The following is a 72,089-nucleotide window of genomic DNA, read 5'->3' as shown; positions in this document are numbered from 1 at the left end:
GGCAATTCTGCACCCTGAATAAATACATCAGGAAATAAGGAGATCAAGGGAACAGTATCCATTTATTAATTTTTAAGGACGTGATCAAATTTGGGAAACCACCCCACATACGTCAACAGAAGAAGGAGAAGAAATAAAGATAAATTCTAATACTAATTCAGATTCCCACAACTTCAGAGAGCTTGGCCTATTCCACCACTGGAATATGTTCCACTGGAATATGTTCCATTGTCCTACTATGCTGCTCCTCTTCAGAATATATCCAAAGTTCCATGGCCTGGTTACTCAGCCAGCCCATTCTTAAGGACTCTGGGTTGGAGAAGTTGCTTTGTAATGAGCCCCACTCCCCCTGAGCTGCTCATTAATCAAAGTTATTTCCCCTTGTATGACAATCTGGGGACAGTTACACCAAACATCACCAGCCTCACTGTCATACAGGCTGAGGCTGAGAAGTACACTTGCAAACACAGTGCATTATTTATAAATACATGTGACTAAGTGAAAAACATTAACACCTATTGAACTACCTCTTGCTTGTTCAGAGCTGAAGTGAAACTGCCTAAACTTTTCTCATTTGTCCTTGCCCTCTTTCATAATTTTCCAATCAGAAATTATATTAGAAGCTTGATGTCCTTCCCTTTTATAGCCTTTCCTAAACAAAGAAGCAATCACTTCAAACACTCTCTCTCTCCCTTGTTTTTAAGAGCAGTAAAAGTTATTAATGGCTGAACCTTTAATCTAATGCCCCCTTTTTGTCTGTCCAAGAAAGAAGTTCCACACTTCCAGGTGCTCCTGCCCCACATTCATGTATCTATGCTTGATGCTTGAAGATTCTTAAACTATCATTTTATTTCACATCAGTTGGGTTTTGTACAAGCTGCCATCATTTTGGGTGGGGTACTTTTTGCCATTCCTCTCACTATTTATATCCCCTTATAGGCAGAACCACTTATCATGGCCTGACCACAGTAGTTACAATTTTGTGACACAAAATTCTTCCCAGAATTTGCTTGAAATCAGACCTTTATTGAACAAACACATCTGGACTCCTTCTTTGGTAATTACACAAAAAAGGAACCGCTATTGCAAATATTTTCATATAGATTTAAAAAGCACTGATAATACTACAGATTCAAGCTGGACTGATGCTGCCTCCAACTGATTTAGGCAAAACTTTTTGGAACACTTAATATTCAGACTATTTCTTCCACTCACTAAATAGATGCTATTGAGAAAAGCTGACCAAAAAAAACAACAAAAAAATCAATATTTCAGTTGTTCTAAAAAACATTTTGCTTTAGAAAAGAGGAAATCTTAATCCATTTCCCTATGGGCTTTGTAAAATATCATAAACCCTCAGTGATTTTAAAAGATGACAGGGGAACAAATCTCCTATATCTTTACTTGTTCCTCCTTTGAAAGGTTGTATAGAAGAATTACATTTGAATATTCCTATTTTATATGTGATCTAGGCAAAAATTCAGCTCCCTTGAGCCCCTTTGAACCCACTTGGAACCCCTTTGAACCCCCCTGAATTCCCTTTGAGCCCACTTCAGCCCTCAAGGTAGAGACTTGGGGCAGGTACCCTCCTTTCCATCCCAACTTTCCTGTCCCAACACAATGTTTGGGATAAAACATGGTTGCACCTCATCCTTCACAATTATCTACTTCAGGCTTAGACAGGGTGAGTCTTCCATGAGAAGCCAAACACAATATGTCATGAAATGTCAACACGATGTGTCATGAAATCCAAGAGACCTCCTGGAATATTCTGAAAAAGGTGCATCAGTCTGGTACAGGAATTCAAAAACCTGAACCACAGATTTCTTCAGGGGAGCCAAAAAAAAAAAAAAAAAAAAAGGGAAAATGCATCATGCCTAAAGATTAGACATAAACTGACAGATCACAGCCACTCAGATTGAGTGCACTGGAGTGAAATCTTTCCCACAATGGCTCACGTCAGTTTTATTTTCATAGATCCTGGGATGCCATTTCACTTTCTGCATATGTAGGAAACACTCTCACAGCAGACCTGGAATTCACTGGGTGTTTACTGCACCTTATTTTAATCTCACTCATGTAAATCTACTTTTGTCTTTGAAACTTTATGTAAGATAAAAGTTTAAAAGTATTTTTAAAAAGCAAGGATTTGTGTTTACCTAAAAGCCACAGAGGAAAACCTATCAGATACCAACATTCAAATGACTGTGTGATTTATGAGTTTCTACATTTTTTATCTAGCTAAAACCAATCAAAATGTTCTTCAACATGGCTATCATTGCTCTCATGCTAATAATACCTTGTCAAGTCAGGAGGAAAATGGCAAACACTGATTTCTGAAGGACTTTTCTGAAACTGCTGTCAAATAGCACTAGAATAAATTAACTTCTAATATTTTAATAAGTGAAATAATTTGTGATTTTTTCTCAACAGCTCATGATTCATCTTATGCAAGAGTACAAGAGCACAGCAGATTAACAGCTACTTCTCAGCTGTGTTGCTGTAATCTGTTGTTATTCACTAAAAAAATTGCTTAGATGATGCAATTTACCAAGTGCAGAAGAAGCCTTTCATGAAATACAAAACATGCTTAAAGCTGACATTCCCAACCTTAGGCCACCTTTAACATCCTTTGAAATGTACTCCTTTAACTGAAAATTAGGCATCTTAAAATAAAATTGGCATCACTGTAGATCATTTGGGGTTTTTCTGTCTCACTGTGAATAGTAAATATTTTCAATTTTCAATCTCCAAGGATAATGGGAAAATTCTTCAATTATAATGGCTACAAAACAAATGAAACCACAAGAAGAATAATTTTTACTTAAAGAATACTCAGAGTTAAGAGATTCTACATTTGAAGGAAGCAAAATAAAATAGCTATACAAAAATTCTGCTCTACTCTATATACCTTTAAAAGCAGTAAATGCCTTTTGAAATTAAATACTACTCTGAAAGGGAAAAAAAACCCAAAAAAAAAACCCAAAAAAAAAACAAAAACAAAAAAACCAAACCAAACCAAAACAACAAAAAAAACCCAAAACAAAACAAAACAAAAAACAAAAAACAAAAAACAAAAAAAAAAAAAAAAAAAAAAAAAAAAAAAAAAAAAAAAAAACCGAACAAAAAATCCTGTAAATAGATTCTGGGTTTCCTGCAGGTGATTTTCCACATTTTTAGCTTTGCTAAAATTACATTTTCAGTAACTCTTGTCAGTTTTAAAGCATTGTACTGTAATTCTGTAAAATGCCATTTGCACATAAGTATTAGACATAAAGACATTTAGAAAATGTCTTTACATCTTAAGATCCTTGGCGGATTTTTAATGAGCTATATTTTTTTTCCTCTATAAAAAAAAAGGAAACAATTAGCCCTTCTTCTTGCATCGACAAAAGCTTCAGAAACATCCCAAAATGTCTGTTTCTCTCTCAGATATAATGACAATGACAAAATGAGAGTTAAAGATAACTTATCCTTTGCAGAGACAGAGAAACATTGCAAAGAAGCTTTCTGATAAGGAAAGGAATCTATTTAGGCATCACCGCTTCAAAATGGAGATAGAGCTGCAGAACCCAGATGCAAATTCACCCCTCTTGTGCTCTCAGGAATTTGTTCTTTATTTTTAATATAAAAAGGAATAAGAAACAAACAAGGAGGTCAAGATCTTAATCTCTATGGCAAAAGAGGCACCTTCCAGACATTAAGCAATCCAGTTCATTATCAACAACTTTTAAATATAAATAGTAAACTTCTCTTCTTCAAATATCAGCCAAATATTATCACATAAATTTGCCAGTTTTATTCCTGACCTCATGCTACAGTTTCACATTCATGGAGACATGGTTTTGTTGAATTCATTTTCTATTAAGCTTCCCAGAACACTGATTTGGCTATGTATGATTATACAGCTCTCTGAGAGTGCAGAAAATTACCAGTAATTTAGGGAAAATTCCACAGCAAAGGCTGCCAGAATGTGCTCTTCAATTTAAAAAGACATTCCCTGAGCCTGTTTGGCTTTACTGGTTGTAAGCTCTGTTTGAGCCCACCATAGCCCAGTGCATCATTCCAATAAATTTTATAGTTTTATAAATAATAATAATTTTATATCTTTGTCATTCTCTCCCTCTCCAGTGAATTTAAATCAACTTGATGAAATCTTGTTCTTGCCACTTAATACATAACCCCACCGTTCATTTAATTTTACATACGGCAGCAGGAGAGAAAACCAGAAAATATGTTAGCACTGATGCATCGCTGTGTGTGAAACAGAAAAAATAAAAATATATTTATTAAACTGAGACACTATTCTGTGCTTGATTCACTGGTTTTCTCCAAAACAGGGAGAGGAAATCATCCTTCTTGGGTGTAGTTAAAGATTCTGTTGATATTTTTTTAAATACATCAATGATCAATGACCAGTGATCATCACTGGAATTGCAGCCAGACATTCCATGGTAAATTCCACTTTAATTGCTATTACATTTTCTGCTCCTTCAGTGCTATTTATATCAGGCATTTATTTCTGCTAGTCTACTATAACTTTCTCACATAATGTATCAAGAAAAATCTCATTAGTTTGGACTGAAATCCACTTTATGCTCCCCCTTTTTTTAACCAGACACTTATTATGGAATAGAAAAACTCCAACGCCACTATTCTTCTCCAGTCTTCTGCTTGTCAGCCCTGTTGATTATGATACAGCCCTGGTGTAAGGGGTCAGGTCACAGCTGAATTAAGACATCAATGGACTTATTTCATGCACCTGCACTTCCCTGCTGCTTCTAAACATTTTTGAAGAGTCACCAGTAGACCAAAGAAATAACCACCACATGGTTCAACCAGGTACAGTCTGACCTTTTCCTATCTGTTCATCATCCTTCAAAAACCACAGGAGTAATTAAAAACCAAACCCCACAACCTTAACTGCAGGACTCAATACAAAGTGGGGCTTACAGTGTGAAGTTAATAGTTTGATACACCTGAACAGTCACAGTAACAGGTGGAGACAGATCTGCACAACTGGTAGCTCAAAATCACTTTCCTCTGGCCACACATGACTACTGTAGGAAAAAGTAAATAGCGTTTGGCACATGATTTAAGTGAACAATTTCATTTAATTCCATCTTTCAAACTAACCAGTGTTTCTGGGCTCATAGGCTGCTGGGCAGGTTGTGAAGATGCAACTCCCACTCATCCTCAGGCAGGACTTTGTGCTCAGAAATGCTCATTAAGCCTCAATGAGGACCTCATGGGCTGAGCACCTTGAGCTTCTCAGAGACACTGCTCCCAGGAACAGGTGCTGGTAACAAGCTCCTGTTTCCCAACAAATAGCCTTGGAAACTTGCCTGAGTAACAATCCCAGGGAAAAAACGTTTTTGTTATCATACCTGAAAAGAAACTTACTCTCAACTCATGGCCAGGATGGAGAATTACCACGACTAAAGCCCACTCTTCTGTGATCCTGTGAACAGCAGTCCTAAATGAGACGCTTTGAGCTCTCCTGGACTGCCATGGGCTGTGAACTTTTTCACAGCATAACAAACATGACAATAATAAGACAGGATTATTGTTCTACATTTTACTAGTTGTTGAAGTCAAAATAAAGGGCATGATTATGAAAGATCCATGAAAACATGAAAATTAAGAAAAGCCTTAATTCTCAGTCCACAGGTTTTTCCAAGAATATGATATCAGAATAGTCTGACATCCACTCTGAAGGAAAGGGAGAACCTGTGCATTCCCAGATGACCAAGAGACAGAGGGAGCAATGCTTGAAATTCATGTTTTGGTAATAATTAATCAGTCAATTCAAGAGCAAAAAAGGGTCACACCAACACCAGATATACTCTTTATGGAAAGATTAAGCTCAGGATTTTTTTTTGTCTTTGTTTTGCAAGATCTAGTTTAAAGGGTAGTAAAGGATATTATGTTAAAACAGACATATAAACACCTCAGAAGATCTGTCATGGAGAGCATCACTCAAATATTGTAGAGAAAAAGCTAAAGCAATATTTATCCTCTGTGTAAGCAGCTCCTGTGTAAGGAGACTCCCAGCTCTGTTCACTCTGGATATGGTTGACTCAAATTCTCTTTCCTGCTGGAAGACAGAGGGAAGATAAATAAATAAATAGGGCTGCCTTGAAATTACTGTTCTCTTCCTTAGCCTCATTTCCCTTCCCCCCCCACCAAAATATCCTCTTTGTATATTCTTATGTGGGTTCTGGTATAGTTTGACATTTGTAGGTGGTTTTAACTCTCAGTTCTTTTCTGCAGCATGACTGCACAAGCACTAGGAAATACTGAAAAATTCATCATTTTGGTGGCCTGGGCTTCCTTTTCTACCCAGATATTTTGAGATTAAAGATGGCAATTACAGCAACTTTCAAATGTCATGGCAGGGGACAGTATTTTGCTGCCTGGTGGCAATGGCAGTAAGTGTTGGATGCAGCTTTCATCTTGTCAGAGTACTTTACTTCCGTCATGCTAAATTTGTAATAATGGCTCTGCAGTGCTCTCTGTGATCTACACAGCTAATGACCTCCAGTCAGCATTAGGCACCTTGTTTCATTCGGGCAGACAGCAAAATTTGCTTCTCTGCTTGTTTCTGTTGATTTTTTTTTTTTTTTAACCATGGTTTTAAAAAAGCCTTCCAAAAGCAGGACAGAAGTTGAGATCATAAACTTCCACAACCCTCTGCTCAGGCAGTAACTTCCCAAAGACAGTTATTACAGGGAAATCCTTTTCTCCCCAGTTCTGAAGTTTCAGAAATGACTTCACAAAGCTGCTGGTCCCAGCTAGTGCAGCAGCCTGACTACCCTGAAGTGTGTTCTCTGAGTTATTTGAACACAGAGTTGCCACAACTCTTCCCCTTATTTTCTACCTCCTCTTCCTTGCTGGCACCCTTTGTGTGAAGAGCACAGAGCTCCTGGCACTTCCATACAAGACCCAGAAAAACAAAGTGGGCCAGAATACTGGGATGTAAATCCCAGGAGATGTGGAGCGTTCAACCAGAAGTGTGGTGCTTCGGTAATGACCATTACTGAAATTCTGGGTGGTCTTCCAGTGTGCTCTGTACCTTCTGTGGTGCTAAGACAGGCTGCTGCAGAGGAGGAGAAGCTCTCTTATCCTTTTTGTTCTCCATCCCTCCTTTATTCTGCTTCTTCCTTTAATACAATATTGGTTTCACAGTCACAATCAGATCTGCTGAGATGACAAGCCATTCCCATTTTTTTGGCAAGTTAGTTTACAGCTGTAACAGCCAATGGGTCCAACTTCACCTTTTGCTGCACAGTCAGTTAATGTAGTGTGGTGGAAATAAGGGATGTGGAAAGAGGTGCAGCCCACAGCTACACTGAATCAAGCATAATGTGAAACTGAGCTTTTAGGATGCACTCACCATCCACACAAACAGTGGCACAAGTGCAACAGGAAACAAACCAAGTCCCTCTAGCAGTAACTTGGCGTTAAACTAAATTATGGCACTCCTGAGACACTGATCACAATTGTGAAAGAATGGCAGAGGCCACACAGCTGCCTTTCCACGAAGTGAGAGCTCAGAAATTCAGGACCCAGGTCAGCTCCAGAGGTTCTTGCTGAATGTTCCAGGCATTTCAAGAAGCAGATGGGTCTACTAGGCTGGTGCTAAGCTGCAGCATCCATCTTGCTTATTACTGTAAGATGTCTGATGTAAATAACACAGCTAATGATATGAAACTAGAAACAAAAAACTATCTCTTTGATCTCACAGAATCATGGATTGGTTTGACTTGGAAGGTGTCAGTACAATGGGTCTGGACCCGATAATAAGTGACATAGATGCTCAAGATATTCACAAAGGCTAATAATAATCCTTATTAAGAAACCCATGCTTTTATACCCTACTTTGCTACAGGTGAACCTGACTGGTCCTTTAGTTAAAACACCATCACCATTGGCTAATTAAGAAACCACCCTTTGGTAAACAAATCTCCATAATACATTCCACATGTTCACAACACCGGGTGCAGCCAGTTAAGATAAGAATTGTTTCTCATTCTTTTCTCTGATCTTCTCACAGCCTTTCCCAGGATGATGCCTGGGAAAGTTGTCTGTTGCTGTCTGTGACCAAAGAGCTGCTGCAAAAGGAAGGGACCTTAAAGCCCATCCAGTGCCACCGTCTGCCATGGGCAGGCATACCCTTCCACTGTCCCAGGTTGCTCCCAGCCCCAGTGTCCAGCCTGGCCTTGGACACTGCCAGGGATCCAGGGGCAGCCACAGCTGCTCTGGGCACCCTGTGCCAGGGCCTGCCCATCCTCCCAGGGAACAATTCCTTCCCAAAATCCGATCTAACTCTGCCCTCTGGCAGTGGGAAGCCATTCCCTGTGTCCTGTCCCTCCATCCCTTGTCAATTGTCTCTCTCCATCTTTCCTGCAGCTCCTTCAGGCCCTGCAAGGGCACAATGAGGTCACCCCAAAGCTTCTCTTCTCCAGGCTGAAAAATCCCAATTCTCTCTGCCTTTAAGGAAAGTTTCAAGGTAACGTTTCAAGCAGCACAGAAAACAATTAGGCAATGGTTAATTACACAGAGTCAGCTGTAACATTAATCAGTACATTTGGGAGACTTCCTAAGTTGTGGCCACATATACTAAAGTGAGACACTAAAATACAAGGGTAGCCCTTCCAAAGCTGCTGTAAGAAGTACCTCTCTTGGGTCTCTTTTACAATTTAAGTCAATGCTGCTTGACGGCCATTGAAAAGGAAATCAAAATGAACTCCCATATCATGAGGCACTGTGAATATATTTTTTTTTTTTATGCGGAGTTACATAACCCTAGCTTGGGATAGGAGGGTATAAGTGTGGCTGACTGGACATTCCTGCTCTGGCATAAATGTTACCACGTTGTGAAATTTAATCATATAATTCTGCTGTATAACTACACTGTACAACATCATATTCACAGTCCCACTTGCCCAACTGTCATCTTTCAATATGCAACATGCTCTATAGACCCAGTGAACAACTGCAAATTCCACCTGTTTGGTTATATGGGATCACAGAGTCCTGTGAATTACTGCAAATGCCTGTTATCTCTCAAAGGGAGGAAAACAAAACCCTCTTCCTTATTATTTTTTATTTCATATTCTTCCAAGCCATGCAGGCACTATCAAGCAATTTATTCTACTATTGAGTTGTCTGATCCTTAGCTTTTGGCAAGCAATAGGTGGGATGGATTACAGTTTCATTTTAAGTAGACACAATAACTAGATTTAGAACAGTCATTGCTCTAGTTTTCATAATTTCAAAAGCTCAGCATTACACAGCATATTACTGCTTTTTATCAGAAATAAATCATTACAAAAAAAAAAAGAATTTATATTAGCTTAATAGTAGTTTTTCAAAAAGAAAATTAAGCCTGCAGTATATTTTATATCATAAAAAGCAGGTTATGCATGTGCTGAAGGAAAACAGTGTTTCACCAGCTGGGGTTGATTTGTAGCCTCAGATTGAGGGACTGTGGTAGCGCAGAATTTTCTCAGCCTTGCTCCTTTGCTCCAAGCCCTGCCTCCCAAGGGATGGATCCCAGTTGGCACAGTTGCATTTCCTCTTTTGGATGTGTTGATAGAGCAGCAAAGGGTGAAAGCAATGGGAAACTAGAGAAGACACCACAAGTGATGGGTTAATGCCAGAGTGGAGCAAAGACAGCTCCAACTCAGATTCTCTTCATGTAGAAGGTGGCTCTCCTGAAAAAATCTGCTTTGTGCTTCTGCTTTTCTCCTCTAGATGAGAGTGAAATATAATTCTGATTTGCAAGGTTTGCAGGGAACTGGTCTCTTTCTTGTTATTTGCTGTGACGAGATATGGTCTATCCACCACAAGAAACAAGCGTGTAAATAGAACCCTGAAAATTCTCTAGCCTCCCTGTTCCTCCTAGTAGTGGTTTTTGCATAAGAGGCACTCACAGAAGTGATGCAAAGATAAAGCTGATACACCTCTGTGAACACCCATGTAAAAAAACAAAAAATCCCAGGAAATCTCTCTTTCTTTTCTGATCGGCAAAGATGTAGCAGGAGCCAGGCCGGGCGATCCCTGCCACAGGCCTGGGCACCCCCCTGGCCCAGTCGGCTGCCGGGCAGGGAGAGGGGAGTGATGCAGGGCCGAGGCTAGGCCAGGCAAGGCCATGGCTGCAATTTCCAACATCTTGCTGATACTAAGCCCTGCCCCACCACCAGCCTGTGGCTGAGCCAGGTCCACCGGGCCCCAGGAGCAGCCCAGGGCTGGGGCCGGCTCGGCTAAGATTCTACCACCATTGAGATTCGCCTGCAACCACCAGGCACGGGAGAGGAGAAGCCATCAGCACCCCCTTGGCGCCCCTCTGCTGAGTTCTGGCCTGGTTGCTGAGATCCTAGCCGCCCTTCCACCAGCCACAACTCCAACCCGCAAGGTACTGAGCCTGGCCCTGTACGGGTCAAGTGACCATCTACAAGCCCCGGGCAGGATGCTAACTCTTCCAGTGCTTCAATCTTCTCTCAAGTGAGGGAAAGGAATAAAATGCAGGCTTGTAGAGGAGCAACATGAAAACACTGACATCAATGAAGAAAAAGTCAAATCCCAGATGGGAATGATGAGGAGATGCATTTAGTTTTAAGATAAAACCCTCTTGTAAAGATATGAAGAAAGACTCTTTTTTCCCTAAACACATGAAGGTATGGGGAGTTGAAAGTGTAGATAACGAGCAAAGGTCTGTATGCTAAAGTAAGCAGGTATTAAAGTAGCTGTGATCCTGTGACAAGTTTGAATAAAGAAGGAGAGAAGAGTGATGAAGATCCTATAACCCCAGCAAGAGAAGAAGATCTCTGTTCCTAGAGATGAAGATAATTTCAGAAATAGACAATAAGAAACTTTACCTTTGAACAGCTCATCTTTAAAACTGCACCCCATAAGTTATCACAGCCCATCAACGCAACTATGGGAAAAAGCTTGTATAAAATGGGAGGGATTTCCCGATTGCAAATTTCCCCAGGCAGCTGCTATTTGTAGATACTAAGAGCCATGAGAGAATTATTTTCTTGTGGGGAAGTCTCCATAACATTAACAAAGAGACTTCTCTCCCTAAGTGAATTGAAAAAAGACTATTCTAGAAGTAGTAAACTGACTAAAAATTTTAGGTTTTTTCTCTTTACATTATCAGTAGGAAGAAATGGTTGTAGGGGAAGAAGTGTCCTGAAAGTTTTATTCTAATTCTTATTACACTTGCTTTTACTTACTATTAATAAATTTTTCTTTATACCCTTCTAAAGTTTGAGCCTGCTTTGCCTTTCTCCTAAACCTGTCTCACGGCAGGAAGTGAGTGCATTCTAGTGAGTGCACTAGTGATTGGCCAACACTGAACCCACCACACTAATTGGTGCATTGGCCAGAAAATCTCAAATTGGCTAACCAAAACCATTACACTCCTATTCCATTTTTCAGGAGGTGTGGTAGCTTTTAAATGTACTTAGGAAAACACAGAACCAATTGATTTTATGTTGCACAAAACAGGATTAATTGATTTGCTGCGAGCCACATTTGCTTGCCAAACTTTTCAAGGTTGTTTTGCTTTATTAAATATGTTCTATCTTTTATTTTTGACAGAAGACAAAACAAGTTGTAAACTAACAGCTGGGTGGACAGAAAAGCAAATACTTTGTTAAAGAAAGGCAGAGAATTCTAACCAAAACAGTTCAGCTTGAAACTACGTTATATTTGGGGTTTTTCACAAGGCTTCTTTCAATTTAAAGAAATAAACTCATCCATTTATGTCAATCTTCCTGAGATCTCATGTACATACCTGCAAGGTATATTTCAATCCATTTTCTATACAATCAAGAGGTTATATATTCTATACTACACAGCTTTATTACCACAATTGCCTGTTCCTATTGGTTGATTCAACTGCAAAACTGTTTTGATCTTTGTAAATTGGATGCAATATTATGCTTAGCATAATGTGTCAACGTAGGACTGAAAACTCTCATTAAAGTAAATCAGAATACAAGAGGATAGTTTATAACCCAGTTTATAACCCAGCCTTCTTCTGTCCTGACACAATCTTAATTCTCAAAAACGTGTTCCAAAATCCTGAAGCATAAACAAGTATTTATTTGCAATCCTGTCTGAGCTCTGTAGCACCTTGGGTTTAATCACTGAGTTTTAAAGGATTTAATGGAAATTAGAGTCAGGACTGAGCAGATTCTGGAATCAGCTTCAAAACAGGAGCTGACTGTATTGGAAAACAGGTTTCTTTAGGAAATATTTTTGTCAAGGGTCTTTGTTTTTGGGTACAATAACAAGCAGAAGTCACTGCACAGACAGCACAACAAAGCTACCAACATGAACATTCCTTATTAAATGCTTTTCAAGGTGATTCAATAACAACTCTCACCTGCTTAAGTCTAATACAACATTAAAAAAAACTGTGTATCAGAAGTATTTTGATCATTATCATTGACTTAGGGAGTTTTAACCCTTATGAATCAGTAGGAACACAAGACAATTACCAGTTTTCTGCATCCTCCAGTGCAAGTAGTTCAGACTGAACACCACTGAGCTGACACTGAAGGATTTGAATTTGCAATGACTGCTGCATTTGTGTCAGCAAATAAATGAAGCCTCAAAAGAAGATTTTGAGAATACAGAAAAACTAACTGAAAAAATGAGGCAGAAAATATGAAACAGCAAGAGATTGCTATCAAATATATTTTTTAAAAATTATGAATTTTCTAAGTAATCTCCAATTACTTGGAAAATAGTTATTTCCTTCTCATGCTTTGCCTTTCCTTCTCTGCTGCTTCTGTGCCTTGCCTTGCTTAAACTTCCCATGCTTTATTTGCTTTGCCTACTTCTCCCTAACTTGCCTGACCTTTAATGCCCCTGCTTGCCTTGCCCTGCCCTTTTCCATCCAAAAGAGATGCATTTTGTTTCTTTATTCTTTTCTAACCACTGCTTTTAGACCCACAGACTTTCATTAATAGAGCAGTATTATACAAACACACCTAAAGCAGCCTAAAACATGGGAAATGTATTTTCATGGAGAGTCCTAAAAGTGAGGCATTGCCAAAGTTATTTCCCACCCAGGACTCACTCCTACCATGCTATCAGTTATCCCACTGTGGATTAGCTCCCAGCTATCCATCCTTGCCATATATACAAAGAGTTAATAAGCTGCAAAACTGGTGTCCTTGTTCCTCCTGCATTAATAGGGCATGAACTGCACAGATCACTGAACTAAGGGAGCGAAACTCCAGCCTCCTCAAGCAAAATTATGTCTATGCCTTACAAATCAACTATCAAAATGGTCAATCCTTAAATGTTCTAAAAAGAAATCAGTGACAATGTAACACTAGAGAATAAGAACTAAGAATTACACAAATAAAGATCATTCCCACCATCCATCAGTAAATATCCATTGGTCAGGCAAATCTATCACAGTGTAGGTCTCAAAATTTGGAATAAAGTTTCTGTTTTGTAAAATCATCAAAATACTGAAACTCACAGTTGAAAATATTATGTTCTGCTCCATACAAATTGACTCTATTCCTAAAATATATTTACATGCATTTTAGAAGAGATTAATAAAAAAGACGAATTTTAAAACAAGGAAATTTCCTCATTTTCATTGCAAATCAAGTATTTCTGTTGATATCTAAGATGCTTGGCTGCCTTTTAAGTATCACCTTTTTGTGGTAAAAAATAGAGGAACTTAGGCACATTCATCTCCTTTTTGGTGCAATACTATTTGGAATTATCTCTATACTGAGTCTCATGAGACCCTACCTGGAATGCTGGGAATAGTTGTGGTGCCCTAACATAAAAAAAATGTGGAACTGTTGGAGCGAGTCCAGAGGAGGCCATGGAGGTGCTGAGGGGACTGGTGCACCTCCCCTGTGGAGCCAGGCTGGCAGAGTTGGAGCTGCTCAGCCTGGACAGGAGAAGGTTGTGTGGAGAACTCACAGCTCCTTCCAGGGACTGAGGGGCTGCAGGGAATCCAGAGAGGGACAATTCCTCAGGAACTGCAGTGACAGGACACAGGGAATGGCTTCCACTGCCAGAGGGCAGGCCTAGAAGGAATATTGGGAAGGAATTGTTCCCTGGGTGGGCAGACCCTAGCACAGGGTGCCCAGAGCAGCTGTGGCTGTCCCTGGATCTCTGGCAGTGGCACACTGGGGCTTGCAGCAGCCTGGGACAGCCTGGGATAGTGGAAGGCGTCCCTGTCCATGGCAGGGGTGGCACTGTATGACCTTTAAGATCCCTTCCAACCCAACCCAATCCATGATTCTGTGATCTTTGGAACACAGCAGTAAAAGCAGTATTTCTTTGATAATGTGCTATCATGATGGGAACACGTTCAGCTTTCTATTTAAACATCTAATTCCAAAGTCAACACAACCACACGCTCAAGGAAGGACAGATGAATATGAGTTCATAATGAAAATACACATTCTTTGGGAAAAACTAGTGAAAGTTAGTGAAAGGTAAAAGGATTTGAAATAGTGAGGAAAGAATTGTTAAAAAGATACCTACAAAGAATTCATAGCTGTATTTACACATGCAGTAACACACTCTGGTTTGTCGTAAACAAAGCATCATTTTAGGTTTTGGGGGGTTTATGGAAAATATATAATTGCACTGGCACATTTCCCAGAAAGTATGTAGGACCTGACAGTAGAGACATTAAAAAGGAATCTTAGGACTTTGTTGATTAATCATAAAACACTTTAGCAATTATGTTTCTCCAAAATGATAAACCAGTGACATATTTAAGGACTGAGTGAAGCCCAGGAATCTGTGTTCAGGCTGAAAAAGAAGCGGTGAAAACTTTTGAGTATTTTAATGAATACAGAAGAGGCAAAATTGGTCAGTAGAGAAACACCCTACAAATCACTGGAAGCCCCATTATCGAATCCACTGTGCAAAACACCCCCTACACATCAAGAGGGGATGGCAAAATGGCAGGAGTGCTTGTCAAATGTGAAATACTTCCCCAGTGAACAACTTCATGGAGTGGACACATTTCCAAGAACACCAATAAACTAACAGCACCTGGTATTAAGGATACGTAGAGTTTTTGACCAAGTATATATATAAAAATACACTCTTTCCTTCTAAAACATGATAACATGATCTATAGATACCAACCATTCCAGAGGGCAAGGTGATCCTGATAAACTGAAGGAACAGACATAAACCAGCGAGGTGCAATATAACATGGAAAAGTAGGAGGGATTACATCTAGGTAGAAATAATCTGCTACACAGAACACCAGGAACAACTGGTTAAGCAGCATGAAATGTAATGTAGAGTCTGTGGTCAGAGACAGAGATGACACACACCCAGGTCTTCATGCAACAACAGGCAGCTTTATTGATCCAACCAATTGATAAACCCCCTAGTTTATATAGGGGGTTTGAAACACCCCATTCTAAACCACTGTTTAGTTCAGACCATTGATTGGTCTGATCTCCACACAGCCCAGCTTCTTGACCAGTGAGGAGTCTGCAGCTTAGGATGGAATGTGATTGGATGAAATCTCTGTAGATTTGAATCCAACTTATCCTTGCCTCATCTGAGGACCTGTTTTACCTCTAGGCTGGCTGAGGTTGAAGGTCTGATCTGACCAAATTTATTCAGCAGGTACAAGCTAGCTGCAACCATGACAATGAATAAAAAATGGGCTTGCAGCAATCCACAAGCTAAATGAAAATCAGCATTATCCCTTTTTTTCTTTTTTTTTTGACAGGTATCTTACCTATATCTTACTAGATCAGTAAGATCATCATTGACTTGCATCATTGACTGATGTAAGTCAATTGAAACAATCCTTTTACTTTCTTCAGCACTCTCACCATCCTATGAAAAGAAAAGTTAATCAGCTGCAATGGATCTAGAGGAGACAGTGGTCGAAGGTCTAGAAAACCATAATTTGTTAATCCTAGGGAAGGACTGAAATAATAGCCCTGTAAATTCTGACACAGCTAAAAAAAAATGATAGAAACTAGAGTTTTGAGTTTCAGAGAAGTTGCAATGCTTATAAATTACAATAAGGAAGAATAAGAGTGTACGTTAGGGAAAAAAACCATCAGTGTCCGGATAACTGAATATTGGCAAAATTGTTCATCTGTGAAGGTGTTGAATCCTTTAAAAAAGGAACTGACCTAATCACCTTCTCTTTGTTGCCAATATTTCCTTTTTTTTACTATTTTGTCCTTCTACAAGAATGAAAAATCCTATTAAACTGTTGAAATCTACAATTGTTTGGATGATGGTGATGTTACCAGTAGAGATGTCCTGGTTTACTCAAACAAATCGCAAACTTAGGGGGATGACAGAACCTGAAACATCACAGGTTTCTTGATAATTCCACTTTCTCTAATAAATTTAAATGCTAATTAACAGGTGCACAACTTGTCTAAATGACACAAAAATCAAACTTACCTTCCTCACCTTTCTGGGGAAGATTTTGAAGCTTCAAGCCTATGGGAGTTTCCTGATATAATAAAGGAAATGGACAATCCCTTCTGTAACACTGACACAAGAGGACAAATAGGCATTTTATGAGCTATGTTCGTGACATCAAAATATCATACAGGGGAGGATTTTTATCCCAGAGACTTAAAAACTGGCTGAAATTTAGATCCAGAAAGAAAAGGCATTGGCTGTGCAGAGACTGATAATAGAAGCATTGATATCATATGTGTGGTCTGTCACACACATAGATGCAAGAGTCACTCAACAGGAACTGCTTGAAATATCTGTTTAAAAATAGGTAAATGCTTCCTTGGTAACTGTATGTACAGTAAAAAGAATAAAATAAAATTTTTTATGTCTGTTTAAAAGAAATGCATGTCATACTGTCTCCAGTCCTTCATACAGAATACTGTTAATTTTCTAGATGTGCCTCCCAATCTAATGTTTTCATAAGTAAAAAGAAGGGAGAATATTATTTTTTAGCCTTAATTTCACCTCAAGGCAAGCAAACTAAAAAATTCAAACAAAATTTAATATTGGCTGATATCAGTAGAATCTGACACAGATCTATCCTATTTAATCTCTTCCAGTTCAGGGAACTACAAACTTATTTTCTCATAATACAGTTTATTTTCTGTGATGCTGTGAGCTCTTTTCAAAATATGCAGCACACTTGCTTACTGCTTAGGAAGACGCCTAAGGATAACACCTTGCTTTAACAGGTGATGTTCTTCCTCTCCCTGCTGGACAAATTTTAGTCCCAGTATCATTAAAATCTACAATCAGCAAAACATCACAGCAACGTGGTAGATCCAAAGCAGCAGCACAGAACAGGCTACAAGATGTCAATGTTTTCTGTATCAGTGTGTTCTGTGCAGCACAGTATAAATCTGCAAGAAGAGATTGTCCCCTGCAAAGGACAGATTTGGTAGAGCAGCACTGTCAAAATCTTTCTGTCCTGCTGGTTAAATCCATTTCATTTGGAATGATGTTCAGGACCTTTTTTATGAGCTATGCCTTAACAGATTGCAATTGCTGGTTCAGTGGCCATCTCAGCTGACTGAAGGACAAAGGCAAGACTAGGTCTCAGAGTAGAAGAGCTGTAAGTGAGCAGAAAAGACCCTCCAGCTATTTTGGTTTATTTTTTTCCCTTTAGGTTTCTGTTTGGAGCTCTTTTCTGCCCTAAAGTTTTAAAAATGCACAGGTAAGTAGCAAAAAGTAGAGTTTTATCTGCTATGCACATGGTTTCTCCTTGTTACTGAGGTTTATATTCCATTATCTCATTGATACAAACCCACAGTCCCTGGTGTTCCATCAATTACCAGTAGGAATTTCTCAATTGGGATTTACCAGAGTGCAGCAAACCCCGAAGGCAGGAAAAACGTTAAAGTTAGACAAATAAAGTGATTCTGCCTTAAACTGGAATTCCCTGTGACATTGTGATCCTGTTGGAGTTCTGTGAATATTGCTGTGAAAGAGGTTATTAGGAACTGCCAGCAACCTGCAGAGATCATGGCCCTGCCTGTGGCCAAGGGGAGTGCTGGTGGAATGGATGATGCTCTCTGCTTCTCACCACAACTCGGGATAATTCCCCTTCTGCAGGGAGCAGGAAAGGGGAAACAACAGTCCCAATCCACTGAATGCTCGTAATTTGAGCAAGAGAAATATGAAATATTCAACTCAGGCTTAACAAGACTGTTTCCCTGGATAGATGATCAATGGAGAGCCTGAGGCACTGACTCAAGTGTAGTTTTGTGGGTTTGTCAAAAGGAAAAAACAAACATAGCTCCCTAAACCCACAGCCAGCCCTGTTACCTGCGGCGTGGGTTTTTGCTCTCCCCGGCTGCACGCGGCTCTTGGGAGCCCGGCTGTGGCGTAGCTTCCACGTGCTGCCGGGGTTTGCTGCCGCGGGTTCCCGGACACGGCTCCGTGTCTCGGGTGCGTGGGCTGGCCAGCCTCTGTTACCGTGCACTAGGGACCCGGCAAAGAGGAAGGAATTTGTCCATTTACTCCCTGCTTAGCAGGAACGGTTTATTGGTCACGCGGCGCGGTTCGATGGAAAGACGCGACCGCTCCCGGCACTCGCATGGGAGAAAATGGCACCTAACTGCCGGCGGGATAGGGCTTTATGGAGGGGCGGGGCGAGAGGATCCACGGCCTGCCGGCCAATAGGGGCGGCTGCTGTGGCGGTGACGCCAGCAACCGCGACCAACCAGAGAACCCCGCAGGGGCGGGCACCGAGCCGCGGGCTGAGCGGGATCGTGTGGCTAGCCCGGGGTTTCCCGGGGCCGGATGGCAGGGTGGTTACAGGCACGGCAGAGGGGTAAGAGCCGTCAGCAGGCTGCATGGGGGCAGAAACCGCGGGGGGGGGAACAACACGGGGGGTCCGCGGGATTACAGAACTTGACTTATTTTAACGTAAATTAAAAACCCTAATCTAAACCCAAACTCCGGGATGCAACATCTCCCCGCTTAATAAAATATAAAAAGAAAGCAGTGGTGTTGATTCAGTCTCTCAAGCGGTGGCCTCTTCGCCCAGCTTCTTCTGCTGCTGCAGCTGCAGTGACTGACTGCTACGCAGGTGGAGAGGGCCTGGAGATGGTGCTAGGGCTGGTTCTTCTCAGGGTGTTTAGGGATAGGGAAACTGGGACAACTTTATTACAAACACAGGAACTGGGGGTATAACTGGGCTGAGGTAGCTGTAAGGGAAGCATTGGTTAGAGAGAGGTAGAATCTTTTCCTTCCTTGCGGTTTCTGCAATTGGATGCAACCCCTAGGTTGGTGGGATCACAGGTTGCATCCACTGGCACCGTATCACTCTGACTCACTGACTGCTCTGCTGTGTAGGGTTTAACATGCCTCCTGGGGATCCACTTGACTCCTGAAGGCATGGACACGCAGGCGTATCCCCGTCCCCAAGTCAAAAGTGGAAATGGACCCTGGATTTCTTTAGAGTCCAGATCCCTCACTAACACTGGAGGCTGCTCCTCTGGCTGGAGCTCCTGATGTTGTTTGAAATGTCTCAGGGCTGGCGGTTCTGGTCTGTCACAGGAACAGTTTAGGAAATTGATGGTAAACAACGCTTTACAGAGCCTCTCGTGCGGTGACAGCACTCGCACATCCTTTCGCTGCTTTTTGAGGACTTGCTTTAGAGTCTGTTGGGTTCTCTCTATTATGGCCTGGCCGGTGGGGGAGTGGGGAATCCCGGTCTTATGCTGAACCCCCCAATCTTGCAGGAAGTTGCGGAACACCTTGGAAGTATAGGCTGGACCATTGTCTGTTTTAATCGTGGTTGGGACCCCTAAGGGGGCAAAGGCCTGGACAAGATGTTTCCTGACGTCTGTGGCCCTTTCCCCTATGTGTGCTGAAGCAAAAACTGCCCCCGAGAAGGTGTCTACGGTTACATGGACATTCTTGAGCTTACCGAACTCAGGGACCTTGGTGACATCCATTTGCCACACCTCACAACTGCGGAGACCTCTGGGATTCACACCTGCTCCCAGTGTTGGTAAAGCTGCCTCCTGACAGTTGGGGCATGAGGCCACAATTTCCCTGGCTTGGTCACGCCGCAGATTAAACTGGCGTACCAGCCCCGGGGCATTCTGATGGAACTGCTGGTGGCTCAGCTTGGCCTGCTCGACTATGCTCGGCTGGCCTCCTAGGTGTACAGGGGCTGCCAAGGCGTCTGCTCTGCGCTTTCCCTCGGCAATAAAGCCTGGGAGATCCGTGTGTGATCTCACATGTACCACATAAAAGGGATGCTCACGGTTAGAAACCAGGTGTACTAATTTTGAGAGCAACCCAAAGATGACCTGATTTGGAACCTCTTTTACAACTGCATGTTCAGCTCTAGACACTGCTCCAGCTACGTATGCTGAATCTGTTACTAAATTAAACGGTTGTTCAAACCTCTCAAAAGCTCTCACTACAGCATCCAACTCAGCCACCTGTGGGGAACCTTCTACTACCTTAATATCTGATTCCCACTCCTGAGTCTCTGGGTCCCTCCAAGTCACCACTGACTTGTGGGACTTCCCTGACCCGTCCGTGAATACTGTTAGTGCTCGGAGGGGTTTTTTGCTCTGTAATTCTTTGGGTAACAATTTGAATTCAGTATTGAACAAATAACGGCCAGGATGTCCAATCTTAATTTGGCCTGAGAAGCTGTCTAGAGCGAACTGCAAGTTCTCATTCTGCCTTAGCAGGTGTTCAAAAGCCTCTTTGGTCATCCTCCCCGTGGATGTTTTGATGAGGAGATGGATACATGTAAAGTCACAGCCAGCTAGTACTTGCAGACGAGCCCCGGCCCGTATTATGAGCTGCGCCATCAGCTCCTGTGGCCTGGTGATACTCTTGGACTGCCTGTGGCCAAGGAACACCCACTTTATTATTAAGAGGGGGTCCCGTTGACCCTTGTCCCACTGAAATATCACACCATACAAATGGGGCAACTCACCCAAGACGATGAATCGGAAAGGCGGCCCAGGTTGGCAACGGTGGGCCTGCCTGCTCGTGATGGCTTTCTGGACCTTCTCAAGCGCTGCTCTGGCCTCTCGGGTCAGGACTCTCGGGGAACCTAAACCCTCATCCCCCTCCCTTTCTGCTAACAAATCAAAGAGGGGGGATAATTCCCCCATAGTGAGTCCTAGCTATGGCCTGATCCAATTTAATGATCCGCACAGGCGCTGGAGATAATTCAGCGTCTTGGGGTTATCATTTATCTGTATCTGTTGGGGTCTGATCGTCCGGTTGTTAATTTCCAAGCCCAGATACTTCCAGGGTGGCAGCAACTGTACCTTTTCTTTCTGTAACTCAAATCCGGCCATCGACAAGGCCCTAACAGTGTCCTCCAGTGCTACTTGCAGGATCTCACTGTCAGGGGCACAAATCAGCACATCATCCATGTAATGATAGAAAATACAGGATGTCCACTTGGCACGCATTGGGGATAGAACCCTAGCGACATACCACTGGCATATAGTAGGGGAACATTTAAAACCCTGTGGTAGTACCGTCCAGTGGTAGCGCTTCATTGGGGCTTCTCTGTTGATGGAAGGCACAGAGAATGCGAAACGGGGAGCATCATCCGGAAGGAGTGGGATTTGGAAGAAACAATCTTTAATGTCAATCACAGCCAAATTGTAATTCTGGGGTAGCATAGATGGAGATGGCATACCCGGTTGGAGGGAGCCCATATCTTGCACTGCCTCATTAATTTTCCTCAAATCGTGGAGGAGTCACCACTTGTCTCTCCCCGGTTTTTTTATTACAAACACAGGAGAGTTCCAGGGGCTGTTTGTTTCTACAAGGTGTCCTTTTTCTAACTCTTCGTTAACTAATTTGGTGAGCGCCTGCAGCTTTTGCTTACTCAGCGGCCACTGCTCCACCCAGATAGGCTTATCTGTGAGCCATGTTACTTTCTGTGTGGGGCGCTCTTCAGTGGCTGCACCAAAAAATGCTGGGGGACCAGAAATTCCAATTTGCTCCCCACTGCGACATGGCATCCCCCCCCCATAATGTAAATTTGCAGTCGATCACGAACGGACGCACTGAGGCCAGTAGCCCAGTGAATTTGGACAATGTTTTTGGATTGTCTTGCCGGCTGTGGCCCGCCTAGTCCTAAGACTGGTGTGGCTACGCTTTGCAGCTCCCAGTGTGACGGCCACTTGTGTGGTGGGATGACTGTCACGTCTGCCCCTGTGTCCAACATCCCCTGTAGGTGTACAGATCGCCCCTTGCATTTGAGTTTGCACCATACGAGGGGTTTTTCCTCTCCCAACTTCCCAGCATAAAGCACAGAGAGCTCCAGGTCATTGCACAGAGCACGAGGAATGGGAATTGCTTGTGCAATTACCTGGCCCTTAGGCAGGAAGGGGGGCTGGACACAGCGTGCTGTGAGATAGAAGAGCCTCGGATTGAGGGTGGAGATTACTGGAGGGACTTCTATCTCCAGTGGAGTGCTCTTTGTGTCCCCAACAACGAGGTACCTGCAATTTAAGAGATCTTCCTTTTTCCTGGTCTCACAGCGGCATATGTGCGATAGAAGCTCTGCATCTGCTATGAAAAACTGCCAGTCCTGGGAACGGAAATGAACAGAGTTAGTGAGTCGGAGTCAATAAGGCTCCCGGTTGTCACTAGTTGAGAGGCAGCCGCTTACTGATGGTACTAGATGGTGCATTGCGGCTCCTCTTGCAGCACCACGACTTGCCTCATTTTTGTCTGAACGTGCGGCAAGTGCGCGTTCATGGGTCAGTTTTTTTGGACCGCGGGGTTCCCATTCCCCCTCCCCCCTCCCGCAACTCTGGGTAGCGTAGTCCCTAGAAGTGGGCATTGAGCCTGGAAGTGTCCCTCCTGATGGCAATGGTAACACCAGCGTGTGGATGGAAGTCGCTTCAGTGCTGGGTTCCTCGAAGGAGCAGCAGCTGAGGCAACTTGCTTGTCCTTTTTCTTTGGGGCCTCCTCCTCTTCCATCAGGTGCGCCTTCAGTGTGCATTCCTCAATGATCTGGCTGAGGGTTGGCAGTGGTGAGGCCGGCATTGACATGATGACTCTTTTGCACATGGCGTTGGCATTCATGTGCACCACTTCTAGGATCATTCCTTCCCGGCGTTCAGGTACTTCTATGCGTCTCTCCACAGCTGCCTGGACCCGATCTACAAAATCTAACATAGGCTCCCCCACGGCTTGCTTGACTGCCGTGTAGGGTATCCCCGGATCCCTGGCGGGCATGCCCAGGAACGCACGCTCTGCTGCATTCCTGGACATGTCCAACACTGCTGTGGGAATTCCCCGAGCTTGCAGTTGCCCCTCACTCCATTCTCCCTCGCCCACAAGATGGTCTAGGGTGATTTGCTCTTCCGCGAAATCCAGGCCATAAGGCCCCTCGTGGATTTCGGGAAGCAGGTCTGCCGCTAGCCTTTTCCACCTCCTCTCCCACAGGTCGTATTCAGAAGGGAGAAGCAGGCAGTTGAATAGATGCTTAAGGTCAGCCGGCACTACAGTTTTAGATATTAAAGTGGCTTTTAGAATCCCTTTAAAAAAAGGACTCTTTCTGCCAAATTTTTGCAATGTCTTGCAGACCTCTTTGAGTGAATCGTAGGAGAGGGGTGTCCACGCAGGGTTTTCCCCTCCCCTTGTGTCGGGGACTGGAGTGTGGATCGACTGCTCAACTTCATGGACCGGGCTCCGTGCACCCCCCCTCCTCCCCCCACCCCAGGTCTCCGAGGAGCAGGAGGACGCGGGGGCGGAGCGCGAGGGAGAGGACAGACAGGGCGGGGAGAATCCTCCTCCTCGGAAGGTGGGGAGGAGGCTACTGAGCCCTCCCGGCTGGGATAGGGCGGGGCTGCTGACGCAGCAGGTAGAACATGCAAGGAGGGAACGCCTACGCGTACCCAAGGAGGGACAGGGGGAGGGGTGGTAACCCGATGCCTTGAGTGGGCAGTTCCCGCGCCCACCGGGAAGCAGGAGGGGGTGGGGTCATAGGGAACAAAGGGAAGAAAGGGATTGTGGGAAGGGGAAGCCTTGCCATGTGGCCGCCCTCCATCTTGGGAAGACAAAGAGATCGACCACGTGGCCTCGGCCTCCTCAGGGGGACAAAGAAAGGGGTTTAAAGAAACAGAACTGCGCGGGGTAGCGCCGAAACTGGGATTTTCAACTGGGAAAAAGGGATTGGAAGGAGGGTTTACGGTCGTGGCCTCAGCGAATCGACCGATCTCGCTAAGGCGGGGACGCCGGGATGGCTTGGGGGAGCCAGGAGCACGATCCACGTTTGTGGAGCTGCCCTGCGTCTCAGATCAACGGGGTGCCCCCCCTCGCCCACCCGGGTTAGGGGAAGAAGGGGTAGGAGAAGGGGATGGGGAAACAGATTCAGAGGGAGTAACAGATTTTCCAGATGGTTCTTTCCCTTCCCCAACCGAGTTTCGCACGGGGTCTGATTTTACTACATCCGTGATCAACAAATGGAATTTAGGGAAGCAGTCATCTATGGAGGGATCCCTACCGATCCCCTCTGCTAGCCTTTTTCCCACTTGCTCCCAAAATTCGGTTTTGTGCGCGTCCTCGGTAGACAGACGGGGGAAAGCAAAGAACAACCACCGGACAAATTTCTTAACTAAATTTTTTGGGTATCGGCCCTTCACCAAAAGGATTTCTTTAACTTGGGAATAAAATTCCTTTGGTTGGGCAGATAGCACGGTCCCCATGCTTCTTCCACCCAAACCACCTCACCCCTGGGGCAGTAAAAAAGAAAAAAAAGCAAAAAAAACGCAGGCGACTCCAGCGGCTGCCGTTCGTGCTGCACGCCGCACGTCCCAACCTCTGGAACACGGCCAGCCCTCCCCATATTAGCTGGACACGTTTCCACGACTAATACTTACCAGACTGAAGTCTCTGCAAAGCAAAGCTGCCACCAGGGTCTGGGAGTCCCGGGAAGTGTTCTTTCTTCTGCCCTCCTGGCTGCGAAAGTTTGCACTTCCTGTCCCACGCGGGACACACTGTCTGGTCCCCCGTGGGCGACGGAGACTTCACTGACGTACTTTGGAGAGCCCCTGCTCTCGGTTTCCGTCCGGCACGGAGCTGTGGTCCGGCGCGGACCGCTTCCCGCTCTGGCTTGGCGGCGGCGCTCCCCCCTTGGCGGCGGCGTGGCCCCTGGCTGGCGGCGGCGGCTCCCGGCGCTGTTCCTGAAGCTCCGTGGTGAACCTCCGTCCACGCGATCAGCTGAGCACTGGCCTCGGCACCACGTTGGGGCGCCAATTGCGGCGTGGGTTTTCGCTCTCCCCGGCTGCACGCGGCTCTTGGGAGCCCGGCTGTGGCGTAGCTTCCACGTGCTGCCGGGGTTTGCTGCCGCGGGTTCCCGGACACGGCTCCGTGTCTCGGGTGCGTGGGCTGGCCAGCCTCTGTTACCGTGCACTAGGGACCCGGCAAAGAGGAAGGAATTTGTCCATTTACTCCCTGCTTAGCAGGAACGGTTTATTGGTCACGCGGCGCGGTTCGATGGAAAGACGCGACCGCTCCCGGCACTCGCATGGGAGAAAATGGCACCTAACTGCCGGCGGGATAGGGCTTTATGGAGGGGCGGGGCGAGAGGATCCACGGCCTGCCGGCCAATAGGGGCGGCTGCTGTGGCGGTGACGCCAGCAACCGCGACCAACCAGAGAACCCCGCAGGGGCGGGCACCGAGCCGAGGGCTGAGCGGGATCGTGTGGCTAGCACGGGGTTTCCCGGGGCCGGACGGCTGGGTGGTTACAGGCGCGGCAGAGGGGTAAGAGCCGTCAGCAGGCTGCATGGGGGCAGAAACCGCGGGGGGGGGAACAACACGGGGGGTCCACGGGATTACAGAACTTGACTTATTTTAACATAAATTAAAAACCCTAATCTAAACCCAAACTCCAGCATGCAACAGTTACCCACTGCAAGAGCAGTCTTCTGATTGCATAGAATCAGGCATTCCCAAACTGTGCTGAAATATACAAACATATGCTCCTTTTGTGTGTACTTATCAGTTGCACTGTGCTGTGGATATAAACAGCATAGAAATCCAGGAGTAGGAAATTGCATTGCAAAACTACCAACAGCAGCACAACCTGATCCACAAGGAGAAAAAATGCTATAAAAATATAAATTAAAGGTGATGAACTTCTGCAAATGACATATTTTATAACAAAATCAGATAGTTATGAAGGTTGAAAAACTCTTCCAAGCCCATCAAATCCAACCTGTGACAATCCCCACCTTGCCACCCAGCCCAGAGCACTGGTCCTGTGACTCTGAAAACTGAGCCAAATCACACAATCAGATTGACTCTCCTGAGATCCATTCTGACACCTTGGGTAGCCTTTTTCCCTCTATTTTTTCTTCCTAATAAGATTTTTATTCATTTAGCAGTCCCTGTTCAGGTTTCCAGAATTATGAACAAACTTCTACTGAAAGTATTTGCTTTTTTTTTTACCTATCACACATATGCAAGAGCCTGCACGTACATAACATACTAAACTGCTGTGAGGCAGAGCCAAAAGACTGAAACTGGAAGCTTAATCCACAGAAGGAAAATATTTCTATTTGTGATGAAACTCACAGAAGGGGAGCCCAGCTATCCCTATTCTTACTCCATATTTTCTGATTTGAAAAACTGCAGCAGTACTTCCAAAGCTTTAATTTTAACATTTGCTTCATCTGCTTTTGTCTTGGGGTGCTTTGAAGAAATACACCTCCTCACAAAAAAAAAAAAAAGACTTCCATGGCCTTCCATGACCAGAAAAATGGTCATCAGTCACCTGTGCAGCAAAGAATGGGAAAGAAACTCATCATTTTAGGGGTAAATTTTTTGGCAGGTGGGAGAAGGTATAAGGAGTAAGATGACCACTACCTCACAGCTTTTGAGAATATTTTTGGCATTGAGTGTACTTTTTTACAAAAAAAAAAAAAAAAAAAAAAAAAAAAAAAGGCAAGTGGCTCTGCTACAACAAAATTGGTAAATATTTTAATATTTTTTTTAAAAAGTAAATAATATTTCTTTGATTTTCACTGCAGTAAGACCTGGGAGTTTTAATTTGGTTGAAAACTTTCAAACAAATCATAAAAATAATCTCAAAATTTGTCTGTCTTTTAAATTACAATATTATTTCACCTGAAAGCTTTCAGTTAGGTGCAATGTGTATTTTGTTTAAGTTCTTGCATGGCAGACAGCTTTCCTCACGTGAAAAGGAAGGGAAATGATCCAGGCAAGCAGCCCTTGCTAATGAAGCAGCCCCAGGTTGAAGAGGGATTTTTAGTGAGACTGTTTCTGCCCAATACACATCCCTGTCATTAACAACCACATCTTCCCCCTTGTGACTGTAGGTGGGAGCTTTGGAAATTATACTGCAAGTACATCACCAGAACACTGCAATTTCACAGCACACACTGAAAATAGTCATTGTTTGACCTTGTCTGTGTTATATATTCCTTATACTCCAAAATTCTAAGCTCTTTTAGTATGTTCTTGTATTGATTTAAGCTCTGGGTTTCTTTGAAAATCTCCAGATTTCATTTAATCCAAGTTAATTAGAACTTTAAGAAAAATTAATGAGGTTGTAATTAAACATGTTAGAATATCTTATGGAGTAAACTTCTCATGTTCAGTTCTACAAGCTAGTAACCACCCTAATTAGAACAACATCCTTATTTATCCCATTTTTAGTTTTGGATTTATAAGTACACTGATCTGTCTGAATAAATTGTCTGTACTAATACAAGCCTGTTGCCAAGATGCTATTTCCCTCCAAATTAACCACTTCCCATGATATTAATTTGTTTCTTCAATACATAACTACTGCACAACATACTAAAAATATCAGCTTGTACAATGCTGTATTTAAAATTCCAGATGAACCCATATTCTGAGGTTATTGCAGCTGTTCCCTCTGGAACCTCTGTGAAAATTATTCAATTCCTTTCTGTTCAGGAGAAAAAGAATGACTAGTAAGTATTAAGGGGATTAAAAGCAAATAAAGTAATAAAGAGACCATCTTTCTCTATTTAAAAATACATTAAATTGGAGTCAAGTCACAACCCTTAACTTTCACACCTACTGTTACTGCTGATTTATGATTTATGACTTACTGCTAACCTTGCATTGTGCAAACATTTAGCTCCAAGCCACATTAGCCAATCAAATGTCCTCAAAAGGATTTTTTAATATGCCATGTAGAAAATGAGGGCAAGGATTGTCTCACCAGTTTTTTATCTCCAAAAAAGTTAATTATTCACAGCACTGAAAAAAACACCAATACCCGAACTAAAAGGTTGATCCAGCTCTATCATACTGCAGTGTTGCTTTCCCCTTATGCTTGAAATATAGGTATTTATATTTATATTAAGATATTAATAAATTAAAATAAACAAATTATACTAAGTTTTAGAATTAATACACCACAATGAAGATTCCCTCATTTCACAGTCACTATTTACTCAGATGTGTGCACTGATAATGCTGTTTTGATAAAAGCAACTGGGTATAACATGATGAAGTGATGAAGAATTTTAATAAGGCCTTTTCCCTTGTCTCCCTCATCCATATCCTCATAACTGTTGATGAATATCATGATCATGCACTGCTTTCTCAAGGAAGATTTCATATTTGGACAAACTTTAGATAGGCAAGAATAAGAATAATTTGTCCTGTTTTTATAACTGATCACCCCATGGCCATTGAGTAATGTCCAGAACAAGTTCTATTCCACCTGCCAGTTCCCCCCAAAACAAACTGAGTTTACACCTAATATCCTTATATTAGGAAAAAAGCCCAAGTGATTGGTCCATTTTAGAAATAAGTTCAACTGACTTTTTCCTCAGAAAAATGCAAAAAAACAATACAGAACTGATTGGTAATAATTATGACTGGTCTAGAGATTTTCTTTTGTCAGGATGTTCTGGTTTGAAAGCAAAACCAGTGAGAGACTTCAAGACAGAAATACAATTTATTAGAAAAAGGGAAAAAAACCCCATCAAAATACATGCAATAATTCAAAAGAAAAACCACTGACAGAGTCAGAATACAACCTGACACCCTTTTGGCCAGCATGTTGGTAGCAGTCCTCCCGCAGTGGCAGATGTGGTTCTGTTGGAGCAGTGATGCTGTAGAAGAGTGCAGTCTTCCTCTGAAGAACCAGTGGAAAAATCTAGCTGTTCCTCTGGGAATCAAGCAGAAAAGCCTGAGTCTGATATCCCAAAAACCCAGATTATATCCAGTTAGGACTGCTTGGCTCCTCCCTCTGGGCGGAGCATCTCACAATGGGATGCTGTAACTTTTTATCAGTCATGCAGTGACATTCAATAGACCATTAACAGCAGATGTCTCCCCGGAGGGAAGAGTGGTTTGTGGAAGAAATAAAGAAAACTGCTCAATTAACAGAACATAACTGCCACACCTCTAACAGATGGCAAATAGAATACATCTTGCCTTGCAATCTAGTACACAGGAATAAAAATTGATGGTTTTTTTCCCTCCACTTATGACTCCTAGAAACTGATTTCAGAAGGAGATCGAACAGCTCTTCTCCTCCTCTTCCCTTAGAGAAGGATAGTAGGATACTCATTTCCCACCAAAAGCTAAACAGAATGGGATCTCCTTTCATCAGCTGCTCAAGTAGGAGCCCGAATTCCTGAGTATGGAGCTGTTCTACTTCCCAAAATTACTGCCAGAAGGAAGTGCTAGAGCACAGGCAGGACTTGGGGAGGATTTCCTTTTTCCTTATGCCTTGGGAGAAGGGCTCAGTTTGGGAGGCACTTGTCATCTGGAAACATTGATTGTCAGAAGCTGCAGCGAGATGTGCTACGAGGGAAAAACAATCCTCTAGCACTTTCAGATGGTGAATCTCCCACAGATCCCCACTTCCCAGGGACAACAAACAGGGACAAATGTGAGGCTGATAGCAAGGGAAGCAACAGCCTGGTCACAAAGAGAAGGGGGGAAGAAAGGCAAAGAGAGTGCCACAAGAGACAAAGTACCTTTCCCATCTTGGAGGATGAGAAATGCTGAACATTAGGAAGGATGATTTGAGTGAAGACTTAGGCCCTATTTTAGGCAAGGATTCATCAAGGCAGGATTTATTCACTCCTTTCACTCAGAGTGAAATTTATTTCTCTCTGTTTCAAAGCCCAGACAAGTGTGTAGGAGACAGACCCTTCTCCATTCCATAACCCACATGGTATCTTAGAAAATGTTATAGATCTAAGCGCTGAAAGAGCAGCTGCTGTTCCTCTAACCCCTGGATTTCACTATACATACAGCACACTTCCAACAGATGCTGGCTTTAGATAGCAAAGGATCTTGCATGGAGTTCTAAGCAGAGCAGATGGTTTAATTTCAAAATATCCAGAAAGACTCAGTTTCTTAACCCTTTGGTAGGCATCTGACATGAATTTCCCTTGACCCTTGTCAGTGCTGAGATGTGTGTCAATTAATTCAATCTTTGCTTTCAAATGCAGAAGCCATATTAATATCAACTCTTAAGTGGATTAGAGTGGGAAAAGTCACCTTCCAGCATCAAAGCACAAAAGCTAAGTACTGTGCCATTTGTGGTTTACATAATGCTTATTTCAACTTTTATTATTATTATGTTTTATCTACGGGTAGCTCATTGCCATTTACCTCTGGCACTGTCTTCAAGAACTGCAAATGAAAACACCAAGCAGGTGCTGTGAAAAGTATATTCCTACAAGCCAATGTGCTTTGGATTCATCCTGCAAGCAATTCAGAGGGTTGCCTAATACCAATCCACTTCTACTTTGACCATTACATGCATTGCTATTATTATCTGCTATGAACCATCCCAAAGAATCAGAACATAAAAAAAACAGCTTAAGAGCCCTACACATCAAGAGTTTGTTTCTGCAGGGGGAAAACCTGAGACATCTTTGCAACAGCTAAGTAATATGACAGATTTCATAAGTGGTGCTGGTGAAATACAGTGCTCTGATTGCTCTGGCATCAGCACAGATTATGGCTGGGCTTAATGGTCTCAAATAACAACTGTGCACGATACTCACTCTGCACTGAATTCTGCAGCTAAAATACATTATTACTGATGTCTTCCAACTCTCACTTTATGAACTTTTTCTAATACATGGGTCTATTTTATAGACAAGGGAGACTGATTAGGAAGGAGCACATTTGCTGCAGTCGAGAGATTTCCCTATTTCCGTTAACGCTTGTTTTCATTAAGGCAAAGTTGCTGTGTGTGTTCAACAACCTGCTATTTATCACCAAGTGGACATAAGAACTCCTGATTAAATATGAATTTAGGCAAAATATTAACTGCAAGAAGGGAAAAAGAAAATAATTATCTCATCTGGAAATGCTTTATCCCTGCACACACACAGCCCCCACATTTGAGGACAAAAGAACTTTCACACATACCCCTTTTATTCCTTCTCTTTTTGCATGCTATCAAAACATGCTTTTAACAACAACTTTTAGCACATCTAACTTTTAGATCTTGAAATATTGCTTCTACTGTGCTTCTCTCCAAGGTTTGCTTGGATGTGGTTCACTATTGCTCAATAAACAAACCATTGTTGTGTGACTGTTCTATTGTCAAATAATCCTTCAGAGAAGCCCAGTGATATCATTCTCAGGATGCTTCCAACAGATTTGAAAAGCTACATCCTCCTTGGGTGTTAGCAAAGTACTGCTGGAATATTCTGAGCTGGAAGGGACCCACCAGGATCATCCAGTTCAGCTCCTGGCCCTGCACAGACACCCTAACAATCCTACCCTGTGCATCCCTGAGAATGTTGTGCAAAGGCTCCCTCATTCAGAAAATTAACCAAGAGTAGGTGAGGATGTGGATCAAAACATCCCAACTCCATGACTTCCAAATACAATTTCTGGAAACTAAAGAAATGCAATGATAAAACTCATATTTCAAATCAGTACACTGGCTGTTAGCATTGGGATCTAGATGCAAATTCTCAGCCTTAACATGTTAAGAAGTCTTTTATTCACCAGAAGAAGTTAAAGTGGCTGATACAAAGAAACCTGATCAGTAAGCATGAAGAACAGGGATGCATTATTATATGGAAACACTGCCTCTAAGTCCCCTCAGTGGTAAATTAGAATAACTTTGACATATAATGGATTAGATATATTTATTTTTCAGAAATAAAAATTGAGGGTTCTTTTTACATCCTTTTATGGGTCTAAGGATATATACTGCAAGCTTAGACTTTTCTGATTTTACTCACAGTGACTTACACTGCAGGTAATATTTCCTAAATAAACATCAACTTTAACATAATTCTAACCCTTAGAAGTTGCTGCTTTAAATAATTCAGAAGTAAACCGTATTTGTATACATTTTTACTGTATTTGGAGAGCCAAGGTAAGTTGTACTGAAGATTTCTATCTAGAAGGGAGTTTAGGAATGTGCAATAGGGATCATTAAGGACTTGAGGAGTCAGGCAGAGTCTGCCAGGAAGAATAATTTCAGCTGTTTGTCAGCTGAGTCAACTCCCCACCGTTTCTCCCTGTCCTTCACTCCTTTAAAGAACACTAAAATGAAGAAATTCCCATGATTACAAATGCTTTGGAGACCTGCACTTTGAGCTGAGAGCACAGAGCTCTTCCTGTCAAGGCTGTGTCCTGGCACCCTTGGCAGCACAGCATCTGTTGCAGTCACATCCCATCAGCTGCAGGCACTGACCCAGTTCCTGAGCTTGTGCCTCTGTTCCCCAAGTGGAAGAGATGTGAATCTGTCTCAGCTTAGTGGCATCTCCAGAGAGCTGCATCATATATATTTAATCAGAGTCAAACTAATTTTAGAACGCTTGTTGTTACAGATTCTTTTTTTTCTATTTCATGAAATGTGTAATCCAAAATTAACTTTAAGGGATATTGGTTTTTTTCATTCTTTGGGAGTACATTTTACCTTTGCATGTCTGTAGATAATAAGGCTTCCATGTGCATTGTGTTAAAGAAAACATCTGATTTTTATTAATATATTGCCTCTTAGATCTTCATGACTCATAAGTCTGATGGAAACATGCAGATGCAGCTACAGAGCTCAAGTTCAGAAAAGCCTTCTCATAGAAAATGAGACTGAAAACTTCACATGCCCTCAAAAATATCATCAGGATTCTTAAAATCCTTGTAGGTCCTAAGTTCACTGAAGTAAAGAGGAAAATCGCATTTGATTTTAGCAGGCTTAGAATTGGAGTAAATTATCTATGGTTCTCACTGTTTTCTCCCTGTCCCGTGATTCCCCTGGCAACAAGGTCACTCCTTTGACTACAAAAGACGGACTTTATGGGAATGGGAGCAGCTAAAGAATATTGTAATGCACTTTATTATGTTGAGGCTATTCATGTCCCCAAATTAATGGTGTGCTGGATGCTGAAATAACTTCACTGCAAATAAAACAGAAATATATGTTCATTTAACAATGTTTACCACATAACATATATTTTTAGAATAATTAGCTGATTTAGTAAACTTCTATTTTATTATTAATTTATGTTTCCTTGATTGATTTAATGTCTTTTCTCACTCTTCTATATCATTAAAAATCTACTAAGAAATATTAAAAGTAAAGCTAAATAAAAATCTAAGTTTTTTCCATTAGTTCGTTCTGGTTCTCATTTTCTTTTCCAAGTTCGCCTACCAGTTACCAGGACACACTTAGGTTGCTCTTTTTTCATCATTTTTAACAGGAAAAAATAGTGCCTAAGAAAGCCATCCTCCCTCTTTAGCTAAGTGGAATGATACATTAAATATATCAATAACTAACTGCTATTTGACATGGTCCTATTTCAGTGCAGATATACTGGTGCCACACATTCTGTCTGACACAGTAAATCTTAAATCATGCCCATGCCTTTGGATGCCGAGGCACTATTAATTGCAGTTTCCCTCAAGGAGGGCTTTTAACTCCTAGATAAAGGAATTCGTAGAACAGCTGCCAAATTTTCCAAATGCTTCAGCTCTGGAGGTACTGTCAACTGAAGACTGAAAGACCTGGACAAAGAGCAACTCAGTTGGTGCCTCAGCTGGGTTATGTGTTCTTGCTCTCCCTGCTTTCAGCCACAACCCATCAGAGCCCCTTACCCTTAATAAATTTGGAAGAATCCTGTACTGTTGCATGAACTTGTTGTGATCCTGTACTGTTGTGGAGTTTCAAGCTCCACAACACAATGCAGTTTTCAAACATTTTGTTTCTCCTCCTGCTTACCTTGTGCTGTTCTCCCACTCTCAGCATGGGTGAGAAATTAATTCAACACACTGGGATTTTCTTCCTTTGAAAACAAACATCCCTCTCTGTGAAAAGCTCAGGCTTTTTTAAAAACTATTTTTTGTGGTTGCCTTAATGACTTGCAGTGTCCTCAGGAAGGTTGCTGCTATGCTTAGTTTGCCATCTCCCATACAAAACATGTAATCTCCCTTTCATTCTTTGAGTCTTAAGCTTTTATTTTGTTCTGTATTTATAGAGCAGGGACAGAGCGTGGTGCACAGTCTGCATTTGGGAGGCTTCAAAGAAGTCTGAGTGATGATAGCCTTAAAAGTGCTCCAACACTGGCTGGTAATTGAGGGGAAACTCAACTGAAAGCAAAAAGAGCTCTCAGCAAAGTAGGTTCTTTAGTCTGGATTGTGTCAAGGAATCACTGGTAGTTTTTAAGATAAATGTAGCAATAAAGGGAAACAGACTGGATATTCTGGGACCTCCAGGGACTGGGTTGGTTTATCTAAGCTGGAAGTGATCAGCTAATTCAGATATTACACATTCCCTTTGAGCTTCCTGGAATTATATCCTTTGTTGTCTCCTTCCTTCTCTCTTGGTATTAAGGAAGGCAGGATGTTTAAAAGGAAAACCTGATCTTACAATAATTGGTGCTCACAAGAATGCTTTGTGCACCAGATTAAATAAAACTAGAAGTTTTTGCAAATAAAGTCTCCATGAATATGAAGTTAGGTGAACAAAAGTACTGTGTAAAGAAGAAACAAAGCTATCTGACTTCTAAAATTACAGAAGTGTAGAAACCAGCAATAAAGTCCTTTCAAGGTATCCTGGTTTAAGGCAAATTTGGGAGAAAACCTCCGGAAGGAGCCCAAAGAAAGCAAACCCCCATGGCCCCTCCTCCCACCTGGTTCAGGAAGAATTTCCTTGGAGAGAAGTGGAAAAAAACTGTTTATTTAACAAGCAAAGCACTCCTCAGTACAAAAAAAAATGAACAATACCAGATGACAAAACTCTCACCACTCTGAAGAGATGACAAATTCAGAAAGTCTCTCCTGGGAGTGGTTGCTCTGTTATCGGTCCCTCCAGCACTGGGAATGGTTGCTGCAGGCCACAAAGTGCAAACTCTCAGTATCTTCCCGGGTCCCAGTCCGGAGCAGGTTCAAATGGTTCCAAGAAAAGGGAAAGAAAGATGATCCAGGGAAAATGGACTGCCCAGCTAAACTAACTAACAAGCAAAAAGCAAAAGCAAGCAGAAGTGGGAGCAAGAGCAAAGAGCAAGAGCAAAGGCGAAAGCAAAAGCAAAAAGCCAAAAGCAGCACTGTGTACTGCCATCTGTGTCCAGCAGACCATGGGGGAGTGAGCAGGCTGATAACAAAACAAAACTTGGCTTTTCAGAGCCAGTCTTGAAGGCACAGAACAAATATCCAGCAAAAACAAAACAGATGACTGGGGATACAAGCACCATGATGTCACCCTAGGACAGAAGGAAAAGCAGCAGAGATTTACAAAAAACAAGAATCAAGTAACACAATAAGAATAAAATTTTTGCATAAGAATACGAGCAATATCCAGAAAGTATCTGATGCTGAAGCAATGTTAGGCTATTCTACCAGTCCACTGAAGCATTCATGACACAGATAAAAAATCCAAACCCAAACTAGAAAAACAAGTTAACGTGTTCTTAATACCTTTCTTGGTCAAACAATTGCTCATGTGAAATATTGAGGTGAAAAACAATGCCAAACACTATCCTGACCCAATTATCTGGATAAATGCTGATTACAAAGTTTAAAAGAGATTCTCAAAACTGTAAGGCAGAAAAAACATTTTGACTAGCCAGCATCTGTTCTGCCCTCTGATTTTATCATGAACTCAACAAACAGTGGGAGAATAAACAGACAAAAGAAACACAGTCAGATTAGAGCCTGATAGAAAGAAACACTATTTTACTAGTCCTGCCAAATTATTAAATACAAATCTAGAGGTGATATGCAAAAGAAGGTACTTTCAAATAAGTCACAAAGCATTTAGAATTCCAGGGTATTTGAAGAAAACCTCCTTCAGAAGAAGTCTTTCAATTTTCATTTCTCAGGAAACAAATATAAGAAATAATATTGTTTGGGTTGCTTCAAGGAAATATATTCATTTTCAGAGCCTGAAATATTTCTTGAAGTGGTATCTGATTATTCTCTTTTGTGTCTCTGTTATCAGCACTGCTAAGAACTGCAAGACAAGGACAGTCTTGATTTGAATATGTCTAATTTGTCCTGTCCAGTAAGAAATGAGATCTCTGCCCTCAAGATTCTCCTCTTGGGAGTTCCAAAACCAGGTAAGGAGAAAGAAAACACATTACATATTACTGTCATTCCTTAGCTCCCATCCCTTCCACCTCAGGTGTTGTTTCCCTCAGATTGTGAGGTGAGACACAGAACTGAAGAGGAATAAATTTATTGGAAGGTAACTATCTGTATTAAAATGTAGAAATGGACATGAATTCATTGACAAAACCATTTCATAAGATATTCCTGAATATTCCTTTGTTACTTTTATTTTGTATTCCTTTTCTTCCTAAAACTTGGATTCAGGAAGCGGAATGGATATAGACAATATGTAACTTCCTGTAAGGAAAAACAAGGCTGAGGGAATTGGGATTGTTCAGCCTGGTAAGGAGAAGGTTGTGTGGAGAACTCACACCCCCCTCCAAGGTCTGAAGGGGATACAGGGAAGGCAAAAAGGGACAATTTATCAGGAACTGCAGTGACAGGACAAGAGGGAATAACTTCAAATTGGCAGAGGGCAGGGCTGGATGGGATATTAGGAGGAAATTGTTCCCTGGGAGTGTGGGGAGGCCCTGGCACAGGATGCCCAAAGAAGCTGTGGCTGTCGCTGGATCCCTGGAAGTGTCCAAGACCAAGTTGGACAGGGCTTGGAGCAGCCTGGGATAGTGGGAGGTGTCCCTGCCATGGCAGGGATGGAATGGAATGGGCTTTTAGGTCCCTTTCAACGCAAACTGTTCTGTGTTTCTATAAAATATGTCACTGCGTTATCAGCACATGTTTGCAGGACACTAAAGTGCCCTCAGATCACAAACCAGACTGGAAAAGGTCCTTATAAAGGACAAATTCTAAGCAAAATATTTTGATTTCCACATGTTAAACTCACAGCAATTGTTTCATTGCTTGCCAAGAAAGAAGAAAAAACAGAAGGAGTTTCTATTTCCTCCACTGCAGCCAAGTCTGTGTAAGGGGTCCCATCACTCCTGTGCACTGCATTTCATATTCCTCTAAGTTCCCAAGGAGTGAATTTTCCCACAAGTCATTACATTTAGGCATTTCTGCTTCCAGTTGAACTCATATTCCATGGCAGGTGAAAGCATTAGCCTTTAGAGTTTAGACTTTATTGGAATGCTAAATAAGTTAGTGAAACTTGGATACAAACCAATAATGCCAGGGAAGCCAACAAGAATGCTAAAAACACAGACATGCAGATGCTGTTTTCTTTTACAGTAATGTCTCTATATAAATTTATATGCAATAGAGCACACATATAAAAAGCTAAGGTGAAAGAATGAATTCCAACCTTGCTTTTGTTGTAGAACTGCATTGTAGGCAAAAAGTAACACAGTTTAGTAACAAGTAACAAAAAGTAAGCCAGTTTAGGAAAATATATTAGCAAACTACACAAATACATTCTTAAAGTGATTCTTTGAACTGAAGCAGAATTGCCAGGCTGAATTCTGGATTCCCATATGGAATTTGCACATTAGGTAGAATATTGCTTCTAATCTGTACCTCTGTCTGAGCTACTTGTAGTTCTTTGGGGGAAATTCTATAAATTCTGTAATAAAATAAGCCATTTTTAAAATAAATTTCATAATTATCTTTGATACACTGACATTTCTAAAACTCTTTGACTTTTTCTATGGCATCTTAAGACCTACATTATACAGAACACCCAAAACAGAAGCCACCCAATATTCTACAGCTTGTGGCAGTGAGTTCCCCAGACTATTTTTATGTTTTGGTGAAAAAGTACAAATTCAGCTATAAAAGCTATAAATGTGGTTTTTTAAATTCATTATTTTCAGGCTTCTTATGTCATATTTCACTGCTCTCTGCTCCACAAAGAGGGATCTAAAAATTCCAAATCTATCCTCTTAAAAAGCCATCTGAGGTCTCTAATTAGATTCTCACCTTTCTCTGGACCTCTTCTATTTCTGCTAAATATTTTTCAAGTGCCTCCTCTGACATTTTAATTTACATTTTTTGAAAAGAGTTCCAAGTCACTTAGCTTTGCAGCAGAAACCTCCTTCACCTTAAGTGCTCCCTTCACTCTTTGCTCGGCCTGAAGACCCAGCAGCTCTCTCATAGACTACATGTATCTGAAATATGTAATTTCTCATTAACTGTTGATTGGACATAATTCCATCAGAGCCCTCCTAATTCCCAGCTTTTAAACTACAGTGGGTAAAACTTGTAACTTCTTAATGTGCTTAACTAGATCAGCATTTCCATTTCCAGAAGATTTTTCTAAAACCCTCCAGTCATATACTTGGTTGCAGTGACAGAGTTTCTGCCTATTCCCTCTTTATTTTAGGAACCTTCTGTTATTTGGGGGTTTTTCTTTGGTTTGGATTTTTTGGTTTTTTCTTTGTTTGGGTGGTTTCTTGGTTTTATTTTGGTTGGTTGGTTGGTTTTGGTGGGTTTAAGTTTTGTTTTATTTTTCTGTGGGTTTTTTTTTGTTTTGTTTTTGTTTTGTTTTTGTGGGTTTTTGTGTGTGTATGTGTGTTTTATTGTTTATCATTAGCTGGGTGTTGTATTGTGTTATTTCAGTTGTTCTGTTTCCTTAAATGGTTTCGTCCTGTACCCCCAAGCAAATGGTTCTGCCCTCCCTTACCTCCTCCCACTCCAATATCAATCCTGTACTTCCTCCACCCCTACCCATTTAAATCTGCCAAGTCATTCCCCTAACCCCACCCCAGGGCCTGCCTGTCACTCGACAGTACTTCCCCTCCGTCCAGAAAGTTCCATCAAGGGCATTGAGTGATAGGTTGGGTACTGGCGTTCCCTCCCCTCAACTTTCCCTATTGGTGTCTGTTCCTGCCCATTTTCCCTGTTACCACTCCTCCCTACCTCCCCATTGGTCAATGAGAAGACCACTCCCCTGTTCCCTCCCCTGTTTAAAGGTTGCTGTACAGCTCAGTTCTGCGCTCTCTTGTTGGCTGTTCTCCCCTGGGCTAAGGAGCTCCCTGGAGCTACCAATAAACCTGGACTTTGAACCCCAACGAGAATCACTCCTTCCTTCTGTCAACGTTGCCTAAGTCTCTCCAGTGGACCGAACCCAAAGCCGCCCTCCCAACCCCCCGGGGAACTGGAAGGTGGCCCCCGCTGTTTGCCGTGCCAGAGCAAGCTGGGAAGTCTCCAAGCATTTGGCCGGAGTGGGCACGTCAACAGCTGGGTGTTTTTTGTTGTTGTTGTTGTTGTTGCTTTTTATTTAATAGATTCTTCTCAAAACAATCTCAAAATGTAATTTACTTGGATACATTTTAGTGGCCCAATTCCTCTGTTGCCAGACAGTGAATTCTCTTCAGAATCATTTATGCTTCACTTCATGCTTCAAGTTAAACACACTTGACTTCTGCCTTGAAATAATTCTAACTAAATGCTATCCTAAATAAAGATTCTGTCTGAATGATCTGGAATTAGCTGCCAATCCCAAATGTCTGATTCTCCCAGCAATGCCTTGTCTGTTGGACAGATAAGAGCTTTTCAAATCAAAGAGAGACAGATTAGCAGAAGCACTAAAACCTCACAGTAGAAAAATAAATATTCTTGAGGAAAAAAATCTATCTATTTGGAAAATTGCCTAGAAACAGGTATATTGCTTATGCAACATTTACACTCTACTTGTCCTTGGAAAGCTTCACATGGACCTATAACTTGGCATTGCTAAACAAAACAGCTGAAAAGTAAATACAGGTTTTCTTTCCAATATTTAATAAAGGAAAAATATGTACTGCTTTTAAATATTCAGCTTTTTATAACTGATTTTATTGTCAATAGAAGGTTGATATTCTAATTTGTCTATTATATCAACACTGATTAATATACAAATATCTTTTCCTCACATATAGCATATTTTAAGTGAATACGTAGGGACAACCAAGCATCTTGACAGTGCTGCTGCCAAAACCATAGACTGAATAAAGATATTTTAGTTAAATGACACTGAAGCAATCTTGAGGATTTGTTGAATGCCCCTGGTACTAAAAAGAAATTAGGAAGACACAAATGTTCATAAAGAATCCCCAAAGATAAAGGTAAATGAAGAACAGGTCCTGAAAAGGACACAAAAATCACAGCGTGGAAGCACCCAAGTTTCTCCACTGACACCAATTAACTAATTAACAATCTGAGCTATTCATTTGTAAATAAATATTTGATGGAGATAACATTTGCATATTCTCAGAGCCTTTTCCTTCCTTTCACATTTTTCATTAATCTGACTACACTGTATTGCTGGGGCAAGGTTTTGGTGGCAGTGGGGCTGCAGGGGTGGCTTCTGTGAGAAACTGCCAGAATGTCCTTCTTCCGTGTCCAACAGAGCCAATCCCAGCTGGCTCCAAGAGAGACCTGGCCAGGGCCAAGCCCATCAGTTAGACTGGTGGCACCTCTGGGGTAACATGCGAAGCAGAGGAGAAAAAATCCCACACAACTTTTACTAAAGAGTCAAAAGTATGATTCTGACAAGGAAAATAATCAGGGAACATAATCTGATAGAGATGCATATCCCATTGGTTTGCATGCATATGGAGAAAAGCCAAAATGAATTCATAACTGGTGAGAAAAGCTTTGGAAAAGCTGTTAATTCAGTGGTGCTGAGTGTAGTACTGCACAATGAAAAATCACTGCCTTTATGTGTATATGCAAACCTCTGGATATTTTGGCTTTAATTTTTGCTATTTGTACAACTGATAATCTGCATTTTAAATACGTAAATAAACAAATAAATAAATAAGCTTACGCACAGGACCGGTGCCAATGTTTAATTGTGTTCCCTGACATGCTCTTGGAACACAGCCTGGCATTTTTCCCCTTCAGTGCCTTTATGGCCCCTTTGCCGTGTATTGATTGCTGGCAGTGTTTACCTACTCAGAGCAATCCTCCGCTTGAACCTCAGTGTGAGGAGAACCATGGGGAAAACAACCCCTGAGCTCAAGAAATCACTGCATGCTGAGTCCCTGGAATATAGCACAGCAGCACAGAAAATGCAATGATCCCAAAGCTGTGGCTGTGCCGGCCTCCCTCATTCCTCAGGCAGGATGTTCCCGAGCCTGCTAATGCACTTTAGCTCCTGCAATTATTCTTGAGAGTTACATATCCATCTCTTTCAAGTGGCAGAACTGATCAGTCCATCTGCAAGACTGAAAGACTCGTTGGGGCTGGATTGAAGGAAACTAATTAGCTTTTCATGTCCTGACTTCCTTTACCTCCTCTACACTGCCTTAGCATTTACTCCTAAATGATCTTTCTTTAGTGTTGCATCTGAGTGCCTTTCAGGGACAGCTCAATTTGCTTTATCCTGCATACAAGTCTAAATTCAAACTATATCTCAAGCACAAAGAATTGAGGCACTTTTTAAGTTTTTCTGCAGTGAAGTCATCTTCCTCAGCCTAGACAATTTAAAATACTGCAACAGCTAATTAAAACAAATATCATTTATATATACCACAGAAAAATGTTATGACAGTAAAATTTTGGCACAGGCCGTTTGTTCACATTTGTGATGATACTACAATCCTCTCTGGCACTCCTCTTAAATTTAATAAATATTTTTCAAAATGAAATTTTTTATATTCCATTTTAGCTCAATAGCATTTTGAGTACAATTTTTAGTTCTTTGTTATAGCATCCCCTACAAAAAAAAAAAAAAAAAAAAAAAAAAAAAAAAAAAAAACAGGTTCAGAAACAGTCATGACTGTAATATACTATAATATGTAATATGTTAGGAGTACTTAATGGCTTTTTATAATATAAGCAGGTTTCTATCATTTTATAAGCCACAAAATTATAAATGAAAGTGATATTCATACAGAGGTCAAGTAAATTATTCTAGCCTGGCTAAAAATCATGTGTTTAAAGAGACAGCATCTCTCTTGCCCTCTCTCTTGATCTGATGATATTTTACAAACCTATGCCTTGTGTTGACCTGCCTCATATTATGACCCTGAAAACAGGTAATGTTTCCCACAGATTTCAGGGTTTTGTCTCTAATCTCTAACAAAAAAAAAAAACCCAACCAAACAACAAAAAACCCCAACAACACCACCCTAACAGGTTTAGCAGTAACAAATTGCCACGTTACTATTGCTAATGTAGACATTTGTCAGCCATACAGTTCATAAAAGTTTTTAGAATAGCTTTAAAAATGCTTTAAGAATTGTGCTGCCACCAGATTTTACTGTGCTCCCTAAATTTTCTGAAAAAGAAAACAGCAATGCAGTGATATGGGCAGGTATTGCTAAAATTCATTCAAAGCCAATGTCTTCATCAGAAGTGTACTGTTTTGCATTGGAGCCACCCACGGAGAGAGAGAACCTGTTAAGAGCTTCCTCTGTGCCTAGCAAAACCAATTGCTGGCTGGCTTTGAGAATAGGCCTGTTAATAAGCCAATTAAAGAGCTGAATATGCCTCTGTGAGAGTCACATTTTAAACCAAACAAGCCTGGGAAAAGCTCTCTGGCTTTTTGTCTTTTGAGAAGTTCTTTCCCCCCACTCCTGGCCCAGTGGCTGGGTGGGGAAGAGGAGGCCACAAGGCCCTGACCGAGGCTGGGCCAGGCCACAGCTATTAACATCTTACAGCTACTAAGCTCTGCCCTGCTGCCAGCCTGGACCAAGCTGGGGTCTGTTGGGCCCTCAGACTGGCTACGGGCCAGGCCAGGCCTCCTCTGCCAGGGCCCATGTGGCCCAGTGGGGGCTGGGCTGGGCCACAGTGGCTGCTGGGCAGGAGGAGGGGAAGCCATAAGCCCGCAGCTGAAATGAACGCAGCAGGGGTCTGAGACTAGTCAAGTGGCCAAAGCAGCCAATGCCATTCTGGCCTGGGGACCCTGAGATCCTGGCACAGCCCCTCCAGCACAGCCTGAAATCCATCACGCGATTGCTTCCATTGTCACCTGACAGGGATCACATGGTCATGTGCAGGCCCTGGGTGAGATATTAACTCTTTCAGTGCACAGATACGACTTGCAGATCTTCAATCCTCTCTCAAGTGAGAGAGAAGGACAGAGTGAAGACACGTAGAGAACAATATGAAGACACCAAGGTCAGTAAAGAAGGAGACAAGTCCCAGATGGAAGGAGAATGAGGAGATGCCTTAGTCTTGGGCTGAAATCCTCTTGGAAAAGAGGATGGCTATGGAGAAGAATGTAATTGATACATCAGACTCTTTTTCCCTTTAACTTATTAAAATGTATTGGGGCGGATGTAGCATTTTAATTACAGCCATGAACAGACAAGCCAATGCTGAAGTGAACAAATCTTGGAAGTAGCTATGATCCCGATGAGAAGCTTGAACAGAGAGAGACAAAAGTGATGAAGACACTTTGCTCCCTCTAGTGGTGTGTTTTTCTGTTAGAAGTTCATCATGGTTCGTTCCAGTTACCCCTACATATATTTGGTTTACCCCAGAGTTGTACCCTCCCATTTCCCTGTCCATCTTCCCAAAGACTAACCCCTTATTCTGGATTCTTCTGCCAGTCAGTATAACCCTGCCTTCCTCTCTTGTCTGTCACTGTAGCTCCACCTTTGTTCCTAGAACCTTCCATGTCAATCCTGAAACCCATGAGACCTCATTGGTGTGTTTAAAAAATTTCCTCCCCTGTTACTCCCCATTGGCTGAAACATTGTATTCCCTCCCTTGTGCTCCTCCCCAGGTTTCCTGCAATTGGCTGAAGTTTGAGTCCTCCCCTTGTACCCTCCCCCTTATATAAATTGTTGCAAGTCTATGTTCTTTGTCATTTGCCTCTGGCTCCTCTCAGGATTAAACCTCTTGGGAACCCATGCAAGTGACCCCTCTTGTTCATTCACCTTGAATCCTAGACATGGGTTTGGAATAACAGCCACAGAGAGGAGCCAAGCAGCCCTGCTCACATCTGTACCCAGACCGGCCTTTGGTTGGATAGGGGGCGGCCACTCTTGGCATGGTCCAGGAGAAAGGGCTAGCCAGTGAATTTCTCCAAGCAGCCACCGCATCAGCTCCCAGGAAAGAAGAAAACCTCTGTTCTTAGAGATGAAGATTATTTCAGTAATAGGTGAAGAGAACCTTTGCTTTTGAACAGCTCATCCTTAAAAATGGCACCCCAATAAGTTGACAAGGCCCAGAAAAGCAGCTGTGGGAAGGTGTGGCAGCATATTTCTCTCTCTCTCTTGGGATTTTTCATAGAGGTGCACAGAGAGAAAGAAAGAGAAAACAATTTCTATTTCTGCTCCTTGTTTTTCCTATGTGGAATGTGTTTGGAGAATTGTTTCCCTGGGGTGATTGCTTGATTGGATTCTGGTGAGGATTGTTTGAGCCTGATGGCCAGATCCACCTGTGTCTGGACTCTTGAGAACAGGGTCACAAGTTGTTAGTTAGATATGGCAGTTAGAAAAGTAGGTATGTAGTTTTAGTATCTTCCTTTATATAGTATATTAATGTATTATAGCATAGTTACAATAAAGAAATCATTCAGCCTTCTGAACTGATGTTAGACATCATCATTTCTTCCCATTGGGTTCGCCTGCATTTTACAATAGGAAGGCTGTGAAAGATGGGAGGGATTTCACAAATGCAGATTCCTGGGCAGCTGTTATTCATGGCCACTAAAAGCCACAAGAGAACTGTTTCTCCACTGTTGTGAGGAAGTCTCCATGGCATGGTAAGGCAAGGGAAACTCCTCTCCCTAAGTGAACTGAAGAAAGACTATTCTAGAAGTGGTAAACTGACTGAAAATCCCAGGTTTTGCCTCTTTACATTGTCAGTGGGAAAGAAAAAATGGTTATAGGGGGGAGGAGAAGCATTCTAAAGGTTTTATTTTGATCAATATTATTCTTTCTTTTAGTTCTGTTAATAAAGTTTTCTTTATACCCTTTTCAAGTTTTGAGCCTGCTTTGCCTTCCTCCTAATCCTATCTCACAGCAGGAAATGAGTAAATAATTCTAGAAGGTTCATGGGCATTTGGCCAGCACTGAACCCACCACAGGAAGTTATTTGAAGCACACAAATAACTTTTTAAAGGAATTCTTAAAAGATAATATGAAACTTTTGGACTTGGGTTTTACATAAAAGTTATATTTCATTCCTTCAAATATTCATGAATATTTAATGAATAGTCAACTCTATAGAAAGAAAGTCTCCAGTACAAAGCAATAAAAGGTGGTGTACATATATTTTCACCCACTGTTTCTATCTCCTTCTACTTCATGTCAGGAATATCCTTTTGCTGGCACAAACAACATACTCAGTATAGGGTAATTTGCCAATACTTTCTTTTTGTGGGTTTTTTTTGGTTTTTTAAGTATTTATATCACGTGTGCTGTAGAAACATTTGTAAAGCCCACCTCTGAAATAAGGGCAGGAATCTGGTATCAGTCTGTGCCTGTTAAAAGGAGATGAAGGATTTGAAAAGACAGCCACAATGTTTATGTACTGTGGTTTTGGATGGAGCCTGAAAGATTTATCATTTGATGTAGACTGAAACAGAACACTGATGTTATATGGGGCGTTTAGAGCTTTGTTTGTTTGGTTAAAATCTCAGTATCCTTCATTTGGTGAAGTCCTCTCCAGAAATATTTACTTACCTTTTATTTAAGGACAATAAAAACTCTAAGCTTCTAAGCACACTTGCTAGCACTTAAGAAAAAAAAAGAAAAATCATTTCAGAATCAAAACAGTCCCATATTTTAGCCCTGTCTATCAGGTGTACATGATGCACTATTTAATAAAAGGTGCACATGAAACACTATTTAATAGTAGAAATCAAATTAAGCTTCCTTTCCCTTATATAAGCCAGCAGGCCCAACCCTCTCAGGCTGCAGGGACACAGGACAGCCCCAAGCTCAGCACTGCTCCCCTAAATACCTCCAGCTCTCAAGAGCCCACCTGGAGAGGGAACTACAGTGCCAAAGGCTTCTGACAAAGTGAGGCTGCAACAGCTCTTGGAAGATGATGGAAACAGGCCCTTTCTCCCAAGTGGAGAAAATCTAGCCCTGCAGATCCAGGAGCAGCATTTAAAGAACAGGAGGCTTGGATTCACAAAGTGCAAAGCAAGTATGGCAGAAATGGCATTAATCAACATAAAAGGCCAGACTGCAGCTAAGAAATAGAGTTTATGTGCTGCATCCTATAGAGAGTATATTTCTCCTGTTTTTTCTCTGCCACAGAGAGCACTTGGAGCATGATCCACCATGCTTCCATGTCCCAACTTCCATTCCTTCCACTCCAAATTCTCAGCAACAATTCACTATCTTCCAATATGTCAAAAAGATCTTTGAGATTAAACATATCACCAAAAGTTTGGTGTAAGAGCTGGCCAATCTTTCTTGTGGGTGTTGTGATTTATGTGCTGTGTCACATCTGCCTGTGTGCCCTCACAGCATGGAACCCTGCACAAGGGTCCATCTGTTTCTCCTACACAATCTGTTGGCAGCTCAGACTCTCAGCTTCCCACCAATGAGCTGGGTTATAAATGTACGCTAAAAGTCACCCAGATATTTATAGTCATTAAAAATTATCTCAGACCTTCTCTTTTGGCATCACTGGACAAATACAGGATTATGCATTTAAAAACACAAAGTATCTTAACTATTTATTAAAATGTTATTTGTGAATTGGAGAGAAAGTCTTAAACTGAAATCTCCTGAGAAATAATTAGCCACCAGATAAATCTATTATATCTCTCATTGGAAAAAAGTGTATGGCCAGAAGTCAGCCCCCAAAAATTATCAGGAGCATATTTCTTTACTCCAAATGGAAGATAAAAACAACATGTTACTGCACCATCATGTGCCTCGTCAAAGACATCTACATGTTCTCTTTTAAGTGCTAGAAAACAGTAGCTTTGGTAGGGTTGTGCTCCTTTGGCTGGACCAAATCCTAGCATCCCATCTGTGGTGACAAAAGACCCCCAGGTGTAGTTTTATTGTTTATTATTTAGCAAAAAACAATACATAAATATTGATAGGAAATAGCTTCAGAGACAAGTTAATTGCTCTTCTTTTTAGTGACTAGTGTAAAAGCATCAATACAGAAGCAGCCATTTGGCAAAAGTATTAGCAGCTAAATAATGTTCTTAGAGAAATTTACTAACACTCTTCCAAATTCTGTACTTTAAAATCACATCATTGATTAAATACTTACAGTAGAAATAGGAGGAAAGCAAATCTCTTAGCAAAGCAACAGCCATGCCAAAAAATATACTCTTCATTATTAATTCTAACAGATCATTAAAGAAATTATCCCTTTATTTGCTTGCATTTTCACCAGTCAGGAAAAATAAGGTATGTTAATGTCTTTTATTTGTGGTACTGACAGTTAAAAACTGTGTAAAAATTACAATGTTGGAGCTAATTTAGCTTTCTAGATGTCTCATTTCCAGAAGTACAAAGTGGACAGATACTGCTTATTGGAACCCAGGCTGTTGGTTTAGCACATCTTTCTACATTGCCTATTTTTCCTTTTAGCCTAATAGTGGAAGCAAAATTACCTCTAAATTAAATTTCCTCTTCTTCAGTTTGAAGCCATTTCCCCTTGTCCTGTCACTCCAGTTCCTAAGGAATTGTCCCTCTTAGTTTCCCTTCAACCCCTTCAGACGCTGGAAGGAGCTGTGAGGTCTCCACACAACCTTCTCCTCTCCAGACTGAGCAGCCCCAGCTCTCCCAGCCTGGCTCCACACCCATTTCATTTATCCAGTTCATTCATCCATGGCCTCCTCTGGACTTGCTCCACATGTCTTTCTTATGTTGAGAGCACCAGAGCTGTGCTTTCTCACATAAGAATTAATGGGGTAGGTGACATAATTTCTAATACTGCCTTAAAAGACAAATGGTTCTGTGTCAAACCTTTGTTTCATACCTTTCACCATGAAGATACATCTCACACTACAATGTTCCTATTCAAGCCTTTATAAATTAATATCAAGTAATAAAGCACATAATAAAATAATTCCTTTTCAGGATATCTTTAAAATTCATATTCTGAATCAGCTGGGTTTGTTTCCAATAGGTAATTTAGAAAGGTGGGAAAAATGGTGGTCTAATTTAACTTCCCAGCACATTACCAAGGGTTTCAGCATGTTTTTGAAGTACTTTCACTATGCATGATAAATCAATCAAATGGGGGAGCAGATGTCTAATGTATTCTTTTCACATAAACCAAATAGAAGTGGGTCACACTGTGTCAGATGGAGCACAACTGCTTGTCAGCCAGGTAGCCATGAGATAATGGGTGTTGATTGACAGTGTCAACTATCAAAGGTTGAACCAGGGGTTCCAGAGAAATTCAGAGGGCTATTTTAGGGATAAGAAATATGTTCCTCCTAAGAATTAATTTCTTTTTAACTGATTACTATTAAAAGCTGCTGGTTTAGCTTTGTAATGCAAAAAGATTTACAGATCAAGAGCAGTCCTGGGAGAAGGATTTGCAGGGGCTGGTGGGTGGGAATTGAATATGCCCCATCCTAGAACATTCCCCCTGCCCTGGGCTGAGCCCCAGCGTGTGCAGCAGGGGAGGGGGGATTCTGCCCTCTGGCACCTCAGGTGAGACCCCACCTGCAGAGCTGGCATAAGCCAGCCCTCGGGTCAGCACAGCCAGGACCTGGAGCTGCTGCAGTGAGCCCAGAGGAGGCACCAGGATGAGCAGAGAGATGGAGCAGCTCTGCTGGGAGGAAAGGCTGGGAGAGCTGAGATTGTTCACCTGGACAGGAGAAGCGTTGGGGTGAGCTCACTGTGGCCTTGCAGGGCCTGAAGGAGCTGCAGGAAAGATGGAGAGAGACAATTGACAAGGGATGGAGGGACAGGACGCAGGGAATGGCTCCCACTGCCAGAGGGCAGGGTTAGATGGGATTTTGGGAATTAGGAATTGTTCCCTGGCAGGGTGGGCAAGCCCTGGCACAGGGTGCCCAGAGCAGCTGTGGCTGCCCCTGGATCCCTGGCAGTGTACAAGGCCAGGTTGGACACTGGGGCTGGGAGCAGCCTGGGATAGTGGAAGGTGTCCCTACCCATGACAGGGGTAGGACCAGATGAGCTTTAAGATCCCTTCCAACACAAACCATTCTATGATTTTATGATTTATATAAAAATAAATACATGTAGCTATTCCAGCTCATGAAACATCAAATGGTAACTCTACTGATTTTTATCAGAACCAGCTAGATTAGATGTGTACTATTGATTCATGAGACCTGCATGCGGCGCTCTGGTGTTTGTCCCGGCTCCGGAGCAGCTGCTGTGCCCAGCGGGGCACCGCAACCCCTCCGGTCCCAGTCCCACAGCTGCTCCCGGGCGCCGCGCGCTCTGGGAAGGTGGGTCGGCCACTTCTACTGCCGTGTGCGAGGGACCTTGATAAAGGGGGTGAAGGAAGAACCAAATTCCCTGCAGCAGGAGCTGAGAGCATTTTATTGATGTGCTCCCAATCCGTGTGTTGGAAAATATGGCCACCCGGCCTCAGCTGCATGGGGGGGTTTTATAGGGGGTGGAGCTGGGGAATGTCACGTGGTCTGGGGAAGCCAATAGGGACACAGTAGGGGACAGCACTGGGGCCCAGGGTGGTTCTGGGGCGGTCCTGGGGCGTGGTGTGGCCTGGGGGAACCAATAGGGGCACAGCAGGGGCGGTGCCAGGGCCCACGCAGTCCCGGGGCTGCGGGGGTGTGGTGTGGAAGGCAGGAGCCATTGGGGCACGTCAGGGGCGGTGCCAGGGCCCGGGGCAGTCCCGGGGCTGCGGGGGTGTGGTGTGGAAGGCAGGAGCCAATGGGGAGGCGGCAGGGGGGGCGGTGGGGGTCTGGGGCAGCCCCGGCCACACAGGAGGGGTAACAGCAGGAAAGGACCCACAGGAAGAGACAGGGGGGTTGGGAGCCGGGCCACATGGTAAGGCAACTCGGGAATCGGCCACTGCAGGGGGGGAAACCCGGGAGATACATGGGGGTACACAGAATCTGCTAAGACACATCAGAACCACGATCTAAACTCAAAGTCCAGGATGCAACACCTGCATTTTGCTAATCAGTGACCAACCTTATGAAATTTAATTACTGTCCCAAGGAAAAGAATATCCGTATTTCTTTGATAAGAAAAATAAATATTGCTATATTAACAGCAGAAAGATACAAAATTATTTATGTTGTGTAGATATAGTGTATTCTGCTCTGGCATACCTTTCCATCAGCTTAAACACAGGCAGAGGTGATCTCCAGAGGAAACCAAGACTTCTCTCCTTTCCAGACTTTACCAATGTCATTACTGTCCTTTTCACTGAAATTCAGTACCTAAGACTGTACTATGTGATCCATCCCTGACTCTTCCTAAAGAACTAGGGATTGACTCAGTTTTGATGCCTTCTCCCAGCAAAATTTCTCAGGTAAAAATGTTCAGTAATCATCTTGTTTCTTCCTTTGTTTTAAATTTCCCATTCTTCTGAATTCATTAAAAACAGCCTGAAACAAGACAGAATATGATCTCCAGGCTTGCGCCAAATTCCTGACAAATTTTTGACTTTCATCACTGCTTCTCCTTCAGTAATTCTCCTGACATCCCTTTTCCCACTTCATCATTGGGAATCAGTTCTTCCAAGGCAAACCCAAAGGTGTGCCTGCTGCCTAATCTGCCTCCTCTCTCCACAGCTGCTGCACAACCTCTGTCCTCACAGGAGGGACACACCACTGACCTTCAGACATCTCTGCACTTGCTTCCAAATCACCCTTCTTGGACTGGGACTTTGTCCAGCTCTCCTGAAATGTAATAGGAAGATTCTGCAAAGCAGTGGATCTCCAATGCAGTCTTTTCCTAATACTCACCTGTCTTAGGATGCCTAAGACAGCAAACTTGTGCTGAGAAGAAGAATAAAAATGCAAGTAGGAGTCTGAGAAGTGGTAACAGTTCAGATGAAAGCCACCTAACGCTTCTCATCATAAAGTGACTAAGTTTAATTTTATCCAGCACGATTTTTAAAGTTGAATGTTTCCAACAAAGCTTTGGACTCTGTTTTAAAGGTAATTTTGGGGTCGTTGAAAAAATATGTTTTGCTGGTCCCATGAAATGCCATTTCAATTTGGCAGTTTTAAACTAAAGAGAGTCATGATTTCCCATCTGTAATTTTAATTATAAAACTTGATTTCAGCAACCTGTCAGAACCCTGGAGTTTTCCCAAGCCCTGCTCACAGCCCATACCTGGCCATGTCAGGGCTCTGCCCAGAGCCCAGCAAGGCCACTGGGATTGAGGAGCAGAACCTCAGCCTGGAACCAGGACACAGCACATGGAACACCAGGACTTAAAAATTCTGACCATCAACCTTTTTTAAATTTAATTCTTATTGTTTCCATTAGACCATCCCTTGTCCAAATCCTGCCAACCAGACCATCTCCCAGATTATCCTAAAAGAGACCTCTTTGGAAATCACATTTCTATTTTACAAGCCCAGATTTTAATTTTAATTCCTTTTTCCCTGACCAATCTGACTTGGAAGAGCAGATTAGTTCCACAACACATTTCATAGCTGAAAATTTCCTTACCATTTGAGAGTACTTTAACTCTCATTTAACTGTATTCTGCTTTCTGTAATATGATTTGGCTTGGTACATCAGAAAGATATATACTCAGAAAATGTCTTCATTTCACAGAATCAATTGCAATGAAAGAAAAAGAACACAGAAAACTGACTGTAGAAAATAATTTAAGACTATTCTTGCCTTGTCTATACTACCCTTTGTCTTTTAATAAACTTAATTTGCACTGGTAAATTGTTTTAGCAATGTTAATGCTCAACAACCAATAACATAGTGGTATCCAATTTTTGTTTCCCAGTCTGTTTATTGTAATTCAGCTCATTACAGAGCTATAAAACAACCATGGAAACATAGAATCAAATATATCACCAGAATATTCTGTTTATTAGGCAACACATGTTTGAAGCCAAATCCTTTTTCCTCTAGAAAAAATAGTATGATTTCAGAAAGTAAGAACAACATTTCCTAAAAATTATCAAGAGATCTTGATCTGGAATATCATTTAGTCATCAGTAACACATAAAAATTTAGACTACATTTTAAGATGAATCAGAAAGCAAATTTTCCCTTGAAATATGATTCACACCTGTGCCTGTATTGAAGTGGTACTGGTTGAAGAGAGTTTTGTTTAATCTCATTGTTTCAGCAGTTGCCTGATTTTATTTTGGAAATGTAAAGCTCAGTTATGCTCTTTGATTGATTAAAGAATTAATTTGAGGAGGCAGATTATCAGCTATTAAGCTGCAGTGTTTTCACCTAAACAGAACCTACACTTATAGCTGCATTACACAAACATAATACACTGCCACGATTATTGTGAACACCCAACCTAAGTCTCCCTAAGTCATGAATACAAATTTCTAGAGGCTTTCTATTCCTTCTCCTATGGGCAGAAGCGTTACATCCCAAAATAGGTGCTTTTGCAGGACAAATTCCCCATCAATAGCTTTTCTTTCTTCCCTACTGCCTCTAAGCCATTATGCATTATAAAGTGTCACAGTTTGACACTGGCACAATGCCAGCGTCCCCATGAAAATACACCTTCCCAAATAAGTGCTGTGAGATGTGATTAGGAGCAGAGCAGACCCAAGCTTAATAACAAAGGGGAAAAAAAACTTTATTAAACTACTACTATTATAAAAGACACACTAAATCCAGGATGAAAACCTTCCAAAACATTCCTCCCCCCCCCTCCAATTTCCAACAAACCACAGTCAGACAACACCCGGGATTCCTGATCAAGTTGCCACCCTTCAGATAATCAATACTCAGTCTATCAAGGGAGAGAGGAGTCTCTATTGCACCATAGACCCTCCTAGGAAACACAGTTGCCACCTCTTGTGTTTCCATGTCACACATGGAACCGCTTGGAGAAAATCTGCCAGTGTGACACTCTCCTTTCCATGTCCCAGTGCTCTCACTACCGTGCATGGACAGACTGCTCATAGGGCTCCTTTAACGATGCTTTGCCACAGACCAAAAAAGACAACAGTTCAGCTTCTCATCTTGGGACTACAGTCCCCCCCACCATTTTCTTCCTCCCCTGGGGCCGAGGGTCTCAAGAACAGAGATCATCTTCTTCCTGAAGACAGATGGCGTCACCACACCCTCTTCAGCTTTCCTCTATTCTCTCCATTCCACTGTGTTGGTAGTTGCTGAAACATCTGGGTCCCACAACAAGGAAAAAAGCACTTAGAGTAGGGAAGTCATGGACATGTTTCACTTGCTCTTGGAGCAATCTGATACAATGTTGTGTGTAACGAGAATGATTTTAATAACAGCACTGCTGAGCTGCTGCTGTGGGTAATGGACCAGCTCAGTTACTAAAGGCAACTGCTTATAAAATAATTCACTATAGAGCAAAGGGAAAACACTAACAGTGTGATAAATTGAGGCGAATAATTTGATTCAGCCTTTTTAAGGTCAATTAGAATTTTATTAATTACAGCAAGCAGTAGCAAGCAAAACAGCGCTGGGTGGGTAGGGGTCTCCTAACCGCCCCTCCTGCAGTGTCCCACACTGCAGTGCCCCACACCCCACTCCCTTATTCAGTTTCTTTTTATAGTTTCTTGGAGGTTTCTTCATTCGTGTCTTTTGCGATAGTGGTGTGCGTAGCTTGAGCATCTCTCTGCGTCGTTTCTGCGTTGTGTCAAGGCAGGTGATCGCTGATTTCACAATCGGCTCCGGACAGTGATGGGCATACCCGGAGCACTCCTACGTTGTCTAGTCCGGTAGCCGTTGCCTGGTGGTCGCTGATTTCATAATCAGCTCCGGCCATCCCCCGACATCCTTAGCCTGTGTCTGCAAAAAAGCTACAAAAAGCTCCCTATATGGTGATTAATCATACTTTAATTTTTATATTTCCTCCTTTAATATTCCAATTCTTTTGATGAACAAACAAGTTACCACAGTTTATCACAATCCCCCATTTTCTCTTTTACCATTTTGTTCATCAAATCGCTTTGCTGCTTCGTAGGCTAGAAGTAAAGTGTTCAGCATTGTCCTGACTAGAAACACCACTAGGACAGAGCAATAGAAAACTAATAATTTGCCAATAAGGGTGGAGTCCTAGCCTTGTTTTTGTTACGTAATATCCTGTTTTCCCCTTTTTGGCTTGCTGCTCCCTTGGTGTTTCGGAGGCACTTAGACTGGTCCTTTGAGGGATCCTAGTACTCGGCTGGCAATAGTTGGAGCATTTCAGCATTGTTCCACTTAGAGGGGGCTTGGCCTTTTCCTCTCTGCCTCGCTCGCCGACTCGGGTGCTTCGAGCCGCGAGGTAAACCATCTTCTCGGCAGCAGCAGTACTCGCCTGAGCGTCCCCTTTTCCGCTCCTGCCTAGCCTTGTACTGTTCCCAGTTCTTATCTTTGACCAGAGGTGGATTGCAAGGAATCCCCTTCAGTTCCTTTCGACAACACCCTTTTATTATCTGAGCAGCAAATGGAGTGGGCTCGTTAGTATGAAAACAAGAATATTTCCCACCACTCAGATCCAAAACTGACCCACCGATTTTCCAATTCTCCTATCCTTAGCACAGTTTCAGTTAGTTTTCGCTGAGTTTTATAGCACTCAGTACAAACCTGTGGGAGGGGTCCCCGCCCTCCCTTGGGAGGCAACTTCAATATAGCAAAAATTGTCAATCACATGCTGTTTCCCTCCCCAGTTGAAGCTGTCTGTCAAAGCTTAACACACTCCCCAGTTCTAGAAAGTTCTTCTCTTCTGTTAATCCCATTGGACCCTGTTAGAATGCCACTCCTTTCCTGTATCCCGATTGGTTCATTACATGTCACCCCATCCCGTCTCCTCCCCTCTACCCTTTACCCATTGGTTGGTTTGTGCCCTAGCCACTCCTATCCCTCTGCCCTTATATTCTCGGTCCCGCCCGAGTGCTGTGCTCCCGAAGTCAGCTCTTCCTTCGGGAGGTTGCTGCTCCTGGCAATAAACTTCTCGGATCCTGCTGCTCGGGAGACGTCTCGTCTTTATTTGGTGGAGCTTTCCGGGTTACATCTACCCCTCCCTGCAGACCGGTCAGCCGAGGATCACTCCCCGGACTGGCTGGGAACCCAGGGAACCCCCGGAGGACCTAATTTTATACAATTGGCGCCGCGAACACGGTGATCGCTGCCCCGGTTTCCGACGAGCGTCTCCTGCCGCGTGAGGATCTGTGACCCTGCGCTGTGGGACTACAAGCGCCGTTCGCCGCCAATCCCAAGAGTAGCTGTTCTTCTGTTTTAAGAAGACTCCTATCTCCTGGATCTGCTGACAAGTCGTGGACATCCGATTCTGCAGCTTCAAGGGAAGCCCCGGATTCCACGACACCAGCAGAGCTCCACTACCCCGCCTCAGCCTTTTCTTTTCGCCGCGTCGTAGTTGGGTGAGTGCAGCTGCTCGAGGAGAGCAGCCGACGCAGGCTCTTATCTTTTCCTTTCCTTTTCCTTTGCTCTGGTGGGGATTCTCTTCTGCAGTGAGGAGATGGGTAACCGCCTCTCCCCTGCAAGACGAGACTTTTATTGCCAAGTTAAAGCTACCCTTCAGCTGGGGAATGTTTCTTTTAATAAGCGGGTCCTTAAATCTTTTGTTATTTTCATTTTTGATCATTTTCCAGATGCCTCTACTGAGGATGTTCTTTCTATTTCATTCTGGGGAAAAGTTGGGCGTTATATTTATGATTTACAAGTTTCTGGGAATTTTAGGGTCGGGAGATTTTATCCTATTTATGATATGATTTTTAATTTAGTTAAACAAAAAGGGAAAAGTTCGGGTCCCAGTTTTCCTACCCCTTATTCCGCCCCCCTCGCTCCTAACCCCATTTCCCCTAAGGGTGGATCGGGAGATAGATCCTGCCAAAATAAGGCACAGGGTTGCCACCGTCTCCCTGCTGCCTCCCGTTCCACTCTGTCCTTCTCTTGTGCTGGGACTGGCCACCCCAGCACGAGCCCTATCCATTCCCTCGATCCTCATGCCCCCAACCCCAGTTTTACTCCCAGTTCCAGTTCTGTTTTAATAATACCTCAAAATGGCGGCGGCCTCGTGGCCGATAGCCCTGAGACACAAAATGGCGCCTCCTCCTCCTCAACCCCTCCGGTTCCCGCCACTTTACCATCTCCGCCCCCTTCGTCGGTTGCCGCCCCCGCGTCGGGTCCCGCCCCCCATCATGCGTCGATCTCGGTGACGTCGGGACCCTCCCACCCTGCCTCCCTAGCCACACCCCTGGGCGGGCCCCTGGTGGGTGGGACAGGCCTACCAGAAGGCCACGCCCCAGTGGGTGGGTCAGGCCACGCCCCAGTGGGTGGGTCAGGCCATGCCCCAGTGGGTGGGTCAGGCCACGCCCCCTCTCTTGCCACTTCCGGTTCCCACGCTACCGGAACCGGAAGTAGGACTTGCCGGAAGCAGGCCATCTTGGCCTGCAGGGTCTCTCATAACCAGGACCCACCGGCAAGGGAGAGGCTTCGAGCCCTAGCCTGTCCTGCCTCATCTTCAGAAGAGGATGAGGACAGTGACGACCCTCGGCCGACAACCAAGCCAGGGGAGGGCTGGGCCCGGATAAGGGCCAAGGCCATTAGGGATGGGGACCTAGATCTCGCCAGGGATCTAGGCCCAATCGCGGCACCGGTTAGGCTCAAGAGGGGGAAGGAACCACGGTGGGAACAGCTGCCATATACGGAGGTGAAGGAATTGAGGAAGGCAGCCAAGGACTATGGGAGAAATTCCCCGTTTTTTAAAAACATATTGGACCTTACGTTTACTGGACATAATTTGGTGCAGCATGACATTCGATATATAGCAAAGGCTCTGCTGTCCCCCACAGAATTTCTTCTGTGGGAAATACATTGGAAAAAGCTATTAAAACCTATTCTAACCAAATACGACCTTAAGGAGGTGCTGGGAGATGGCGCCGAGGGCCTGGAGGCGCTGGCAGGGGAAGGGGAATTTAGTAAACCAGAAGATCAGATCCTCCTTCCCGACAACCTGCTAAATGACATCCAAGAAGCTGGGAAGGAGGCCCTACTAAAAATGCCTGATGGAACCACCCCTCTCCAGAACTTCACATCCATCCTCCAGGGCCCTGATGAGACTTTTATTAAGTATATTGACAGGTTAAAGGAGGCTATAGACCGGCAGCTTGAGAACGTCGAGGCTCGAGAAGAACTGCTGCGTAAGATGGCCTTGACCAACGCTAACCCGGAGACAAAGAAGATCCTGCGAGCTCTCCCCCAGGATCCGGAGCCGACCATCGCCAAGATGGTCGAGGCGTGCACAAAAGCGGCATCGATGGAGCAGACTGTGGCGTTTGCGGTGAGCAGGGGTGTGGGGGAGGCAATGGTGGACCTCATGAACACGCGCTGCTTCGGCTGTGGCCAGCTGGGCCATATACAAGCCAATTGCCCACACTGGCCACCAGAGAGGTCCTACCCTCATTATAACCCCTCCCCGAGACCACCTTACAGGAATCCTCGTTATCATCGGCCGGGAAACGGGAGGCGGAGCGCGCTGAGGGGCCGTGCTACGACAACAAATGGCCCGTCCCAACGCCCTGCGCTGCCATCGCTCCAGGAAAACCACTGCCCCAATGGCACGTTTCTCTGGACATCCGCAGCCAGGAGGACGGGCTCCGACTCCTCAGACGGACTCAACAACTGAACAGTGCCCGCCGCCAAGTCCTCCGGAGTTCCATCCACATTATGTTTCCGGATGAGGACTTGGTCCGTGTCCCGGTAGGATTCCTGCCGCCACCATACTGCGACCACCCAGTCACAGTGCTGTTCATCGGGGACTCCATCAGCACGCCGGACGACCTCACCATCATCCCGGAGGTCGTCTACTTCGAGCCAGGGGCAGAGCTCAACGTCTCCGTGGTGTGCCATCATCCTCCGTTCTCTCTGCCGAGAGGGTCTCCTTTAGCTCTGTGCTACATCTTACATATGCACTACAAGGACACTGGCTACATCTCACATATGCACTTCAATGACACTGGCTGCAACATTATATCAGACTTTCCTACGGATCAAGACCCTTCTGCTTTCTTCATTCAGAACGTTAGCAGACAAAGACCTATCATTAAAACTACTTTTATCTTTCAGGGGAAAAACATTTCGTTGGACCTGATGGCAGACACCGGTGCGGACGTTACCATCGTCCCTCAGGCAGAGTGGCCGCGCGACTGGGAGTTAGTGTCCCCTTGTGGCACAATCTCCGGCGTGGGAGGAGCCGTCAATTCCCGACGCAGTAAGCACCTCGTGTGTGTAGAGGGGCCGGAGGGCCAGATTGCCACAATTCGGCCTTTTGTAGTTGCAGCCAATATCAAATTATTAGGCAGGGACGTGTTGTCCCAATGGGGTGCCCGTCTCGACATCCCTAGCACTGCGTGGGATTTTTAGTCTGGGCCACTGCGGAGCGCACCTCCCCACCGCTTAATTGGAAAACTGATACACCGGTGTGGGTGGACCAGTGGCCCTTGCCAATCGAAAAACTTAATGCGCTCAACGAACTAGTAGAGGAGCAGGTGCGCCTAGGGCATTTAATACCTTCCACCAGCCCTTGGAACACACCTGTCTTTGTTATTAAAAAACCCGGCAAAGACAGGTGGCGCCTGCTCCAAGACCTACGCAGGGTTAATGATGTTATTGAAGATATGGGACCTTTGCAACCGGGCCTTCCCTCTCCCTCTATGCTGCCCCGGGATTGGCAGCTCGCAATCCTTGATATCAAGGATTGTTTCTTCAACATCCCGTTATACCCCGGAGATGCTCCCAGGTTCGCGTTTTCGGTTCCGTCTATCAACCGAGGTGAGCCGTACAAACGGTATCAATGGACCACTCTGCCCCAGGGAATTAAGAATTCTCCGGTGCTCTGCCAAACCTTTGTGGCACAGGTCCTTTCCCCAGTTCGTCGCCTTTTCCCAGAGGCCATCATCCTTCACTATATGGATGATATTTTGATTTGTGCTGCTAGCTCAACATATCTACAAGCAGCCTTAGACAGGACAGTTAAAGCCATCAAAGATGCGGGCTTTCAAATTGCGGAAGACAAGATCCAGCTGTCGTCCCCCTGGAAATATCTGGGCTTCCTGATTACGGGAAGGACCGTCGCGCCCCAGTCTCTTGTCATCAAGGACGACCCACGGACCCTGCGGGATTTGCAGCAGCTTTGCGGTACCATCACCTGGATCCGACCTCTCCTGGGACTCACCACAGAGGAGCTGTCGCCACTTTTCCACCTGCTGAAAGGCGACGGTGACCTGGCATCCCCACGACATCTCACACCGGATGCCCGTGAGGCCTTGGAGAGAGTCGCAGCTGCTATCAAGTCCCGCCAGGCGCATCGGGTCGCGCGGTCCCTCCCAATCCAGTGTGCCATCCTGGGTAAGTCTCCCAACTTACATGCCCTGCTATTCCAGTGGGACGACAGCCAGAGAGACCCACTCCTTATCATCGAGTGGCTGTTCCTCCCCCACCAACCCGCCAAAACAGTAACAACATTTCCTGAAATCATGGCTAAACTAATCATTAAGGCCCGCCAGCGCCTCCGGACCCTCGCAGGGTGTGACCCAGCATGCATCTATTTACCATTAAATTTGGACCAATTGGATTTTCTCTTACAAACAAATGAAAATTTGCAGATTTCAGTAGACAGCTATCCTGGTCAAATTCGGATACACTACCCCAAGCACAAATTATTTAAAGACACTTTATATCTGGCCCCAAAAACTTTTAAAAGCAAAATACCATTAAAAAATGCTCTCACAGTGTTCACTGATGGGTCAGGAAGATCCCACAAATCAGTGATCACTTGGAAGGACCCGGACAGTCAGAAGTGGGAATCTGACGTCCAAATAGTTCAGGGATCCCCCCAAATCGCTGAACTTGCAGCGGTTGTGAGAGCCTTCAGAAAATTCCAACGACCTTTCAATTTGGTCACTGATTCGGCATATGTAGCCGGGATAGCAGAGCGGGCCGAACATGCCCTGCTCAAAGAAATTCAAAACAAAACGCTCTATAGCTTGATCTCAGAACTAATTTGGCTGATCTCCCACAGAGAGCAACCTTATCATATTTTGCATGTTAGGTCACACACAGACCTGCCAGGAGACATCACCGAGGGCAACCGGAGAGCGGACACTCTGGCTATGTTAGTGAACACTGCAAACTCAGCAGCTTTGGCACCCACCCTGCCAGATGTTCATATGCAGGCTAAGATGAGCCACGCCTTTTACCATCAGAATGCTCCAGCTCTATGCCGCCAATTTAAGATCTCTAAGGAGCAGGCGCGAGCCATCTTAGCCACCTGCCCCAACTGCCAGTCCCACGCATTACCATCAGTAGCGACGGGGGTTAACCCCCGGGGACTGGGAGCATTGGACATCTGGCAGACAGACATTACTCATTTTCCTTCCTTTGGGCGGCTCAAATATCTCCACGTGTCGGTGGACACATTCTCGGGGGCAGTGTTCGCCTCCACACATACGGGGGAAAAAACCAAAGACATTATAAAACACCTATATATGGCTTTCTCCACTCTGGGTGTCCCAAAAACTATAAAGACTGATAACGGACCAGGGTTTGTGTCCAAACAGTTCATGGAATTTGTGCAACTATGGGGCATTGACCATGTTACTGGAATTCCACACAACCCTACAGGGCAGTCAATCGTGGAACGGAAACACCAGGAAATTAAAAAATTATTAGAACAACAAAACGATTCGGCCATCACCACGAGCCCTGTAGAGAGGTTGTGCAAGGCCCTGTACGTTCTCAATTTCATGAACTGTTCAGACCGTGAGCCAAACCCCCCAATCCTGCGCCATTTCCATAATAACACCAGGGCGCAGTTGAAGGAGAGGCCTCCTGTGCTCATAAAAGACCCTGAGTCCAAAGTTATCAAAGGTCCATACCCTCTAATAACGTGGGGGAGAGGGTATGGATGTGTTTCAACAGAACAGGGCCCCAGGTGGATCCCCGGAAAATTCATCAAACCATACCGGGAAGACATCTCTACAGAAAGCCAACCCCCGGAACACTCCCCCGAGACGCCAGCTCCATCAGAAACCGCTGTCGCGTGGAGTCGAAGGAAAAGGAAGACGACTAGACCAGCCAATACCGCCGTCAGGACCTTAATAACGAACCTGCATTTCCCGCCCGCTTGGACTGTTTATCCTCTGACCCCATCCCCTACCATCCCTCACCCTTTTCCGTCCTACCACTTTCCTCACCGTTTCTTCCCTCATACCTGACCTGATTTTGTTTTCTGTTTTGTTACTATTTCGATTTACACGGGGGAGGATGGGGATTCAAAGGGGTCACTATTCTTATTTCCGTTATATGTCTATTTATTAGACTTTGGTCCACCCAGAATGGCAGTTGCAGCAGCCAGAACACCCTGCAGTGACCAGCTTCCTGCAGCAGCACTTTTCATCATCGTGTGGTTTCACCTGGCAGGAAGCTGGATCGTACCACAGCCCAAAGAGAACGTCTGGGTCACGCTGGCAAAGTCCATCGGGCAGGAACAACTCTGCATGGCCATGGGAGGTGTAGGCAACCCGTTGTCTACATGCCTGGTGGGAGTCCCCCTGTCGGAAAATGATTTTCCATTCACAGTGATGAAACCCAACCCGGCGGACTCCTTGGGGAGTTGGATAAGGACACTACTGCAGGCACCACAGGAACCCCAGGAATTGGACCTACTGGGGTCCACGAGGGCTCATTTATGCATTAGATTCTACACTAAGGCCCCTCAAGGAAAAATAGAGTATAACATCAAAGAGGTTACACCAACTGATAAAAGATATATTAATGAGTGGTGCAACTATACTAGCCTGATTCTGATCAAGTCCTACCCATACCCTAAGGAGCTCCCTCGGGGTGTGTTTTTGATCTGTGGGGACAGGGTGTGGGCTGGGATCCCCTCTAAGATCAAAGGGGGTCCCTGTAGCCTTGGCAGGCTTACTACCCTAACCCCCAACAAAACACAAATTATGGATTGGAAAAGGGGAAGTCAATCGGCACGCCAAAAAAGATCTTATGGAGAATTCGGCCCAAATTGCGACTCGGAAATTTATGATTGGGGCAAAGGAAAGAGGGTCGCTGCATCCATCTTTTTACCGTGGTATGCGGCAGCAAAGGCCCTCGGTGAGATTTCTCACCTGGGGTGTTGGATGAGTAAGCAGGCCAACGCTACTTCTGCCGCCTTATCAGATCTCTTGGCGGAAGAAGAGACCACCAGGCATGCCACCTTACAAAATAGAGCGGCCATCGACTTTCTGCTGCTCGCCCATGGCCACAGTTGCGAGGACTTTGAGGGGATGTGCTGCTTCAATTTGTCATCGAAGAGCACATCCATCCAAGCCAGCATCCAGCGGATCCAGGCGTTAGTGAAGGACTTAAAGACTGAAACTGGGGCTGTGGACGCTGTGAACAAGATCTTTTCTCAATGGGGTGTTCCTGGGTGGGCCATTCCAATTGTTAAAGGTTTAGTTTGGGTTTTAATCATAATTTTCTTAATTTCTGTTGCGTTAACCATCTTTAAGAAATTGTTAACTAGGACAATGGGAAATGTTTTTTTAATAAACCAAAAAGGGGGAGTTGTGGGAGGGGTCCCCGCCCTCCCTTGGGAGGCAACTTCAATATAGCAAAAATTGTCAATCACATGCTGTTTCCCTCCCCAGTTGAAGCTGTCTGTCAAAGCTTAACACACTCCCCAGTTCTAGAAAGTTCTTCTCTTCTGTTAATCCCATTGGACCCTGTTAGAATGCCACTCCTTTCCTGTATCCCGATTGGTTCATTACATGTCACCCCATCCCGTCTCCTCCCCTCTACCCTTTACCCATTGGTTGGTTTGTGCCCTAGCCACTCCTATCCCTCTGCCCTTATATTCTCGGTCCCGCCCGAGTGCTGTGCTCCCGAAGTCAGCTCTTCCTTCGGGAGGTTGCTGCTCCTGGCAATAAACTTCTCGGATCCTGCTGCTCGGGAGACGTCTCGTCTTTATTTGGTGGAGCTTTCCGGGTTACATCTACCCCTCCCTGCGGACCGGTCAGCCGAGGATCACTCCCCGGACTGGCTGGGAACCCAGGGAACCCCCGGAGGACCTAATTTTATACACAAACCCCAATTGGTGGTCTTCCCCTCTGGCAATAGACCCACCACTGTTCTTGGCAAATTTTACATATAAAGCACACAGAAGAGTAACAATCTCCACAACCTTCCTTATTACAAATCACTATATAGTCTTTAGCTAGTTTGTAATTGTATCCCTTTGCTTCCCCTTATGGTTGATTTGGATAATGTCCACAGAGTTCATTAGTTTTTCTTAAGAGTCACTTTCAAGTTCCCAGGCTGGCTAGTCACTCTCCACTGGTTATTTGTGGCAACCGGGCCTTTCACTCGGCTGGCGTGAGTCCACCCCTTTTTGGCCGTCCTGACTGTCGTTTCTGTGGTAAGCAAAACAAGAAAAGGACCTTCCCCACATGGAGTTAAGGAATCTTCCTTCCAAGACTTAATAAGTACTTGATCCCCTGGTTTTATCTTATGGATTGTGATATCCAGAGGTGGTCTCTGTGCCAACACTCCTTTCTTCCTCAATTCCTGCCTTCTGCTCATAATTTGGGTAATGTAGAATTTAATATGAGAATCTTTTAGGCAGGGGTGATCTGTGGGGGCTTCCATATCATAAGGCATTCCAAATAGCATTTCAAATGGGGAGATTCCCACATCAGTTCGGGGTTGAGTTCGAATGTTCAATAAGGCAAGAGGTAGGCACTTAACCCATGACATTTTTGTTTCCAGCATTAACTTTGTGAGTTGTTTTTTTATTTCTCTATTCATTCTTTCCACCCTCCCCGAGCTCTGTGGATGCCATGGGGTGTGATATTTCCATTGAGTCCCCAAAGCTGTCAGGACATCTTTTGCAATTTTAGAGGTGTAATGGGGTCCCCGGTCCGAGTCTAAACACTCAATTAATCCATACCGGGGGATAATTTGCTCTAATAATACTTTTACCACAGTGTTCGAAGTAGCTCGGGCCGTAGGATAAGCTTCCACGTAATGGGTTAAGTGGTCTACCAGTACCAATTGATATTTATACCTCCCCACTTTTGGTAATTCTGTAAAATCTATTTGTATATGTGAAAAGGGTCGTTGTGCCAGTTCCCTTCCGCCCATTGGTCTTTCTCTTAATTGTTGTTTATTTATTCTTTGACAGGTTAAACATTGTTGGGTTAACTGTTTTGCAAGATTATAGACCCCTATACACATATATTTAATTGCAAATTGGTCAACCAGGGCTTGAATTCCCCATGTATCAACCCCCTTCCTTGTGAATTTATAAGACCCCTTTCTTCCCAGATTTTACCAAATGTATGAACCACCCCATAAGCATAAACTGGGCTGGATTTTGTAAGCTTGTGGTTTCAATACTTAACCTAGGAGAAGAAATTAGGATGCCTTCATACTTTAGGAGTCTGGCATCTGTTATCCATTTATCCGCTTTTTGTTGTAGTACTCCACGGATGTTATGAGGAGATAAAACCTTCAGTTCACTCCCAAAAGTTATCTTTCCTGCTTCTTCTACCAAAAGGGCAGCAGCCACTATCGATTGCAGACAGGCAGGCCACCCTCGACTAACAGGGTCGAGAAGCTTTGAAAGCTATGCCACTGGTTTTTTTCCTCCAGCCCATTCCTGGGCTAACACCCCGTACGCCACCCCTACATTGACATTAATGAATATAAAAAAAATGGTCTTTTTAGATCCGGGAGGCTGAGAACCGGGGCATTGACCAGTTCAGTTTTTAATGATTTTAACTGGGTCTCATCCTCAGAGCTCCATTTTAATAGCCTGTCTGTTGTTAATTTTTCATACAGAAATTTAACTTTCCCACTAAAATTTTCAATCCATTGTCTGCAATACCCAAAAAGTCCCAGTAACTGCCGAACCTCCCTTTTAGTTTTTGGGGCTTCCAGGGAAAGTATTCCTTGGACTCTATCAGTATCCAATTTCTTAGTCCCCTGAGTCAGCCAGTGTCCGAGGTATTTAACTTCCTCTTCCACAAATTGTAATTTCGACTTTGAAACTTTGAGTCCCTTAAGGCTTAAATAATTTAGGAGTTTTATAGTTTCTTCCCTTACTCTTTCTTCTTCTTTCCCTGCAATTAATAAATCATCTACATATTGTAGAAGCACAATCCCCTCCCCCTGTGAATATTCTGCCAATATTTGTTCCAGAGCTTGCCCAAACAAATTTGGGGATTCTGTAAACCCCTGGGGAAGGACTGTCCACCTCAATTGTTGTTTTCTATGTGTATCCGGGTCTTCCCATTCAAAAGCAAAATAATCTCTAGAGGTTTCCTTAAGGGGACAGGCCCAAAAAGCATCTTTAAGATCTATTACACTATACCACTGGTTATCTGGGCCAAGTTGGCTTAAAATAGTATGTGGATTGGCTACGACCGGGAATCTTTCAACTGTTCTTTTATTAATTTCCCGCAAGTCATGCACCAATCTGTAACTGCCATTCGGTTTCTTTACCGGCAGAATGGGGGTATTGAAAGGGGACATGCAGGGTTCTAAAAGTCCCTTTTCCAAAAGTCTCTTTATTTCTGTTTTTAGTCCTTCCCTCCCCTCTTTGGGTATGGGATATTGCCGAATCCTGACAGGGATTTCTGGGTTTCTGATAGTTACCTCAAAGGGTTCAATATTTAATTTCCCCACACTGTCGGGGGTATACCAAACTTTTGGGTTAATCTTTTTCTCGTCTTCAGCCCGGAGAGGATATAGTTTTACTGTTAGTTCTCCCTTTTTTGCCTCTATCCCTATCCCCAACTCGACCATCAAATCTCTCCCTAATAGATTATAATCTGCTTCTGGAACTAGTAAAAATGACACAATTCCTAATTTAGAATCACTTTCTAAGAGTACATCCTTAATTACAGGTACTCCAAAGGGTTCCCCTTTGGCCCCAATCACCTGTATTATCTCAGGTGAAACCTTACACCCTTGGGGAAGGGTCTGGACGGTTGATCTCTCCGCCCCTGAGTCCACAAGGAACTCATATTCTTGTTACTGGGGACCTATCTTTAATTTTACCAGGGGCTCTGTTCTTTCCCTTGTCCCCAGCAGATAGAGCCCCCGACCCCCCTAATCTTCTTTGAACTGTTCCTCATCAGCAATCTTCTGCCGACACTCTTTCCTTATGTGTCCCTTCTTCCCACAATAGAAACAAACAATGCTCTCTCCACCTCTCGACTTCCCCTCAAACCGACTTCTCTGGACATCAGTCTGACCTCTAGACTGACCTCCAGTTCTTCTTTGGGGATTCCGTTGTCCCTCCCTTACTGCTGCCAACATGATTTTAGACTGCTTTTTAAAACTCTCATCTTCTCTCCTGACATACACCTTTTGAGCCTCTCGCAACAACTCATCCAATCCTTTCGCTTGCCATCCTTCTAATTTCTCCAACTTCTTCCGAATGTCTACCCAAGAATTGACTACAAAATGCACCTTCAAAAGTGTCTCCCCTTCTGGGGTATTGGGGTCCACCCCTGAATACAACTGGAAAGCTTTCTTCAATCTCTCCCACTATCCAAAGAGCTGCATATTCGCTCTCCTCTTGGTTAAAGGGCTCTTTGGAGTTAATATATATATATATATTTAGAGCTTGACAGATCCAATCCTCAAACAACCCAAATACGGGCCAATATAGTTGGTCTCCCCTTATTTGTTTACCTCCCCAAATTTCCATACAATAATGGATCATTTTAACCTTATCTTTTCCTTTTCTAGAAGGAAAGGCATCCCAATACTCTACCATTAAGCCTAGTGGAAGTTTTACTGAGATCCTCCCACCCATGGGTTCAGCAGATTTACTTTTTTTCTGACCCATCTTCTAGAGTGCCTTCTCACACTCAACACAAACAATACGACAGTCGCTTCCCCCAATTCGTGGCCCACTCCGTCGCCGGATATGGGAAACACACTACTATGGGGTCCACACTCACTTGGGGAATCTGAGCTGCCAGTTCCCCTCTCACACACACGTTCACATTCGCTACACTCCAGGACTCCCACCCCTGACCGAGCGACCGAGCAGACCGGACTACTCACGTCTTTCCGGTGCCTCCGTTTCTCGACCGGGGCTTCGCCCTGTGTGTCTTCTTATTCACCTCAATCACCCCGGGACTACACACCCCTAAACGACTCTTAAAGACCCCGTTTCCGGGGTCGAGGCTTTGTCCCTTTCACATGCACTCCGGAGCCCACTTGTACGGGGCCCACCGAGCACATACACTTATACTAAATTAGTAAGCCGAAACTTGGGGAAGTTTCTCCGGGGATCCCCCACCCCAGGAACTTTGACGCAGTCCACCTCCGCGTCTGGATTAGGCCCGCTTGCTCTCCTCCTAACCCAGGAGCCTCCCCACCGAGGGTAACCCGGCGCCGAGGGGGGTGCAGCTCCCCTCCTCCTACGTCCCCCAACCCTGGATGCTCTTGGAATATTAATCCCTCAATCCAGCAGGTTTTAATCAACCCTGGTAAAAGGAGGCCCACCACCCACCGGGAAAAGAGGCCCACCGCCCACCGGGGGCTACTTACGCTTCCTGCGTGTTCACTCTTCCGCGGTTCTTCGTGCACAAAGATTAACGGGGGTACCTTTGCTTGCTACTGAGTTTTAGGTTCGTCGGTAAAGGCCCAAGGAGGAAGCCCCCCCTTAGGTCCACCGCAAAAAGGCGGTGGGGCGCCTCACCCTAGTGGGGCCTCCCTCCCGGATTTCCTTTATCCGAGTCACGGCACCAAATTGTGATAAATTGAGGCGAATAATTTGATTCAGCCTTTTTAAGGTCAATTAGAATTTTATTAATTACAGCAAGCAGTAGCAAGCAAAACAGCGCTGGGTGGGTAGGGGTCTCCTAACTGCCCCTCCTGCAGTGTCCCACACTGCAGTGCCCCACACCCCACTCCCTTATTCAGTTTCTTTTTATAGTTTCTTGGAGGTTTCTTCATTCGTGTCTTTTGCGATAGTGGTGTGCGTAGCTTGAGCATCTCTCTGCGTCGTTTCTGCGTTGTGTCAAGGCAGGTGATCGCTGATTTCACAATCGGCTCCGGACGGTGATGGGCATACCCGGAGCACTCCTACGTTGTCTAGTCCAGTAGCCGTTGCCTGGTGGTCGCTGATTTCATAATCAGCTCCGGCCATCCCCCAACATCCTTAGCCTGTGTCTGCAAAAAAGCTACAAAAAGCTCCCTATATGGTGATTAATCATACTTTAATTTTTATATTTCCTCCTTTAATATTCCAATTCTTTTGATGAACAAACAAGTTACCACAGTTTATCACAACAGTGTGCTCTGAAGATCAATACCAGGCCATTTTTGGGTGATTTATTTAATCAGTGACCCTAGAGAAACAACAAGCAAGGAGGAAAGAAATATGCTGATTGTGGGAAACAGAGGTCGGGCAGTGGGGAGGGTGGAAAAAGGAAAGAGGAGACATGGAGTGAGCTTTGCACAAATGGCTGAGGGAGAAGGGTAAGGAAAAGAACAGGTACCAGTCCTGGGGATCCACAAGGAATGGACAATCTATAAAACAATGACTTCTATAATTTCATACAAGGTTGAAGTGACACTTCCATTTTGCAGTTTTGTGGGTATCGTAGCTTCTTATTGAGGTTTTGACTGTATAAAAGAAAAACTGACCAAAGATATGGAGGAGAAGATCACACACTTTTCCAGCGCTTATGGATGAAAAAAAAAATGCAAAAAAACAAGGTGCAACAAGAAATTTGGAGCTGTTTGTGTCCTGGTTTTGCATGGGACGCATTTACGGAAGTGATGCCAAGCTTACAGCCACTGGAAAGCTGTACACGCCTCTGTGAAAACACATGTTAAAAACCAAAAGAAACCCAGGAACTTCTTTGTTTCTGTCCAGCCTGGGAACAGGTAACAAGGCCCGGCCCGGCCTCTCTCTCAGCTGGGCTGGGCCAGGCAGGCTCTGCCACAGGCAGGGCCCCTCTCCAGGGAGCCTATCGAGCCCCGTCCTGGCTGGGCCAGGCCCCAGCAGCTGCCAGGCAGGGGCAGGGAGGCTGGGAGGGCCCTGGCCAAAGCAGGGCTGGGCCGTGGCTGTTAATATCTTGCTGCCAGGTACTCTTCCCCAGCGCAGCCGCCACACGCGATCATGCTGCTGAGGCCAGAGGCAGCCCAGCAACCTGCGCAGAAAGTGCCCTTGCAGCTGGAATTGAACGCAGCAAAAACCAAAGACCAGCCATGCATCTGGTCCTGACACAGCGGCAGCCACAGCACCTGCCATAAGCATCGAGCTGGGTCAGGTGACCATCTGCAGGCTCCGGGCAAGATGTTAACTCTTTCAGTGCTTCAGTCATCCTCCCTCGAGTGAGGGAAAGGAACAAAATGCAGGCAATGTAGAGGAGCAAAATGAAGACACCAAGTCAGTGAAGGGGAAGTCAGGTCCCAGATGGGAGGGATGAGGGTAAGATGCCATAATCTTAGGGTTGAAATCCTCTTGTAAATCTATGCAGAAGGATGTAATTGATGCATCAGACTCTGATTCCCTGTAACACATGAAAGCATGGGGAGATGAAGGGCTCAAATTGATATCAAGCAAAGGCCTCCATGCCAAAGTAAGCAGATGATAAAGTAGTTGTAATCTATGAGAAGTTTGAACAGAGAGAGAGAGAAAATAGTGAAGACCCCGTGCTCTGAGGGAACCTTTCTGTTCCCAGAAGAGAATATGAGAACCTTTGCCTTTGAACAGCTCATCTTTAAAAGAGTATCCCAGAAGTTGACATGGCCCATAAACACAGCTGTGGGAAAAGCTTGTGGAAAATGGGAGGAATTTCACAATTGCAGATTTCCCAGGGCAGCTACTATTTGTGAAGAAAGACATGAGAAAACTGTTTTCTTGTGGAGAAGTCTCCATAACATTAATAAGAGGGACTTCTCTCCCTAAGTGAACTAAAGAAAGACTATTCTAGAGGTGGTAAACTGACTGAAATTTTAGGTTTTGTTTCTTTATATTGTCAATGGGAAAGAAAAGGTTGTGGGGGGAAGTGTTCTGAAGATTATGTTCTGATTCTTATTACTCTTTCTTTTAGTTAATGTTAATAAACTTTTCTTTACACCCTTTTAAAGATTTGAGCCTGCTTTGCCTTTCTCCTGGTCCTACCTTACAGCAGGAAATGGGTGAATGCATCCTAGTGAGTGCACCAGTGATTGGTCAGCACTGAACCCACCACATTCATTGGGGTATTGGCTGGGAAATCTCAAACTGGTGAACCAAAACCACTACAGTTTGTTTTTAAACACCAATAAAATTTCTGATACTGAAGTAGTAGAGACAGTTTCTGACAGTACAGTTTTCAGTGCAATACCAGACCAGACAGCCTAAGGAGATCACATGCATCCTTTGGTACAGAACATGTGCAAACACCTGCCCAGGAATGTGTGATTATGGCTGACAATGCATAAGGAATAAATCTGCTACATTATGTAATGAAGCTCCTTTTGAGTCTTACTTCTGATGATTGTATTTTGCTGGTAGAGAAGCAACCCAAGACTCTTGGCATAGAGCTCAACTCAAGTAGAAGCATTATAGTGTGCAAAAGCATGACTGCAAAATATTTACGGTAAATAAAAACACAAATACAGACCAAAGGATGTTATATTGCTACTCAGATTGCAGTGTTCTATTAGGAATATTTTGAAGATTATTATAAAAAGTGCATCAAATGTTTAGAAAAAGTGAAGTCAATGTCATGTAAAATTCAACAGGTCTAATTAAATGACACTTTTGTTTAGAAAAGAGTAGATAAAAAGTATATTAAATTCTTCAGTGAAAAGAAAATTGTGTGTCAGAAAGAATTTCATACTAATATCTAATCTGGAAAAGCAGAGACACTAGCTTGTACTAAACTAAATCATAAAAAAGCTGGACAACATGAACCTCTGAACAAAAGTTCTTTTATCATAGAGAGAACCATCAGGACACCCTTTAACTGATAAGGGGTGGGGGGGGGGAAAGTCCCACAGAATTCTCCAGTGTACCAATTTTCCCCTTAAAAATCTAAGGAGAAAATTTTGTGCATGTTAATGATGACATAATTTATGCACTTTCTTCATGTATATTTAATATTTATTTAGGTGAGTAAATACATCATTAGGTTTAGCCTTTGCTGGTTTTTTTACCACTTTATGTGGAGACTTTTTTGGTGTTTTCGTAGTTAGTTTGATTGGTGGGTTTTTTCCATAAAGAATTTACTTCTCTGAAAACATACAGAGAATTTTGGAAGGAGCCCATGTGAAGATGTAGGTCCATAGATGGGCATATTTGGGCACTTCACTACATCAGCTGCTAACAATGTCTGCATTCCCACTTGTTGGGTGCCTCCATTAGAAAATGGTCTAAACAGGAACTTTCAACAGGAAAGGACATCTTGGTCTCTAAATGCACCAACAAGTTCTCTAATCCTTTATATTCTACTAGAGCATTACATCTGTCACTTTTCAGCAGAAGAAAAAAAAAGTTACTTCAGCCAGTCCCACAGAAATATTCTGTGGGGACTGTCATTTCAAATCTTGCTGTAACAAAGTGAGTAGAATAGTCTTTTCTAGACCTAAAGAGAGAGCTGGCAAATATTCTTCTTGTG

The 72,089-nt window shown here is 43.7% G+C and overlaps 1 protein-coding gene across 2 annotated transcripts; it reads left to right on the top strand.

The window, feature by feature from the left end:
- Positions 1–54,957: 54,957 nt before the first annotated feature.
- Positions 54,958–63,398, top strand: LOC128793638 (uncharacterized). Of its 2 annotated transcripts, none has more exons than XM_053952995.1 (2): positions 54,958–55,817; positions 61,793–63,398. In XM_053952995.1, the coding sequence occupies exon 2, from the start codon at positions 61,794–61,796 to the stop codon at positions 63,066–63,068; it is 1,275 nt and encodes a 424-aa protein (XP_053808970.1). In that variant the 5' UTR covers positions 54,958–55,817; position 61,793; the 3' UTR covers positions 63,069–63,398. The 2 variants fall into 2 exon arrangements, with proteins under 2 accessions (XP_053808970.1, XP_053808969.1); XM_053952994.1 differs by having other exon boundaries at positions 61,777–63,398.
- The last annotated feature ends 8,691 nt before the right edge of the window (positions 63,399–72,089 follow it).

Source organism: Vidua chalybeata, chromosome 11 (assembly GCF_026979565.1).
Source record: "Vidua chalybeata isolate OUT-0048 chromosome 11, bVidCha1 merged haplotype, whole genome shotgun sequence".
Taxonomy (NCBI): Eukaryota; Metazoa; Chordata; class Aves; order Passeriformes; family Viduidae; genus Vidua; species Vidua chalybeata.
Note: the sequence above shows the minus strand (reverse complement) of the source record. Positions and strands in the feature narration are given on the sequence as shown.

What these genes read in the sequence shown, in the direction of transcription:
- LOC128793638 (XM_053952995.1), top strand. Translation starts at nt 61,794, where the DNA reads ATGGCAGTTGCAGCAGCCAGAACACCCTGCAGTGACCAGCTTCCTGCA.